This window comes from Peromyscus eremicus, chromosome 17, assembly GCF_949786415.1.
Source record: "Peromyscus eremicus chromosome 17, PerEre_H2_v1, whole genome shotgun sequence".
In the NCBI taxonomy this organism is placed as follows: Eukaryota; Metazoa; Chordata; class Mammalia; order Rodentia; family Cricetidae; genus Peromyscus; species Peromyscus eremicus.
In genome coordinates, this window is record NC_081433.1 from 13809255 (window position 1) to 13881047 (window position 71793).

Consider the following 71793-nt stretch of genomic DNA (forward strand, 5'->3'; position numbering starts at 1 on the left):
TCTTTCAATTTTCCAAAGACAACTCTACCTACAATGGGAAGTGTCAGGATGTGAGCGAGTTCATTAATATGAGGTGGATGTGGACTATGGTTGGCTTGAGACCAGCCACAGCAAAAGTGTTACACAAAGGTTCACTGAGGAGGTGGATGGCCCAGGGCCATTGGGTCCGAGGAGGAAGCCTCCTTAGATAGGTTTCTATTGCTATGATAAACACCATGACAAGAAAACAGCTTGTGGAGGAAAGAGTTTATTTCAATTTATAGCTTCTAAGTCTATCTTCCAGGATAGTCACAGGATGAACTCAAGGAAGGAACCTGGAAACAAGAACTGATGCAGAGGCCATGAGGAATCCTACTTACTGGCTTGTTCCTCATGGCTTCCTTAGGCTTCTTTCTTATAGAACCCAGGACCATGTAGCCAGGGGTAGCAATGTCCACAGTGAGCTGGGCCCACCCACATCAATCATTAATCAATAAAATACCACACAGGCTTGTCCATACACCAGTCTGATGGGGTTTATTTTCTTACTTGAGGGTCACTCTTCCCAAATGACTCTAGCTTGTGTCATAGTGACATAAAATTATCCACCATACCCCCAGTGTCCCTACACAGCCTATAAGAGCCTGCTCTGTGTGGAAATGTGGTTAGAAGCCAGAGGAAAGATAGGAATTCAAATTATAATCAGAAGGCTTTCCCCGAAGGGCTGGAGTCTTGGAGTAGAGGTAACTATTTTCTATCTTCCTTGGTAACTCTTCTTGTTCCCATCTGGACATTAGCTGGGGTATCCTGATCCTTTGTGTTAGGCCTCAGTGAGGGACTTGGCCTAGATGTATCTGTTCCTAGCTGGGATTTACAATGCAAAGTTGGAATGGAGAGGAGATGGAGGCAGAAAATATTACAGAGTAATCAGGGAATTGTAAGGCAGGGGAAAAAATGCCAGCTAGATCAACGTTTTTTTTACCAGACACAGTACCATGGAAAGCAAGAGGTCGCAAGTGGTCTCACAACTTGTGACAAACAGGATCAGCTGTGCAATGTGTCCTTATCAATGGATAACTAATGTAAATGCAGTGCATGTTTGCAGGTCAGCGCGGGTTACCACATGTGCAAGTCGGTGTTTGTAAAGTGTTTGCAAAAATGTTGAGTCATTGGCATCAGCTCCCTATACAGTCTGTTAGGAGGGATTAGCAGAGGATTTTGAGTACCTATCTTTCTGATGGTTATATTCTTGTGAATATAAACATACACTAAATCCTAGAGGCTGTATATGAGGATGGGAACTAAAACTCTAATCCAGACATTAGTCCCTTCTGGCGAACAGCTTTGAAATCTCTAGATTTTCATGGTAAATATAAATTATACCTATTCTCCAATTTCAGCCCATCTCCTAAATGATTTTAAGGTTACCTCTGCAGAGGTGAGAGTGCTGCAGTGGCAATAAAGGCTGATTATGAGAAAGTTCTTCATGGTCAAGGGAATCGAATCCCTGACTTGATGGAGACCTAACAATCCAGTTGAGTATGTCAATCGCCCGGCCAAAGGAAGATGGTTCTACCTTAAGCCATGCTAAAGAGATAGCAGGGATAATCAATACTTTAATGAGCTAACACATTTTTCCTTCCCAGAATCCCTACCCCTTAACACAGTTGCTCTAGATCGCCTTTAAGGTTCTGATAGGTCTGTTTGCCTTTCTATGTCTTGATTTTTCCTGTTTTTCCCCTTGTCTAGTTTTTCTGTCAGGTTTTAGCCGGAGCCTAAGCCTGCTTTCCCTGGTCATTTGGACATTTTCATTCTTTCTCTCTTGTCTGCCGTATGGCTGACCTCCATGCTAACTGAGACGGTGGGGCTTCTGCTTTTCTCTCCCATTTCTCCCTCCTTTGCCGAGATCTAGATCTAGCATTCTCCACAGTTTTTATTTGAAATTCTATTAAAATTGTCTTTGAGCTTAAAAACAATAATAAATAAGCAACACTCATCATATTATATATTTACAAACGTCAGACTTCAAAAGATATCCAGGGAGAGAGATATGAAGCTGGCACTGTTATTCATACCTTTCACTTGATTCATTTATTTGCTGCAAATCGTATGTTCATTTTAGTTGGCAAGCAAAGCTACATATATTTATTATATAGTATGACATGTTGTCATCAGTACACATTGTGGAATTGCTAAATCAATCTGTTCACCAATGCATCTTTTCACTTATTCTTTTCACGGTTTTTAAATACATTTCTTTATTAACAGAAGTCGGTGAAACCTGCCTGCTGTGCAGTCAGTCTCCTGTGGTAATACTTGTATGTATTTTTAGTCTCTCTCTCTCTCTCTTTTTTTTTTTTTTTTTTTTGGTTTTTCGAGACAGGATTTCTTTCTGTGTTCTCAGAACCAATTGCTTAAAATAATTTCTTGATGTCCTACCTTGAGGGTGTCAGGTTAAAAAAAAAAATCCCCGATTGCTGTTTTCCTCCATCCTGGAACATGCTGGAACAAGCCACACAGAAAGCACTATAAGAAATTCTTTAATGCATCAAAGATGACACAAGGGCTCCCTCCACTGCCACCAAGCCTTTGGGGCAGACACCCATGTGGAACCCCTGACTTACTCTTTCTGCAGGCAGAGGCCCAGCAGCAGCCCATGCTGTGAGCTCTCGGGTTAAGATGAGCCTTTAAGAAGATAGAAACCACAGATCTGCCTGATAGTTCATGATGCCCTGTTGCTTTTGGTTAGTTACACCAAACAAACTTGTAGAATTAACAGACTCGATGAGCCAGGGTACATGCAGTGTTTCCTTCTTCACATGGAGCACAGCAGAAGCGGACTCAAAGCAATGAGGACCTGCCTCCCAGTACGAGGGTACTCCAGTTCTGTCCCACGAAAGATGTGCCCCACTTTGCATCATGGAGTCGGTCAGCAGGTATACAGATGATGGTAGTGGGACCAGGCAAAGCTGGCATTCGTAACAACTTCATTGTACCCACAAGGGACCACGAGTGTTGACCAGAAGCCATGTGCACTGTACATTGTAGTCTGAGAGACGCCACCACCTTCACTTCTGTCTGGCCTCCCTAGCATCTTGCTGTCGCTTGGCTTCCTGACTCTTCTCTGAGGGGAATGGTTGGATCCCAGGAAACAGCTTGGAGAAATGGGGGCAGAAAGGGAACTTGTCTGAGTTTCTAGATACCGGTGAGCTTTACAGACAGCCCATTAAGTGCTTCCCACTTTGAGTTGCCCTCTTGGTTCATGACAGGGAACACATTAGAGCTGCCTCACATTCACCAGGAAGATAACAGAGCCCTTCTACCAGAACTTAATTTAAATAGTACCAAAGAAAAAGTACATTTTCAGTAGTAACTATTCAAATTAAAACATGTTATATCCCCACGCCCAAGTTGGGAGAGGGACGTAGGCTAGGGATGAAAGAGGAGGGGAAGATGGTCACCAAAGGTGAGAGACACTAGGCTCTAATATTCTAGAGCCAAGGAAGGCTGGTGTTTGCGGCAAAGCATAGCAAGAATCTAAGCCTGTAAGTGATGACCTCATTGCCACCACTCCTTCAGCTGTGACTTTAATCAGAAGAAATAATCAAAATCAAAGAATTTGGAGATTTCCATAAGAATCTCAGTTAAATCCCTTACAATGTGCAAAGAGCTTTGCTGCCTTCTCCAGCCCCTGACATCCTATGCACACAGTATAGGAAAGAAAGAGATACAGGCTGTTGTCACCTGCTGGGCAATTTCGTCCTTTTAATCAGGTCTCAGGTTTATGCAACAGTAGATTACACCAACAAAGGAGATCTCAGTGATTATACATGATCTTTGGTTATGATAACTGAATCATTCTTGCAGTGATAAATACAGGGTTTACTTGAAAAGCAAATTTAAGTAGCCACATTTAAGTCCACACATGATAGATGAAGATAAGGTCCTAAGAGGTGAAGTTATTTGCCAAGGCAAAGACGAAATAGAAGGTGTTTTATCTATTCTGAGATTGCAATGAAAAGAAGCAAACAATCCCAAACTACACAGCTTTTTTAAAAACATACCCAAATCTTATGTTAATAAATAACGGGGGAAACAGAACTGTGAAACTGAGGCATTAGAAGCCTCACAACGGGAGGAGGCAATTAGATGTGTTATGTTTGTTCAGGACAACAGGGACCTTGGGCTACAGGATGTAATGAACGATGGATGGATGGCAGTATGGAGGAGAGGAATTTGACCACAGAGCTTCACTGGAACAAACAGGATCCAAGACTTTCTTGAGTTCCAACTGGCTGGTGCAACTCTCGTATTCTCACTATGCATCAGGGTACAATCTAAACAGAAGACGCATTGTAAGCTCAAGGCTGTGCAATGAGGCATGCAGAGATGAGAAGCCAAAGGTCTTGCTTACTGAAGGAAGCAGCCTCCACAGTGCATGTGTTCCCCAAAGTAGAAAGAAGGATATATTAGAATTCTATTGATTTCTAAAAATCAATTTTCATTGTAATATTAAAATTTTCATTTTAAGTACATTCACATTGCTGACCAATTGTTGCCTCAATTCATTGCCAGCACTGTTTCATTTTGCAAAAATTGTTAAGTCTTCTCATTAAAAAATAACAACTCATTAGCCCCTTTCTTCTTGCATGTTCGCTATACAGTCTGCCTCCAGAAGTTTTAAGATGGTCTTCCCACCTCAAAAGATCTGGGTTTGGGGTGGGTCTTCCCACCTCAAATATCTGGGTTTGGGGTGGTTCTTCCCACTCCAAATGAAGTACCCAGCTTCTTGGGTTTTAGTTAATTCCAGGTGTAGTCAAGTTGACAACCAAGAATAGCATTCACAGATAAGCAGACAGACAAATAACATATCCCAGTTATTGTGAATAAAATTGCTATGTACATTTGTGTACAACTATTCTAGTCTTTACTTTCATTTCTTTTGGTTATAAACTAAATAGAATTGCTAGGTCATGTGGTAGTGACACACACACACACACACACACACACACACACCTTTTGGTGACTCTTCATACTCTTCCCATAGTCTTGTGATATCCCACATTCTCATGAGCTCAATTTTTCCACATTCTCACCAACCCTGGTAATTTCTTTTCTTTTAAACAATAGTTTCTAGTGTGGGTTTCATGCTGTATCTTGTGGTAGCAAATCATTCTAAGACATCTATATTTATATTTTCTGGTAGACACATTCCAATGCATTGCATTTGATGTTTTAAGCAAACAAATAAACATATATGAGGTACTCCCTGGCTTCTCATAAGGGGAACTGCCAGAGAGCATGGACGATGAATGTGAAGGGACTTGCCTTATTGAGCCATCTTGTGGTTCTGCATCCACAGACTTCCTCTTTCAGTCTGTCTGGAGGTGGAAAACACCAGTTAGATTGATTGTTAAAAAATTCTGAAAAGTCTTGGTAAATTTTTCAAACTCTGTGCCAGAAAGAGCTTGGCAAATCCAAAAGCTTCATGTAGATATTAACAATTAGTATGTCTTTTTCTGGTGTTAGTATGAAAAATCGTCTTGTTTACATTTTACATTTTGCTTTTAAAATTTATTTTGAGACGGGTCTCATTCTATAGCCCAGGCTGGCCTGGAACTCTGTCTCCTAACAGGTTAATCATATCTGGCAATCCTGCCACCTCCTTATCCATAGTGTGTCTGAGGAACCCTGTCCTACACAGCAAGAAGGCTCCTGCAGTATTTGCTGCCTAGTGTATTTTCTCATTGAATGTGGAGTCCCATTGGGGCATTTCCCTATAACACTGTCTCTCAACAACTAAAACCTTCTCTACAGTTAAAGGATTAGTTCAATCCTAATTGGCACAATTGTCCCTGTGTATTTACATAACAAAAGAATCTGGGATCCTATGAAAACATAAAACGTGTCCTTTGCTGATGTTTGTGTGTGTGTATGTGTGTGTGTGTGTGTGTGTGTGTGTGTGTGTGCATTCTAGAGTAAGACCATTGACTTCTAAACAAACAAACAAAAACCCAAGCCCTCTGTCAAGCATTAATAGCCTCATGGTGAACATACTGACAAGAAGAACATCTACAACAAAGTGATGCCATCCCTTTCCCAGTGTCCCACAGTGAAGACCACCTTTTGGATAATTTAATGTCCATTTCGAGTTTCTTACAAAAAAGGAACTAGAGTCTGCTGGTAAGAATATCCTGTATCATATATAAAATATGTTATGAGGAAACATGCTTTTTAAAGATTATGAGATCTTTTCAAAAATGAAAGATTGCAAAATCATCTACTTCCTAGTTTTCACTATAAATTAAGGTACCTAAGGTTACAAACTCTATTAGGTATGTCAGAACCCATTGGAAATAAAAAGATGAAAGGAAACAATTACATATGAAAATAAATAAAATAATATGTACCTTTTAAAGGAAAAACATGTCAGGCATATGTTTGCATTAAGGAGAAAAAATAGTTTTTTTCTTGAAAGAAATAAAATTGTAAAATTTCAGAACAAAAAAGAAAAGGAGTAAGATGTAAACTAAACAGAGATAGAAAGTTGCAGTGTGAAAAAATTTCATGTGTGGTTAACCTGTGATGATTAGATGGATTTGTTTACAGAGTTTTCAGTAGACGAGGCTCATGCTCATGCTCATGAACAGATCAGTGCTAGAATTTCATTTTCTTTCTATGTTCTCTGTTGTTGGTTGTTTTTCACTCTTTGGCTCTTTTGAGGGGCAGTCACCCAGCTCCCAAATAAACCAAACAGGGGTTTATTTTTATTTATAAATAAATGCCTGACCTTAGCTTGGCTTGTTTCTTTCCAGCTTTTCTTAAATTATCCCATCTACTTTTTTGCCTCTGGCCTTTTACCTTTATCCTATATACCTTTCTTTACTTCTTACTCTGTGGCTTGCTGTGTAGCTGGGTGGTTGGCCCCTGGAGTCCTCCTCCTTCTCATGCTCCTTGACCTTCTCTTTCCAGATTTCTCCTATTTATTCTCTCTGCCTGCCAACCCCACCTAGCCTTTCTCCTGCCTTGCTATTGACCATTCAGCTCTTTTAGGTATTTTAGACAAGCAAAGTAACACAGCTTCACAGAGTAAAACAAATGCAACATAAAAGAATTCAACACATCTTTGCATCATTAAATAAATGTTCCACAGCATAAACAAATGTAACACATCTTAAAATACTATTCTGCCTCAGTTCTCCTGAATTGTTGGTCAAAGACATCACTCAGAAGGAGCTTTGCCTTATCTGTTAAATAGTTTGCCTAGAATCTTTGGATTTGTTTGATCTTCTTTAAGGAGAAATCTTAAATTGGGTATGCTTATCTAATATGCTGAATTGCTGGGTGAGCCTTTTCAAACACAGAAAAGTTTCTCCTTAACTCTTACCGGGTCCTTCTCCACGCTGTGCTGTCCTGCTGCTTTCCTGAGAGCATCAAATGCAGCTAGGATGCAAATATCAAGAGAATCATAAAAAACACTGGCACATGAGCAGTTCTAATGACCGCATTACCAGACTAGATAATTTTCAGACCTCTAATGGAAAACTCATGGGCTCATAAAACTGCTCATCCAGTGTCAAGCATAACAGCACTGTGTGACTAAATGAATGAATCAGAATGGTACTTATTTTTTATGACTTTTATCATTGTTCTAGAATTTGGAAACTCCTGTTGACTATTCTTGCCACAGCCATAGGATATCTGCAAAAATCCAATAAGAAGGTAGTCTCTAAATGGCAAGATGGAATCAAGGAAGTCCTGGGCTTGGTTTCTTAGCACAAGAAGCTTGCTAATGAGCCGGGCAGTGGTGGCGCACGCCTTTAATCCCAGCACTCGGGAGGCAGAGCCAGGCAGATCTCTGTGAGTTCGAGGCCAGCCTGGGCTACCAAGTGAGTTCCAGGAAAGGCGCAAAGCTACACAGCTACACAGAGAAACCCTGTCTCAAAAAAATCAAAAAAAAAAAAAAAAAAAAAAAAGAAGCTTGCTAATGTTCCAGTGGGAGATTCCTTAGTACCAAGTATACATACATACATATATGTATATATATATATGTATATATATATGTGTGTGTGTAATATATATATTCATATATGTAATATACATACATATGTGTGCATATATATAAACCATATATATAATGGATATTATCAAAACTTTGAGTAAAAATAATATTTAAAAATGTGCCTAGGTGCTATTATTGTTACTAGATTATCAGTTCAAATTTAAAGATTTTATAAAAATAATCAACCCTCCTGTGATCATGTTGAATAAAACCAGTGCTAACCATAAAGCTTATTTTTCCATAGAAAATTTTTAGTTTGCCCTTATACAATTTTACTCCCATATGTTTCCTAAGGCTTTGTCATCCATCTGTAAACTGGATTAAATCCTCTATTTTCTACCTTGTGGCTGATGTATACATGCCTTGCTTATATATGAAGGCTTTTAGCACTGATGGCTTTTAAATTAGGTCACCCAGAGAGGACCTCTGGCTGTAAAAATCACAGTGTCATCACCAAAGCATGCTGCCAAAGGACCTATGAGAAAGTCCCAAGGCAGGGGAAGGGGGTCAGTGGTGCACATCACAGATACAGGATATGACGGGGAGTCGGTCTCCATGATTAGCATTACAGAAAATTGAAATGACTGTCCTTATTGTCCAAAGCCTGTGGGGATGTGGGAAAGGCTCCAACCAAGATTTGTAAGGGTAAATAGTGTGACTCTGGAAAAACCCAAAGTGGTCACCAACTGTTAATAACCCTAAAAAATACATTCTCAATTTCAGGACACAGATTTTAGCAGATTAAAACCAATTAAATTAAATATGATTTACCATGCAAAAATTGTCAAGCAGAGAAAGAAATCCCAAAAAGGGGAGCCCATAGGAACACTGAATCTTAGTTTGAACCCTCATGAGACAACAATACCATAAAGTTGCACCACAGAAGATAACGGTTGATTATGTAACAATAACTGCTTAAATTTGTAAAATACAAGTCTTCAAAATGAAAACTCTGCAAGTGATGATGAAACTGACCAAAAGTATTGGACAGCTGTTACTCACAATCACAATTATGGATCAGGAATTCGGCTTACCACCTAAAGGTAGACTCAGCACAGCTGAGGAATCTTTGATGGAGCTGGAGAAGCCACTCAGGTTGCAGCACAGAGAAACAAGATTGAAATTAAGAATAAAAATAAGATGGGTGATATTATGCAATAGAAACAAGGACTACGAAGATGGTATGAGACAGTCTCAAGCAAATATGTAGCAGTCGAGGACGGAAAAGAAGCAACATTTGAAAATATAGTGATTGGCATTTGGAGGTGCCGTTTAAAGACAGTGGTGTACAGATGTGAAAACACCACGCACCTAAAGAGAACAATAGAAAGAAATTTTAACCTTGACATACTTATTTTAAACCACAAGATTTAAGAAAAAAGAAGAGAGACCAAAGTAGCCACTCCTCACCAGCAGAGCCCAGCAAAGAGGAGCTCCCACAACTTAGTGGACATAGTGTGGTGTGAGTCTGTGCTCTGCTTTGGAGGGGAAAGTGGCAGCTAGTAGCAGAGCATGCACAAGCCTGAACTTGCAAAGAATGCATGAGTGCAGAGATTGTCTGCTAAATGTTAAGGGATTTGGCCTAACTACACACACACACACACACACACACACACACACACACACACACACACTTCAGTAAGAAATCATGAACAAACAGGTAACAAATGAAGAACAGTAAACTTTAAGAAAGAACAAGAGAGCTGGGGGCTGGAGAGAGGACTCAGCTGTGAGGACCCAAGTTGAGTTCATAAGCACCCATGTTAGGTGGCTTAGAACTGCCTGTAACTCCAGCCATATGGCTTTAATTATTTCTTGTTATTGCATATTTTTGAAACATTTTATTTGTAGTTATAAGCCTTACACAAAATACCATATAGTCGATTTTTATGCCAATACCAAGCTGTTTTTATTACTGTAGCTCTATAGTAGAGCTTGATGTCAGGGATGGTGATGCCTCCAGAGGTGGCTTTTTTATAGTCTTATAATAGCTATAGTATTATAGCTATCCTGGGTTTTCTGTTTTTCCAAATGAAGTTGAGTATTATCCTTTCAAGGTCTGTGAGGAATTGTTTTGGGATTTTGATGGAGACTGCACTGAATCTGTAGATTGCTTTTGGTGAGATTGCCATTTTTACTATGTTAATCCTACCTATCCCAGAGCCTGGAAAATCTTTCCATTTTCTGATAACTTCTTCAATTTCTTTCTTCAGGGACTTAAAGGTCTTGTCATACAGATCTTTCACTTGCTCAGTTAAAGTTACCCCAAGGTATTTTATACTATTCGTGGCTATTGTAAAGGATGATGTTTCTCACATGTGGACCAATGGAATCAAATTGAAGACCCTGACATTAACCCACACACCTATGAACACCTGATTTTTGACAAAGAAGCCAAAACTGTACAATGGAAAAAAAGAAAGCATCTTCAACAAATGATGCTGGCATAACTGGATATCAATATGTAGAAGATTGCAAATAGATCCATATCTATCACCGTGCACAAAACTCAAGTCCAAGTGGATTCAAGACCTTAATATAAAACAAGTTACACTGAATCTGATAGAAGAGAAAGTAGGAAGTAGTCTCGAATGCATTGGCACAAGAGACCACTTCCTAAATATAACACCAGTAGCACAGACACTGAGAACAACAATTAATAAATGGAACCTCCTGAAACTGAGAAGCCTCTATAAGGCAAAGGACACAGTAAATAAGACGAAATGACAGCCTACAGAATGGGAAAAGATTTTCACCAAACCCACATCTGACAGAGGGCTGATCTCCAAAATATATAAAGAACTCCAGAAACTAGACATCAAAAAAAAAAATAAACAATTCAATTAAAAAATGGGCTATAGAGCTAAACAGAGAATTCTCAAAGAAAGAATTTCAAATGGCTGAAAGACATTTAAGGAACTGCTCAGCATCCTTAGTCATCAGGGAGATGCAAATCAAAATGACACTGAGATACTATCTTACGCCTGTAAAAATGGCTAAGATCAAAAGCACTGCAGACAGCTTATGTTGGAGAGGATGTGGAGCAAGGGGAACAATCCTCCACTGTTGGTGGAGTGTGAACTTGTACAGCCACTTTGGAAATCAGTGTGGTGGTTTCTCAGAAAATTGGGAATCAATCTTCCTCAAGACCCAGCTATACCACTCTTGGGCATATATCCAAGGAATGCTCAATCATACCACAGAGACACATGCTCAACTATGTTCATAGCAGCATTATTTGTAATAGCCAGAACCTAGAAACAACCTAGATGCCCCTCAACTGAAGAATAGATTAAGAAAAGGTGGTACATATACACAATGGAGTACTACTCAGCAGAGAAAAACAATGACATCATGAAATTTGCAATTGGATGGAACTAGAAAATACCATCCTGAGTGAGGTAACCCAGACTCAGAAGGACAAACATGGTATGTACCCACTCATAAGTGGATACTAGAAGTAAAGCAAAGGATAACCAGACAACAATCCACAACTCCAGAGAAACTAGCTGACAAGGAAGATCTAAAGAGGGATGCATGGCTCACCTCACAAAGGGGAAATAGATGAGGTCTCCATGAGTGAACTGGGAGTGAGGGGTGGGCAATGGAGAGTAGGGGATGTGGGATGAGAATATAAGGGAATATAAGGGATAGTTGAGTTGGAACAAGGATGGAGTGGGAAAGCAATGAGAAAGATGCCCTGATGGAGGGAGATATCATGGGGATAGAGAGAAAACCAGTGCTAGGGCAGTTGCCAGGAATCCCCAAGGATGATCTCAGCTGGGACTACTAGAAATAGTGGAGGGCGTGCCTGAACTGAACTGGCTTGCCCCAGTGATCAGATTGGTGAATACCCTAACTGTTATCACAGAACTTTTCTCCAATGACTGATGGAGGCAGATGCAGAGATCCACAGCCAAACACTAACCAGGAAGAGCTCCAGGAGTCCAGTAGGAGAGAGAGAGAGAGGAAGGATTCTATGAGCAAGTGCATCAGGATCATGATGGGGAAACCTGCAGAGACAACCAAATCAAACTAGTAGGAACTCATGAAAGTTGGATCAATGGCTGTAGAGCCTGTATGGGACTGGGCTAGGCCCTCTACATGGAGAAATAATTGTGTAGCTTGATTTGCTTGGGGGGCCCCAGTGGTAGAATCAGAACTCATCCCTGGTGCATGAGTGGGCTTTGTGGAACCCACTACCTATGATGGGACACCTCATATAGCCTTGAGGCAGGGGGAAGGGCATGGACTTGCCTCTACTGGATGTGCCTCCCCAATAGGAGGCCTTGCCTTCTTGTGGGGGGAGTGGGGGGTAGGTTGAAGGGAGGCTGGGGAGGGCAGAAGGAGGGAACAGGGGGATCGGTGATTGGTGTGTAAAATGAATGAAAAAATTTTCTTAATAAAAAAAATAAGAATAAATAAAATGTGCTGAGAAATCTGAAAAAAAAATACCATACAGTCATTAACTGTCTAGTTTAAGCTGATAACAGTTAAACTTCAAATGTGTTCTAAGATTCTACACTTTTGGACTTCTCTGTATGACACTGGGTGCTACTGATGTTACAATTTACATATTTTTATATTGTGCTTTCATGAACATTTCTATAGTTATAGTTTCAATATTTTAGTCTTTTAAGTTTTACACTAAAATTAAAGCTGACTTGCCTGTCACTATTCTGTTATGATAGTCATCTGTATTTTTCTGTGAATTGACCTTACCAGCAACTTTTATTCTCTCATACTCTTTCATGTTTAATTATTTTCATTTCACTTTGAAGAACTCTCTTTAGTACATCTTGTGTGACAAGTCCTCCCAGCTATTTTTTTTTTTTGGTTAGGGAAATCTTTATTTGTGCTTCCTTTTTAACTTTTAAGAAATTTAAAAGAATATATAAAACAATATTTAAAAGAATAAATAGTTTTTTGAAAATTCAATACATTTATACACTGCATTTTGTCCTTTGACAATGTCATAAATGTATATAATATTTTGATTATGTTATCCAACTTTTTAACCTCAAGACTTCTTATTCTTTTAAAAACTTTTGAAGACTCTAAATTGCTTTAATTTCTTAGATTGTCTGTATTGATGTTTATCATAACTAAAATAAAGTCAGAAATAGTTAAGTGGTTACAAATAACAAAGAAACTTTATGTTTTTGCTATACACACTTTATGAAGTTACTGTTTCAAACAGCAACATTTATGGGAAGGAGTAGAGTTGGTTTTTAGCTTTCCCCCTTTTTTTCTGGATTAAAGATGGCTGTCTTCCAAACAGTCACTAGTCTACAGAAAGTTATTGCTGGTAAGGGCTTGATGCTGAGAGCCAATTATTGTGAAATAATTAAGCTATGTAGTATAGTGAAGAACCCAGAGCCCAGAGGCACATTGCTGAATGTAGTTTTGGTTTCACCATACACAAGCCTTATCACCATAATCAATAGTTCTAAATTCATTTTTTCTCTTAATTCCTTGCAGTTAGTATCAACACCTAGGTGCTGTAAGAATAATTTCCTTTTATCTATATGAAAAATCACAATATGTTCCTAATATATAAATGAAGAAAATGGATAATTAATCAAGATAGAAGAGGAAAAGTCACAAAAATTTTGAGTAAGCCACTTCCCAAGGCACTTCTTACAATGATTCATTGAGGAAAGCCCCGCAATTTTCATGTTCCCAAGGACTGTATTAGGTTTAGCAGTGCAAGGGCCAAGAACATAAGATTCTGTCCATCATGGGACTCCACCATCATCTGAAGAGAGACCTGAATCAGCAGGGTCATCCCAGGAGTATTTGACAGTGCTCATTGGTCCAGGTGGGTAGGGCCAGCCCTCGCTGAGAACAAATGGAAAGGGAGCCAGCAGTGCCTGGGTGGCTGGGTGTGATGGGGATGTCATATATTTCTGGAGACATGAATATCTGTATCCCAAGAGAAAAGAAACCCCAGAAAGAAGATATTAAGAGGTAAGCAAAGATTTTTATTCTCTTTAGGCATTTGGTCAATACTCTGATAACTGTAGAAATAGATTTTTGAGTTGAGGGAGGGGATTATAATAGCTACATGAGAGTAACTAAAAACAGTGCCCCGAACTAACCGAGGTTTTTCATCAATTTTGTCATTTTCACTTTTACTACCTTTGTGTCTGTTCTTTCCTAATCCTTGATCCATTAGGTGCTAAGAAAAGAAATACCCTCAGCTGTACATCAAATGTGAAGCGTTGTTTAAAATCATGGTTATTCATTGTTTGTTGTATATTTTAACTGGCATTACTGACACAATCAGGCATTCCTTCCACGTCCAGTTTGTGGTGATTAAACCTGTAAAAGAGGACATTTATATTTGTTCAATTGTCATTGTTTATCTTGTCCAGGGACTTGAAGGCCTTTTCCACTGGAGTTGGTGTCATGAAACTACTTTACCTTCTCATCTCTGCTGTCCTCTTTATCTCTCAAGTCATGGCAGGTAAGCCCTACTTAGCATCTTCTTCTCTGAGTTCCCATGAGTTCAACTTCCCTAAGGATGCTTCTAGGGAGCAATAACCAGTGTAAGGCAGAAAGGTGTTAAAGGGAAAGTCTTACCAAATCATGTTTTCACACTAACCTCGAACTGTGAAGAAATGCTGAAACCTAGGAAGAAGAGAGGAGGGGACTTTTCTCAACCATTCTACTGACTCTCTTATTGTCCCTCTACTGATGTGGCCTTGAACAAGCAATCTTCACCATTAGCCATGATCTGGAGACATCATGTTTAAGGTCTGGCTGTAAAGCCAGGAAGACAAATCTTAGAGCTTTTTAGAAAAAGACACCCACACCATTGGAGCCTCGGCATTTTGGAGGAAACTTAGACAATTGTGTTCCCTACCTTGAGAAAAGAGTACCAGGTGTGGGATGAAGGGGAGAGAGATTTAACTTTCAACCTAGTGTCTGTATCTTACATCGTGGTGTGGGGCTGTGGGTCACAGAGGAGCTTAAAGGGCTTCAGAGAACTCTGATTCCTTGATTTTGGAGGTCACTGAGAATTTGGACCTTGTCTCCTATAGCAAGTTAGGTGTCATCCACACCCCTTAGTCTTCCTGCTCCCATATCTTTTCATCTTATTATTAGCCCTTTATATAAGCATATAAAAACAAATATTTACTTCCTGTGTCTTCCTCTTAAAGAGTCATTGTGATTTACAGGGTACTAATTCGGAAGACCAACAGACAGTGAGCTCAGAGGTTGGGAACAGATTGGAGCAGTCCTCTCCTTCATCCATGGTCCTTCTGTCCCTTTATATGGCAGTAGTTTATTAACAATGACCCACTGGGAATAAGTAATAATGTTGTGTCACTCAAAACAGTGATCCTGACTCAAATTCCTTGCTGAGCTAATTTTCAATAAAGTAGATGGTAAACTATGAGGGGCTCTCCTGTGGAGGAACAAGGAGAGTGCTCAGCAGTTTCCATGAAGAGACACCTGCCTGCAGCATTTGGGTAGATGTGAGTTGTGCCCAGGAAGAGAAGGGGAACATTACAAAGTTTCTGAGTTACACTGGACTGATGATGACACAGGATCCCATGATAGACACATGTGAAGTGTCTCTGCTACATAGTTCTAGTCACTTCCCTTTCAGTGTATGGATAGAATGGTACCAAACTGGTCCATGGAAATAGGGCTGAGGCCAGGTTAGGATGACATGAGATGGGTAGATCTTGCATTCAGCCCTGGTGTTGGCTTTCACATAGGATGGTCGTAGCCCAGAAAGCTACTCTGAGGAAGCTGGTGAGAGTCACCTCTGGGACATCGGCTGTGTGAGTTCTGGAGTTGGTAGCCTCTGCTGATGGTTCCTAATAGACAAGCCAGACCACAGGGAACACTGTAGCTGCTGCACTCAGTATGAGCTTTCCTTTCCCTCCAGGTGAGAGGCAGGCAAGAAGCCAGATCCAACTTTGAGTAAGGTGCAAGTTATTTTTCTGGTTAGGAAATATCCACCTCAGATTTTGTCTATCCTTCTGAGTTCTTTGCTCTAAAAATTAATTTAGATATGCAGTCTCATTTTCCTACGACACATACTACCAAGCATGGTTTTATAAACCTGGAAATTGAGTATAGGTTTTGGAGTGTTGTTGATACCTCAAAAAGTTTGGGGCATATCATATATCTTCATACATTTTAATATCTGTGTCAATACAATCCTTTTTGGAAACAAGCTATTGTATTATATTCTTAATGTTATCCTGTCCTGAGAAGAGGAAAGCATAAAGTCTTAATACATTGCTTCAAAATAGCATTTTGAGCAGTTCCTTGGAAGAGCTCCAGTGGTAAATATACAAATCCCATGATATTCTGGCCTTATAGGGATATTTGAAGACTCTTACCCTTCAAATTATAACACAAATACTTTCATTTATAACCAGCTCCTAAAGGCTGTAAACTGGAAAGAGAGACTGAGTGGAAAAATTCAGTACAGAAGGAAGACACCTTCATCAACAGTGAGTCCATGGATTTCTGATCCTACTGGATGGTATCAATTCCGGCACAAGGAGCTTGAGAATTTCTACCTAAAACAACTTATTTTCCTTCTACAGATTATGATTACCATTACTGTGACTCTCACATAAGTGTGTGCCTGAGGAGGAAAACAAATTGTACTCGAATGCCAGGGTTGTGCCCTGGCAGGAGCTTCTGTTGTGTGAGAACCATGACCTGAGGAATGTACATTTCCTGTCCTTCCTGAAATATATCAGAACACCAAGACCTTGTGTGTCATTCTCTTCATTTATTTACTAATTTTTAAAGAACCATTGATCACTTTCTCTGTATCAGAATGGTGTTAGTGGTTTGGAGTTATAATCCAAGATCAACTTTAATAAGAAACTTATAGGCATAGAAACTGTATACATCGGTAGATCAAAGTTATCTACTTGGTAAGTCATGCCAGACCAGAGTCTTGAGTGTTAAGGACTATCCAGGCAAAGTTGAAGTGATCTAAATAATTTCTGTTGTGAAGGAAAAATATGTATGGTTTTCATGCCATAATTATGATCCCCACCATAATTTGAGGAACTTTGGGTACTAAAACATGAGAGACAAAACTTGCAAAGGAATAGTTGACATTTGGAGAACTTCGGATGCTAAGCTAAATGCATTTATCTTTTATACTATAAAGTAACACTGAAGAATTTTTAGTGATGTGGAGAAGGATTAGAAGACAGAGGGTAGAAGCATACAAGTTAGTTGGTATATTACACAACTTCAATGGAACTATTTGGGGGTTCAGGGTGTAGATTAAGACAATGCCAATGGCTTGTATCTGGGCTTAGTAAAGAGCCAAACATGGTGGAACATGACAGTAATCCCAGTACTTGGGAGGTGGACACAGAGGATGAGGGGGTTTAAGATCATCCTCAACTGAGTAGTTTGAAGTTAACCCAGGCCACATGAGAGACCCTGTTTTAGAAAAATAAAAGGAAAATAAAAGATACACAGGAAATGACAGCATGGGGAGTTGGTCCTTAGAGATGTGGAATCTTGGAGGAAGACTTTAACTTTTGACTTGTTGAATAATGGACACTTCCAGGAAATTGCAGTTTCTGGAGTTTTAGAGTGTGATTTAGGCAGGAGGTGGTTATTTAAGAGACACTGGGACTCATCTTGGATAGCAGATGAATAGTACTAATCTGTGAGAACACAATGGTAGCGGAGAGTATTGGGTAGGAAGAAAGATTGTTGTCCTCTTGAACACCAACACTCAAGGTGGACCCAGGTTAGACATGGAAAAGGCACTGAAGTGTATTGGAGATGAGAGCACACATTCCAGGTGTGGAACAAACTAAAAGCACGATGAAAGTCATCTAGGGGATAGAGGTGCAGCCTGTGGGGGCTTTGCTTGTAGCCATCCTGATAAACTGCCCTCCTATATCGATTTTGACAGCATCACACGATTGCCGTAGATTCATGAGATTAAAAACATCTTGGTTATATATTCAAGTCTCATGTCTCCTACTCTAGCCATGCCAAACTTGAATCTAGATCACTGAGTACTGCATTTGGCCTCTGCGACTCCATCTTCTTTGTGGTATCAGTGGGCTTTTAGAGGGTGGAATGTTTTCTTACTGTCCCCAGATTATGAAGAGTGGGCACTCCAGAGCTGTTCACAAGCCCTGCTCATAATCGTTGATGAGTTCTTAATGCTCTGGTAAAGGGCAAGTTTCTGAATCTCCTTAGGTCATCAGGCAGAGCATAGCTCTGAGTTATAGAAAATAATTTTTACTAAGGGGGAGATGGCTCAGTGGAATAGATATTCCTGTTGTACAATTGTGAAGCCCTGAGTTTCAATCACTAGATCCATGTACAAGCTAGATCTAGTGACCAGTTCTTGTAACCTCACCACTAGGCAAAGTCAGAAGGGCAGGTTCTCCAGGGCTCATCAGCCAGCCAGTTTAGCTGAAATGGAGAGTGCTAGAGGAAGATGCCTCAAGCAGCCTCTCCTCTCTCTCTCTCTCTCTCTCTCTCTCTCTCTCTCTCTCTCACACACACACACACACACACACACACACTCACACACACACAGTGACAAAATAAAATAAATCAGGTCACTGATTACTGACTGTGTCTTTAGATTTATTCTCTAATGTTTGGGGGCACTTGACATATTCTGAAACCTCTGCCTACTTTAATGTATCAGTGACTTCCGGTTTAACTAGACATCTCTTCAGGGGAAGGGACGAGGTTGGCTTCTCAGAGGTAGCTCTGCAGTTTCCTAAAGGTTCGTGGAGACGGTCACTGCTGACTCCACCTCAACTTTACAGCGTTCATCTAATCATTGTCTTAGTCACTGCTCCATTGCTGTGAAAACACCATGACCGAGGCCACTTATAGAAGAAAGCACTGGGCTGGGGGCTTTTTTATGGTTTTGGAGGGTTTGTCCATGATCATCATGATGAGAGCTCAGCAGCAGGAAAGCAGGCATTGCTCTGGAGCACAAGATTCACAAATTATGGGCTGGGTGGAGGGCAGGATGAGACTGGGCCTTGGAGTCTTTTGTTACCTCTAAGCCTTTCCCCGAGACACTCCTAACAAGGCCACACCCCTAATCCTTTCCAAACAGTTCCACTAACTGGGGACCAAACATTCAAACTATGAGCCAACAGGGGCTGTCCCCTTTGAAATCACCACATTCAACTGTTACAACTTTGAGTCTCATTGACAAGTTTCCTCAGCCTCATGTTTCAATTCCACAGGTTTTCTGGTTTAGGCTTTCCTCAAATTAAGTACTTACCTTCACTGAGATGAGAAAGGCAGGCAGGAAGTGGGAATTTCAATATCAACCTCCCTTGTTTTTAGCCCCAAACTTTCAGCAAAATTTCCTTTCTACGTTTGCAAATCTGGATGAGTCTTTAATTTCTTGAATAAGAGGCTAAGAACCTGGAAACACTGGACCACAAACCCACTACCACCACATTCTCCCTTTTCAAGCACACTGGCATTACATCTAAAATTTACATCTTGGGAAGAGTACATGTGCATTATGATGTCTTTATTACTCAGAAATCAGAGCAGGTGCCTACTCTCATGCTGAATCTCACATGTCAGTGAGCTGCCCTTAAACCCTACAGCAGTGTTTGTATCGACTTTTGCATTCTGCAGGCAGGATGGAGCATCCATGGGTTTTTTGATACTTGCACATGCCACCCATTTTCTCACACTGACGAAATTTCAAATTTCCTCTGCGCCCTGTAAGGAAAAGGGAGAGAAGTGGTGAAGAAACAATGCTTCGTCAAAACAAAGATGCTATCATTTATTGTGCCTACCAAGGCACACAAACCAGTCCACGAGACCCACACTAACTATCTGATGGCTCGGGTGTCACCTGAGCTGATAACCATTTTCTCACTGGCAGACTATTACAAAGAAAATTAGATGAGGGAGCTCATTTGATAATATATGAAGTCCATATTTCAGTGTTGTTGAACAAGACAGCTGGAAGACAGCCATGCTTCCTCACTCACTCTCTGTGGTCACTTTATGATAAAGACAGAGGTGACTTATGGTTGCTGAGGCCATGTAGCCACCGGACCCTGTTTTTTTGATTTGCTATTTTTTTCCTGCTCCATCAGAAAGCCTTTGGTGCCTGTAACTTAAGTTTCGTTTTCATGTGAAGATGCTTGGTTCAGAGAAAACACCTCCCATGACTATGTCTCCAGAATCTGTGTGTAACTCACTTCCTTGCACATGTCCTGTATAAAGCCTTCCTAAAGTGCCTTCCTCCTAGACAGTGCAAAACTTGACGAGTGTGCAACCAATATCAGGCTATATACAGCCAGTGAATGACAGAAGAGGTGTGCTGCTGAGATTGAGTGCTGTACCTCCTGTGTTTGGTGTGATGTGTGTGATTTCATACATGACACACCATGGCACATAACCAGTGTCAACTGTCCTGTGTCACAGTGAGTTAGGCTAGGAAGATCTGAAGCCATAGAGAGAGTTAGAGAGTAGAGAGAACCTGAATTGTGTCCAAAAATCAAGAAAGCCAAAGAATGAAAGACAGCCATGAGTAAATGCTGAGTATTGTTTTTATCAAAGCTTGTGTTTTTGAGGTGCTATGCTCTGATGGGAAGCACAGCAACTGGGAATAAGAGACTTTGGTTCTAAATCTAGCTATATTGCTGTTATAAAAAGAAAACAAAAATAAACATGCAGATGCAGATATATGCTACTATCATAGTCACCTCCACAAGCACATCTATCATCAGTGAATGTACCCATCATCCAGTTATCATCTACAGGCTATCAATTATCTGTCCATATCCCCTTCCCCCTCTCTCTTTTATTAGAGTGTTCAAAAATTGGTCTGGCTCTCTGTTGTCTCGACACAAAAAAATATGATGCTTTTATCTTTTGCCTAAGTACATGTAGCTATGAGCCCAGCCAGTGTATTTTGAACAGAAAGGATGCCTTCTTGGGGCTTCAGTTCCTAACTACTAGTGTGAAACTCCTTGGATGCTCTTCCCTTCTGCAGTGGGCAGCAACACCCATGGTGGTGGCTGTTTTGTCAGCTTGGATTGCAGTGAGTAGAGCACCCTTGTGGCCTGAGTGGATTTGAACCTCAGCGAGGGGATGAATCCCTTTGTTCTTTTAAGATGTCAAGACTGGGGACATATGTTTCTGCATACAAGATCACCAGGTAAAAATGAGACCACTTCATTAAATCTAAATTTTCAGGTAGGTAAGAATTATGCTTTTAGAATAAACACACCTCAAACATTGCATAGGCCATATTCACACCAAAATCAATCTTTGTTATTTATAGCATAATAAATAAACGTATTATCTAAGGTTGTTTGGTATTTAATAGTATTACCTGCAGAATTGAACTATTTTTACTTGTGAATTTCACCATGTATAGTCTCTGACTTGAAGCAAGTTATGTCATTTCTACATCACAGCTATAAAATACCCACTCTATAACTATCACTGCAAAGAATAAAGTAGCTGCCTTATGTTGGAAGCCTGTGTTGTGGCATGGTGGTGTACATCTTCAATCCTAGCACTCAGGAGGCAGAGAGATTTGAGTTTGAGGCCAGTGTGGTCCACATAGTGAGTTCCTGGCCATCCAGAGCTCATAGTATCTTAAAAATCTGTCTAAAAAGAGGAGGTATTTAAAGGTTAGAAAGGTGGATTGGCAGTTAAAAACACTAACCATTCTTTAGAACATACAAGTTTGATTTCCAGCATTCAGATCAGGCTGCTTACAATCACTTGTAATTCTAGGTTAGGCAAATCTAATTCCTCCTCCATTGACATAATATTTAAAGGTAATAAAATGAAATCTAAAAATTTTCAGGAAAGTGGATCAACTTAGAATATATAATGTTAATCGAGACACAATCTTAAAAAGAAAAAAATACATATGATCTCTCTCTTATGCACAAACTGTGTGTGTGTGTGTGTGTGTGTGTGTTTGTGTGTGTGTGTGAAGAAGTGTACGTGTGGGTGTGGTAGAACATGAATATACAAAAAGATGGAGTATAATGGGATGAGAAAGGACTGGATGCAAGTGTAGACAGAGACATGGAAGAGGATATAATTGTTTTTCTGGTTCTAATCCTGTCATGTGTTCTTTGGTTTCAGTAATGACTAAGTTCATGAAATATATTCAATACTGAAAGTATAAGATTGAATCTGAAGCCCCACAGCTTCTGTTCTGAATGCCTAGTCTAACTGTAGCAAGCCCACTGAGTTTTCTAGATCTTGGGTCTCATTAATATTGATGTGTGATGTTTTCATTTATTTGCAAGGCTTTTTAAAATAATAAAGTTAAAAAATTCAAAATAAAATAATAATCAATATTTGAATTTTTAAAAAATGATATTTGGGAAGAGAAAGTTGTCATGATCATTTGCCATTGTTACTATTTGTGCTGTTTTCATTCACATGGAAGTGATTTGTAACCTGAAAGGCACACTAAAACTGTTGTCTGTCACAATTATTAGTTATTACTAGTTGAAGACCTCAGGGAAGTCTTTTTTAAAAAAATATTTAAGCTTCTCATTGTTTGTAAAGTAAAACATTTCTACACACTATCTTGTTTCTTCCCTATCACTATAACAAAAGCAACTTAAGGGAGACAGCCTTCATTTTAGCTCACAGTGAAGTCATGTTGACAGGAACTTCAGGGAGTTGTCCATGTTGTATCAAAGTCACAAAGCAGAGGGGGTAAATGCCTGCATGTTAGTGTTCATCTGACATTCTCCACTCAGACACAGTCCAGGATCCATTGCTCAGGAAGCACATGGGTCTTCCCATATCAATTAATCAAGACAAACCCTCCACAGACATACGGAGAGGCCCTTCATCTACATGATGCTGATTCTGTCTAGTTGACAGCACCAATGACCAGATATATTATGCTTCTTATAGCCATGTCATATACAACTAGTATATAATTCATTTCATGATTGAACTATGAATTTGTTTAGTTTATTCCAGGCTCCAAAGTTATCTACCATCTCACCCATCCATGTGAGTTCACAGCTTACCTGATCCTATCTGCGTAAAACATATAAGAAGGAGAAAGAGAAGAAACAGCAGCTTCATGGTGAGAAGCGAGTTCTTGGCATGGAAGGAGGCAGTGTCTGAGGGCAGTGACTCCTTCTTCAGTGCACATCAATGATCTGGGGGAGTTGGAACGATTCAGCTAGAAGAAACACTTATATTCTTAGTGCAGATGTTCAAATACGACCAGAGTGTGATTGGGGATGTTTTACCCATGAACTCATGATTACAAACCCAAGCTGCCTTCTGCCAAAAAGAGGAGCATTTAGTTGAGCAGGCCAGTTCACATTCATAATTCCAATACTTAGGAAGTAAAGGGCGGGAGGCTTGTGAGTGTAAGCCAGTCTGGGTTACACAGTAAGTTATAGGACAGCATGGGCTACATGGTGAAAACCCATCTCAAGAAAACCAAAAGAAGCAAGCCAAAAAACAAAAAACAAAAAACAAAAAACAAAAAACCTTGCATGAGATCTACAGTAAGTCAGGATTTTCCAATGGGTTTCGTTTCTACTTGTGATTTGAAGGACTTATGTTTAGTTTTGTTTTAGGGTTTTTTGTTTGTTTGTTTGTTTTGTTTTGTTTTGTTTTGTTTTTGAGACAGAATCTTTCTATGTAGCACAGTGGCTGACCTCAAACTTGCTGTGTAGACCAGACTGGCCTTGAACTTGCAGTGATTTGCTTGCCTCTATCTCTCAGGTGCTGGGAAAATAGGGATACACTCCCACCCCCGACCCAAGAAGCTAAAAACTAGAAGAGATTTTGTAAACGGAAACTCCCTTCTTTGATTATTCAGTTTCAATATTTTGTGCTAACCAATTGAGAAGGGCTGCTCCTCTGCAGGTTCAGCTCTTTCTATGGCCAGCTCTTGTATAGCCCACAGCTGGTAAGGCATGCAGTGCCAGAAGATGCCTTAATACTGATGCTGCATCAAAGCCATCAGTACATGGCTAAAAACAATGTATGAGCAGATGGGAAGGAAGCAGAAGGGAAGTAAAAAAAGTGTTAAAGTCTTCACGTTTGTGTCCCCTGACAAGCTCTGTGTTGAAATGCCAATTCTAAGGAGTAAGATTTGTGAGAGTCAAAAGGTTGGCATCAGGGCCCTCAGAGAGATCCATGTCCTTACACAGATCTCCAGACACCTTCAGCAGGGGTTCTCAACCTCCATGGCTATGAGAATGAAGTGTGAGTGTGTGTGTGTGTGTGTGTGTGTGTGTGTGTGTGTGTGTGTGTCTGTGTCTGTGTCTGTGTCTGTGTCTACTGTAGTTTGTTGTAGCATCTTGAAGGAACAAAGACATTAAGAAGTAAATGAAACGACGAGGTGAAGAAGAGAGGATAAGAACAAGGGAAGGACTTCAGAGACCCAAATCTCCCTACTTACTTGCTAGTGGTTGCTAAGTGATATTCCTGTTTAAGAATCAAGGGTAGATGCTGCTTGAGATATAGTCGTCAAATCAATTGCTCCACCTCTGAAGGAGGCTGGATCTTTAGGGGATAGGGAAAAAGGAATCTTACCTACTAGTTAAATGAGCTATGTGGTTAGATAAGCCTGGGTTCAAAGACTGCTTTGCTACTCACTGAGTGATCTTTTGCAAATAATTCCACCTTTTAACGCTTTGGTTCTTCCTCTGTTTTTGCCACACAGTTGAGTGTCTGTGTGGGAAAATGGACCCTAGGAGCACTCAGCAACTCTTCTCGTTGGTGATGATTATATAGCCAACTTCCTTCCTTCTCTACATCCCAGGAATGGAGACTCAGGGCAAGTTGATGGTGGACTTACACATCTTCATAAAGAGTGTTTAGCTTTGCCTGAGATCATGGCTAGGAATTTCAGACTGCAAAGGGATTAAGCAACCTCTGAGCGTATGTTTCCTCAGAGGAAAGCTAAGTGGTCTCAGAAAACAGGGGAGAAAGAAATTTAAAACTAAATAAAGACAGTCTGTCTCTTCTAGTCCATAATGAAATGTCAGGTGGGAAACTGGATATGTGGCATAAAGATTTTAGAAATGAATTCAAATTGTAAACACAATTCCCCACTGGATTTCACTTCTAAGTATTGTCATAACTTAACAGCTTTATCATTTAATAAAATGATATTGAATATCACCCATTACTCCAATAGGAGAATTTTCTTAAATAACTTTATATTCCAGAATCTTAAATGTAACACTTAGCTCATACAGCATTCACCTAACATAGGTACTTTCTTCAAGCAAGACAATGCATACTAAGCCTAGATCAATTTCAAAAATTACATTTTGAACAGTTTTTTTCTTGCTAAAATAATATTTGAAGAATGAAAGATATGGTTACAGGAAGACTGTGTGTGTGTTTGTGTTTGCGTACATGTACAAATGTACATGCCTAAGAACTAGAGAGTATAAGATCAGAGAATGAGGAGGGTCATGAAAGTTCTAATCATCCTTTCTATCAGAGGGAAAGGCCGTGGCAGGGTAGAGTGTGGTAGGTTGAGATGCTAAAGCAAGGTTACCAAATGAGTAATTGTCTAAAGAGAAGGACATTCTAGATTTCAATGTTTTATTACTGATAGTTGCTGTGGGACCAGAGAAAGGCTGGGAAATAGAAGATATTGCTGCCTCGTCCCTAGGGAAACCTGTCATTTTGTAAGCATATTCCTGCACTGCAGGGTCCTTCTCTCTCCTGCCCATCCCCAACTCCTGGGAATAACCCCAAAAAGTGATGGACCACAATGGTTTTCTAGGGCATGGTGATTATTGATGGTGCTGGCTTATCTTTCCAACTTATTTGCCCACTTCCCTTCTCAGCCTAAGAATAAAGGAAAGATGAGATGAGAGAATGTCAGTCGTAAGCCCCTGGGTTCCCCTTGGAAGTCATCTCTAGAGTTTAGAATTTATCTCCAAATTTACAGTAAAGTCAAATAACTGCACTTTTAATTGTACACATTATTCATAGTGCATCCCACCAAAACAGTGCTGATGCAAGGATTCCTTAATCTCAAAGGAGACCTTTAAAAAGGTTTTTCTGCTGTCTATTACTGACTGTAAAAATACATTTTTTCCCTCTTAGATCTCCTTCAGCACAGTGTTTTTAGAGGAAGACTGGGGTGTTGATAAATGACTCCCTCCACATACTGACGCTAGTGTCCCCTACTGGGTTTTGAGAGATCTGGAGAGAATTCATTATCCTGCTCTTCAGTGTCTCTGTGGGAGAACATTTACTTCCTCCCTGACCACCTCCTCCTCAGCCTTCCACATTCATAAGGGAACTAATTCTACTCATGAGGGATACCCTCATGGTCTAATCAAGTCCCCAAAGTCTCACTTCCTAATACTGCTGCACTGGAGGTTATATTTCAATATACACATTTTGAGCAGACACACAAGCATTCAGATGATAGCAAATGAGGAAACAAAAGAAAGCATGTGGTGAAACTTTTCCACACTTCCCTCTCTCTTTTCACTTGTAGAAGTGAAAAGCAGTTATCTGCTCCTCACCTCCTCTTTACCACAAGGCATCTCCTCAGAACTTACCTAGGCAGTTGGCTCCCTCTGCCCTCCACAGGCAATGCACTGCCTGTACTCTGAGGCAAGGCCACTTGGGAGTAGGTGCCCATTATGATATAATTAAGAGTCAGGGAAATCATATGCAGAGCGAGGGGCTTCATAAAACACACACTATGACCCTGTTGACTAGTCAGACCTGAGTGGGGAGAGAAGAGGGAAGGAAGTGGGGCTTGTGTGAACTGTTTCAAAGAGTTTCACAGAAAAAAAACTTAGCAATGCATAATAGCTGAGGGGTAATGTAGTGTCACAGATGTTTTTCGATGGATACACTCAGTAGTGCGATATGCAAGGTAAAGCCTTGTGTCCAAGGAGCCAAGCTCTTCTCCTTGGTTTTCTTGAACTACAAGTCTCTAGGGTGTCTTCCAGCCCTGTCTTCTATTAGATTGGTGCTTCTTAAGAAGACTAAATGTCTGGACAGTTGTGGCACATGCCTTTAATTTCAGCCCTTGGGAGATAGAGGCAGAGAAATGGAGGCCAGCCTGGTCTACAGTGTGAGTTCCAGGATGGCCAGGGCTACGCAGAGAAACCTTGTCTCAGAAAGTAAAATAAAATGAAAAAAAAAAGACTAAACAATCAATAAACTATGGGAAAATAGAAAATACAAGGATAATCAATAGAAAATGGCTTCCATGAATTCATGAATTCCACAAACACCACAAGCCTGATAGGCATCAGGAATGAAAAAGTGATCTAATAAGATACCAGGAAATGCCATCCTTAATTTTTTTTTTTAAAAAAAGGTTTTTTTAAAGAAACATTACTTTTACATCTAAGTTGGCCCTGTCCACTGCAATAAACATTGGTCACACAGGCTAATGTTTATTTACAGTTACAATTAGCCCAAAGGGCAAACCCCTGTTCAATGAACTGCAATGTACAACCTTGGAATTGGAGACTTTCACAAAAGACCAAATTACCCCCAAAACTAATTCTTTTAAAAATCTGTCATGGCCCTTGGGTTAGTCTGAGCTTAACTAGGTGTCTGGTGGAAAGGGTGTTCATGATTGACAGACAGAAGCTGGACCTAGAGTCTTCTCAAGACTCACATTTGTGTTAATGACAGCTGAGAGGGCTTGAGAAAGTCAGGGGGTGAGGAGTCATTGGGCAACAATCTTTTATTCCTCCTGGTTTCTCCAGATGGGCTCTCAAACATAGTGATTTCAAGGTGATCAGGACTTGCACACTATGTTTAAAGGTTCACATCGCAGGACATGTTATATTATGGCAACTAGAGAGCCACGTGGAAGATTCTCATCCTTTATGACGTCAGAGGCTCTTCAGCTACACAGAGACCACCTTCTCAGTACAGACAACTACAGTGACCTATTAGGGAAGCGTCCTCAAGCCACCTCTTGATGGAATAGTGGGCTGTTTGGGGAACATTTGGAAATACTATATCTTTTATGCAGAAGAGAGTGGAAACACATGTGCCATGCAGAGACTCATTAAAAATGAAATGCAGCCAGGCATCGGTGGCACACGCCTTTAATCCCAGCACTCAGGAGACAGAGCCAGGCAGATCTCTGTGAGTTTGAGGCCAGCCTGATCTACAGAGCAAGATCCAGGACAGGCACCATAACTACATAGAGAAACCTTGTCTCGAAAAAACAAAAAAAAAAAAAGGAAGAAAGAGAGAGAGAGAGAAAGAAGAAAGAAAGAAAGAAAGAAAGAAAGAAAGAAAGAAAGAAAGAAAGAAAGAAAGAAAGAAAAGGAACCCCAAGCACTTAACTGGCCTCCCTCACCACAGGGATCAGGATCTAAAGCTGGGACTGATCCTACTGCATCCAATAGAGCAGAGTCACTCACAAATGATAGCAGTGCTGTGGGACAGTTGGCAGACATTCTCTCTTGTCCATCTGAGGACTCTGGCCTTAGACACAGAGAGATGTTGGCTTCTCCTTCTGTACAACAGACAAATGCCAAAGTGACAGTTTCCTGTCAATCCTGATGAGGAGCTTCCTTATTCAGGGCCAATTCTGTAAGATTTAACTTAGAATACTCATGCCTAAAAGGAGGTTAAATTGGACCAAGTCTTAACGTAATTCTTTGCCTATATCCATCTGGATCTAACACAGGCTAACCCATCTATTTGCCACATGAGTACACAAACTTTTAAGGATTTTGAAATAACCAATGGCTGTTGGTACTCCTAACAATGATAATAGTGAAGATACATCTGTGGGTTTGGATCATTTACTCTGTCTGGAACTAAGCAGTTTCCAGGTATTGTTTCAGTAAGTTCTGTTCCTAATGTGAATCCGTGTTCTCCAGACTCCTGGGATCAGTCTTCACTCCCCGCCACACAGCTAAAAATCCTAATGATGTGTGTGAGCAAATTTTTAGTGTTTCTGAAAAGTCTCCATGTGCATTTGCCTCCCTCCTCCAGTGTCTCCTCAGCACCTCAGACATCTACCCTTTTCCTTGAATAGCTTTCCCTTCTTCCCCAAATCCCGCTGTGGAAAAGTCTCTATTGCTCTGCCATATCCTACAGCAGCAGACCACTGTATGTGGCAGGATCCTGTGAACATCTGGAGAGAGTGCAGGAGGCCCTCTGTTGGTCAAAGTATGGAAGAGAAAAAACTAGCTGAGGACAGGAGTGGTGTCCCTCACTGGGGACCCTGGGAGTCTCTCATTTCTTCATCTACAAAATACCCCTAAAGAGAATGTCTCTTTCTTGTGTCCTGTAGGAATAAGACTTTGCACACATATGGCAGGCACATAAGCTTTTCTGTGAGGATTATTTTGAATTGGAAACAACTGTGTTTGCCTAAAAGTGATCTTGGACTCTGAGCCACCAGGGCTAACTCTAGACGCATCCATCCCTGAAGAAGCACTGAGCAGAATCTGCTCAACAGATTTACTAAACGGATTCGCATGCTCCCTAAGTTTTGCCCCCATCTTGCTGACCCTAAAAGATGGAGCAGTGATTCCCTTTTCTGTTCTGCTACTGTGCCCTTCACTGAGAGGCAGCTTAAGTCCGTGTTCTACTGGCTTCCTCTCAGGGGATGACTCCTGCACTCTTAAAACATTTTCCTGCTGGGCGGTGGTGGCACACACCTTTAATCCCAGCACTCGGGAGGCAGAGGCAGGAGCTACACAGAGAAACCCTGTCTCAAAAAACAAAACAACAACAAAAAAAAAAAAACCACCACGTTTTCCTGCTATTTTGTCCCTTGTCACTCTAATTCCCATGACCATGACCAAGGGAATCCAGGAAGACAGAAGAAAATGTCTTCCTCCCCCACATCCCTCATGGTTCCCAGTCCCTGGTGGTAGTTAACAAGTAAACTTTTGTGCAGGACAGACTTGTTTGGTGTCCTCTCTCCTTTACCTCCACAGTATATAGAATTCCAAGAAAAGACAAAAGGGACCAGCCATGTGAAAGTGAAAACTCATCTACTATCCAGGGACAGCAAGCTGCGTTGTTTCTTCTTGTGACCAATTATGGAGCCACTATTTTCTCATATTACATTTAAGGAAATGAATTTGATGATCTTAAGCTAAATTCGCTGAACAGGTCAACCTCCTCCAAGGCAGCTTCTCACAGGGCAGACACTCTCTTTCTTTTAGGAACACACAGATCCCCTTTGTCACTGAAACTCGGTGGTGCGCTTCTGTGTGTGCACCCCCCAGCTCTGCTTCTATCAGAAAACCAAACGGCCCTTTCATTTTTAGAAATGCAAAGCTATTTAACATTTTCTTGCTTTTTACCAGTTTTCCCTATGCACTCAAGCATCTTGCCTTCAAAAACAAAATAGTCACTAAAGTCTTTTCTCAGGTAAAATTTGCTGCAAAAACCTCACAAGTCCTGCCATTCTCTAGAAGACAAGAATGACAGCTTCACTTCCTGCAGTAAACATCATCTCATTTCTGCAACCTAAAACAGTGACTTTGGATATCAGTAAAATGGCAAGTTTATTATAGATAAAAATATGAATTATCAAAAATAATTATTTGAAGACAGGCTTTGAATAGTCTAGTATCAAAGTGAGGTGTGTGGGTTTAGAAGTGCAACTACAAGGTCAGATATTATCCTTATATAAAAATCAAATACTTCCTTACTTTTATTTGTGTGTTTACAGGTGTGGTGTGTATGCTTGTGTTTGTATGGATATGTGCATGTGTACATGCGTGTGAAGGCCAAAGGTCAAGTGTTTTCCTCAATCACTCTCTACCTTATTTTAAAAGTTATTATTATTAATTTTATGTGTATGGTGTTTTCCCTGTATGTATGTCTGTAAATAATTTGTGGGTATGGTGCCCACAAAGGCCAAAAGAAGGTGTTGGGTCCCCTGGAACTGGGGTTATAGAGGGTAACCATGTAGGTGCTGGGAATTCAGCCAGGTCCTCTAGAGCAAGAGGTGCTCTTAACTGAGGAGCCATCTCTGCAGTGGATCCATCTTTTACTTTCTTTTTTCTTGAGACAGATCTTCCATTGAGCCTGGGGCTCAACCATTTGGTATGGCAGGCTGGCCAGTGAGTTCTGGGGATCCACATGTCTCCATCCCATCCCTCAGCACCAGAATTACAGATATGCTGGGGTCCCTGGCTTATTACATGGACGTTGGAGATCAAACTCAGGTCTGCAAGCTTGCACAACAGGCATTTTATTGAGTGTGCCTTGTTTTCAGACCCCTCCTTTTATTTTAAGGATACACTGCATTATGATATTTATCTTCAGTAAATAATCGCTTGTTACACTTCAAACATTTGGCCAATGCTTCCTGTATCAGTTGCATCGGTTCAGATGAAATAGTTGTACTCCGAGGTCTCATTTCTTCTTTCAGTCTGGAAGTATAGAGACTCTAAGGTATCGTTCTGGAGCTGAATTATATGCAGAGAGGGACCAAATGCACATTAACTGAAGAGTGAAAGTAAAGAAATAGAGGGCTTTGCCCAAGCAGGACACAGAGCCCATTGTACTGTGAGAGCCCCAGTGGGAAGTGATAGGAATTCCAACCATGCCCCATGGTCATGCATGCCCGGCGGGACACTTAGTCATCTCTGTTTAGTCATTTCCGGGTCATACGTCCTGCCTGACCCATGCCCCATGGTTACGCAGTCACATAGTAGTGTGGCCAGACATGACCATGTGATCTCTGCACATGGACCTGTGTGCGCAGGTGCGTCCTGGCCTTTATAAGGCGGCACCATGTTCCCTGGGTCTCCTTGCACGTGTCCTTCCACAGGCCTGATCACATCTATCCCTTTGCCTTGATAAAACTCCTGTTAGTGGATTCTGTCTGTCATATGTCATGACTTTTCCTTTGGGGCAAGAGTGCCAAAAAAAAAAAAAAAATGATCAGGAAGGTCTGGCCTAGGACAGAATCTGACCTCTTTCCTTACTAACTATAATCTCATTCTCATCTTCACCCCGCTCTTCCTTTATGTTGCTTTCAGTGGGGTCTTGTTTTCCTCTGAAGTTCCTTGTATCTTATGTCTACATGTAAGAAAGCCCCTTCCTGCCTCAACTTGCCCATTTGATTTAAAATAACATATGATGCAATCTTTCCCTTCAGTAGTCAGTACATAAATGAATAAGGCCAAACCCACATCCAAGAGATCACGCCGCCAGAGAGTGTATTAAAGTCTTAACTACAACCATGCAAGGCACAATTAACTCAGAGGCACAAGCCAGAGGGAAGCTGGGGCTGCCTTCTTTGACTTGTGCTGGGTTGGGATGGATGAAGCAAGAGGTTGGAGGACACACAGGGATGCAGAGGGCAGGGCAGGAAGAATGCTGGTTACAGGAAATCACCCAGCCTGTCAGGGATAGGGACAGATGTCCATCAACCCAGGAAGCATAAGAGAGCCCTGCTTTCTCACTGATTGATTTCCTCAAGTGTAGATGTAAGTCTTATTAAATAAGAAACACAGAGCCAAATGCAGAGTTAAAAGTCCAAGAGGTCAGAGTATTAGCTAGGAGCTAATACTAAAAACCCTTTCTTACCCTTCGCTGCCGCTGTCATCCTTCCCCTCAGAAAGAGGCCTACTTCCTGTGTATCTGTCTTTTTATTGACTTTCTGTTCTGCCTTCTCATTGGTTGTAAACCCAACCACATGACCTCCTCGTCACTGCCTGTCTATACACACCTCCAGGTCTTCTATGGTTGGTATTGAGATTAAAGGCATGTGTCTCCATGATGGCTGTATCCTTGAACACACAGAGAACTGCTTGTCATGTGATCGGGATTAAAGGTGTGTGCCACCACCCCCTGGCTTCTACTATGGCTTGCTATTAGCTCTGACCCCCAGGCAACTTTATTTATTAACATACAAATAAAATCACATTTTAGTACAAATAAAATATCACCATATTTCCCCTTTTCTTTGTAGCTAGAGTTTTCCTGCCTGGCCCACAGTCAGGACAAATATCTCTCACCTGCCAGTCCCATAGCTGCTCAGACCCAACCAAGTAAACACACAGAGACTTATATTACTTATAAACTGTATGGCCATGGCAGGCTTCTAGATAACTGTTTTTATATCTTAAATTAACCCATTTCTATTAATCTATAAGCTGCCACGTGGCTCGTGGCTTACTGGTATCTTATCTTCTCATGGTGGCGGCTGGCAGTGTCTCTCTGCCTCAGCCTTCCACTTCCTAGAATTCTCTTCTCTCCTTGTCCCGCCTATACTTCCTGCCTGGCTACTGGCCAATCAGTGTTTTATTTATTAACCAATCAGAGCAACACATTTAACATACAGAACATCCCACAGCACTAACGGGTTTTATAATTCAACCCGTGAGAAAACAAACAGCAACCTCACACAGCCATGAGGAAGCAAGATTTTATACTTAAGGAAAGGACTTGAATTTGAGTTTAAGTTTTGCACATCTTCATAGCGGAGCAGATTCTGGTATTTCATTTGTCTCACTGGTTCTTGGTCTTCTCATTCATTTTTTCTTGCAGCACCTGACTTTAGGAAGGCCACAAGTGCCGATCTGTCGATAACCTGCAGTGCATGGACCCCAGCATATGCCCCCATTGGTCATGCAAGTTATAGGATTCTTGATTCTTTGAGTAAAAGCTGAAAGATGAGTAAGAAAAACCACACATTAGAGTTGAAAGCATCACATCAGAAATACACACCCACGTGCTATTCTCTTGAATAACTTGCGGCAGGCTTTTCCCCCAAGGCTGGGATATCTGTTTCTTCAGGACAGGATCCAGTTCTTGATAGAGACTGGCACCGCCGCCGTGAGGGGGTGCTAGCTTTCCTAGGACCCAGACGTTGAAGGGTCTGCTGTATACCCGAATGGCTAAGCTCCAGGACCACCAGGAAGGAGCTCAGCAAAGAATCTGTGTGAGTCGTGTCCCCCCCCCCCCCCCCCCCCCCCCCCCGGCTACTTCACAGCAGCCCTGCCTCCACTTCCGCACACAAGCCCCTTGGTTCTTGTATCAGAAACAGCCAGCCAGCGAGGTATGAGTGTATGTGTGTGTGGCCTGTGCGCACACACATGCAGAGGTCAGAGGTCAGTGGTCAGTATCAGGTGTGTTCAGCACTTACTCCCTGCCTCGTTTTCTGAGGCAGCGTCTCTCACTGAACCCAGAACTCACTGAGTAGGTTTGTCTGGCTGCCCAGTGTGCCCCTGGGGTCCTCCCCTGGGCTAAGGCTGTAGATGTACACCAGCTTGCTCTGCTTCTACTTGGAAACTGGGAATCCAAACTCTGATTTTCGTGCTTACACAGCAAGCACTGTTCTCACTGAGCAATCTTCCGATTTTTAACTAAGGTATTTTAACTCCCATTGCCCATTTTTAACAAACTATCTGACGGGAAGCTCAATGTATAGGACTTGTCTAATGATAACGTGATACCTACATAACTTACAATTGGAAACAAAAATCAACAGTAAAAATAAACTTTTTCAATATTTTCTAATGTCTAAAATTAGGTCTTAATCTCATCCTTCCTTTCTTTCTCCCTCCCTTCCTCCCTCTTTTCTTCACATGCATCTGAAATTCTGAAATAGTAAGTGTTTGGGTATCCCTTGGTACCCATATGCTCCCCTGTAACCAGAGCCCATCAATGAAATTAGGTTTTCTCTCTGTAATTTATGCAGAGAAACTAATGCAGTTTCGGGTCTTGGCTCAGCCATCCCATTTTCTCTCTTACTTGTTTTAACCCTTCTCTTGAGTTGTCTATCCCTTTTATTCTGTTTGCCTAATGTCAAGGATGAAATACAATATTGGAGCTGGAAATATGGCACAGGAGTTAAGAGTGCATACTGCTCCTGCAGAAGACCTGAGATCAGTTCCTAATGCCCTTATGAGGCAGTCCACAACTACCTATAACCCCATCTCTGAGAGATCCAACGCCCCTTTATGAATTCCGTGGCTAATGTACTCCTCGGCACATACCCATACACAGTACACATAATTTAAAAGAAAATTAACCTTTCTACAGAATACAATTAAGACAGAGTTTGGGAAGCTGTTTTCCACTGTTTCTCCTGAGCTGTGAGTCTCATTACCCCTGTAGAGAGTGTGTGCTTAAGGATCTTTCATGGGATTCTGGAGGACCCAAAGTTCTCAAAGAGAGGCTGGGCTGGTTATTCTGTGAGATTCTCTAGAGTAAGCAGAGACTCTACTCCTTCAATGTAAAGATTTTTCAATAAATACTTTTTTCTTCAAATAAGAATCAGACTTTTTTCATGTTATTATTTCTTAAGTTATTCATGAGAGACTCATCCTGTAATCTTAAATTCAGCATGAGGAACTGGAAACAGAAGTCGTGTGCTGCTGGTAAGCTTAAAGTCTACATTAGCCCCTTCCAGGTCAGAAGAAAGTGTCCTTGGTTCACGTTAGCAGTGCTTAGAAGAAAGAAAGAAGAAGGAAGGTAATAAAGGAAGAATGAGGAGAGAGAGAGGGAGAAAAAAGAGAGTTGAAAAGAATGGGAAAACAGAGGGAGGGTATGAGAAAGGGAAGTTGGGAAAAAAGTAGAGGGATAAAGAGCAGAGACAGATGAGGTAAAAATAAGAGAAGACAGGACAGGGGAGGAGAAGGGAAAAGAGAGGGGGAAGGAAAGGGAGGGAAGGACACATACACAGAGAGACAGACAGACAGAGACAAACACACACAGACAGACAGACAGAGACAAACACACAGACACAGAGAGATAGACATGTACACAGAGAGACAGATAGACAGACTCTGTCTCTCATTTCCCTTTGGAACTACTCCCCTGCCTCACCTGGAAGGGGTGACAGCAGCACCAGGAGAAACGTGAAGAGGAGGTAATGGATCCTCATGACTGAAGCCTGGTGAGTTGCAGGGACACAGAGGGAGTTACACTCAATGCCTTATATAGGTCCAAGTGCTGGCCCCTGGTTAGACTTCTATGCTGATGAGAACCCCAGTAATTACAGTTATGAAACAAAGAATACCTTACCTCTCTTGTTGAGGAGTGGCCCTTTGAGAGCACACTCATTGTCACTTATGCAAATGTGGGGAGCCCCAGACAATTCCTCCCTACCCTGGAAACCAAGAACAGCTTCCTGTCTTGTTTCTTTAGGTATGTGGGACCTAGGCTGCCATGGGTCACAGACTTACTGGTTACAACTTGACCTTACTTTCCTATTCCTCACAGCTTTTACTTGGTCACCTTAGAGTGTGGAATCAGGCTTAGACCCCAGTGGGAACTAATTTCTCATAGATCCATCAGGGCCTAGGCACACTCAGCTGCTGGATGCAAGGTCCCCAAGCTTTTCTGGGTCAGAATATGGGCCTAGTCTCAAAGATTTCCCCAAGACACTACAGAATAGTGAAAGTCGTCTACTATTAAAAAACTGCCAGCAATTCACCATCCACCCAATGTGATGGGCATGGAGTCCAAAAGGTGTGCTATTTCCTCTCACCGAGAAAGCAATGAGTTGGTAACATTTTACTGAAACATGTCTCCCTTTGCCCACCTAGAACAAAGCCAGTGAGTGGCTGGTTCTGGCCACCAAGTGATGCACAACCCCATGGGATTTGATAGGTGTTGAGTCTGTAGTTTTCAGCTTTCTGGGAAGATGTGACTATCAGTGGTGAGGAGTTGAGTTGAGTTTTGGATTCTATTATGAGAATCCATGACAGTGGGACTCCAGTCTTTCCTACCATCTCCCTGTTGATCTTGGTGGGACCTGTTCTGAGGGAGGCCCTGTGGCTCGGAGCTGAATGAGATATCATATCTCTTCCATAACCCAGTTGTTTATTTTTAACCTAGAAAACCATTGACAGTGATCAGGACGTAACCCATGCAAAGGACTGAGAGATGAGGATTTTCTAAGAGAAAAGAGGTTACAACAATCATGATTTCTTCCTCTCTACAAGGAGTTTAAAAAAAATAAGCACATAGATAGACATCTATAATTTAAGGTCAGTTTTAACAAAGGCTGTTATGGAGTTCCAAGCAAAGAGATTTGAGGCTGGAGAATGAAGAGTTTAGACACACACCAGACTGCTTCACTCCCACCATGATTTGAAAACCCATGGTATTGAGCTGGGTAGGGATAGTTTTAAATTGGCACACAGTAGAGATTGTTAAAAATCATACACAGTAAGTATGCATTGTATGTGCACTTTTTCAATATATGCATACAGTGTGCAATAATCAAATCAGGATAATTAGCATATCCATCACTTCACATTGCGTAGTCTTACTATACTGAGTGGCCTCAATCACCTTTCGTAGCTATTTTGAAACATACAATAGCTCATTAGCTCCAGTGACATGACTATACAATAGATACAGTGGAAACCAGGACTTTGTTTTCCTATCTTTTCTACTGCCCTTATCCCTGCCTTTCGCTGTCATTATTAGCCTACTCTGTCATTAGAGGTGCTCTTAAAGGAAGCTGATGATTGATCTGTAATGATGATTTGGTCCAAAGAGGAAGTTTCTGATGGATCAGGGAATGGCAGGGCTGGGTTAGGATAGTGTTGCAAGTTATAAACAAATTCTTATCTGGGGCTGGAGGATAGCCATATGAATCACACCCCTTGTTGGGACTTTGTTTCCCTGTGTGATGCAGGCAGACTTGTATTGAAAAGCTTGCTCATTCATCTCCAACACTGAGAATATTTCTTCCAGGCCAAGGAATCACATACAAAAACTGAATGGGAGAAGATAATTGTCTGTAAGTGCGCCGCCTGAATTAATACTAAGTCCCTCTCTATTTGCCTTAGTTCTCTCACTTTTGACAGTAAAAATTAAACTTACCAGTTTTCTGTCAATGTGGCAAAATACTTCTGGCAAATCAACTTCGATGGAAGAAATGTTACTTTGGCTCAAGGCTCAAAGATTCAGTCCATAGTCAGTTGGCTCCACTGTCTTGTGGTCTTTCCTGAGCCAGGGCGTCAAAGCAAGGAGCATGTGGTGAGGTAAAGTCACTCACCTCCTGCCAACCAGAAAGCAGAAGGGAGGGGTTTAGAATGCCGACACCCATTGCTGTGGTGTGTGTCCAAAGACCTAGCTCGCTTCTACTAGGCCCACTTGCTAAAGGACCCACCAACTCCCAGAGGAGCCTAAACTAACCAAAACATTAACACATGGCTTTTGGCAAACATTTAGGATCTCAGTTAAGCCAGGTATGGCTGTGAATAGCCATAATCCCACCCATATAATCCCATCCATTCAGGAGACTGAGGCAGGAGGGCCTGAAGTTTAAAGCCCATTAGAGCTACATAATGACTTGGAGGCTAGCCTGAGCAACTTATAGAAACCATGTCTCAAACTGGAGTGGACAAAGAGGAGCTCAGGTTTAAAGAGCACTTGACTAGCACATACTAGGCTCATGGGTCACTCCCTAGTATCGTGGGGAAAAAATTATTAAAAGTCCTGAGTCACAAAACTTCATTAAACTTTTTCTTAATTATCTCATCATATTTTTTTAGGAAAAAAAATCCCTCATACACTACAGTCCTATTTATATACATGAAGAAGTACTCCTTAATATAATTTAGAATCTGGTCAATATTCATAAACCTCCCATTTTTACAAGTAGTATCTCAATAACTATTGATTTTTTTTCTGGATCATTTTAAATCTAAAACATGCACTTTGAATAAAGTTAGTGTAACTATTTGTTTGTAGACTTCTGTTTTGTTTTGCTTTTGAGCAAGCCATCTTAAGGAAATCTTATAATATAGGGGAGAGGCTTTATTGGGCTTAGAGGTTGAATGAAGTTAGTGGTTATGCTTAGCCATAACTCTAACTCGTCCTTTCTTGATGACTCATCTGCTTCCAATTACTATTAAAGCAATGTGCTGTCATTTAAAGATCCACCCATACAATTGTGAATTTCCCATAAAGTCCTGTTGCAATCCCAGGGAGCAGCCAGCAGCGCTTTCCTGGATGAAGTCTGTCCTGTTTTGAACTCAGCGAATGAGTGAGGCCTTGATAAAAAGGAAGCAAAGATGATTTGAAACACACACACACACACACACACACACACACACACACACACACACACACACACACGAGAGAGAGAGAGAGAGAGAGAGAGAGAGAGAGAGAGAGAGAGAGAGAGAGAGAGAGAGAGAGATTAACTTTTCCCACCTCCTTTGAGGACAAACACCTGAAAGAGATGATGACATCAGCCTAGCTGTTGAGGACAGCGGCCTGAATGTCCCATCAAGAACTCTTGCGCCTGCAGTTTATACTTCTTGACATGGGCTAAGGTGACTTCTTGTGGCTGTGTCCATCCTACTAAGTCTGCTTGAAAGAGGCCCCCAGAAGGGAATTTCCCCCTCAAAGGATGACCAGTCTGCCTCAGCCTAGAAGACCACACACCATCATAAACAAGGGCCCCTCACCACAATCTGGAGATAAGGTTGGTAGCTTTTAGAGTGAGTTCAGGTGTAAATCTAAACAAGTTTTAGTTATGAGCTTCATGCTATGGGTACAGTAGTAATTGACAAAGCTGGAAGCTTGGGGAGAGTAGACTCATGGCCCTTCTCTTTTAAAGAAAGATAAAGACTGTACTCCCACATCTCTCACCTACACCTGGAGAAAGCAAATAGATTCTATGTCTCCATAGGGAGTAAGTTGCTCAGTCACCCAGGCAAAGGGAAAGCCTACTGACGGGTGCCGGAGATGGCATATGAAAAGTCTGACGTGTTGCCAATGGAATCTGTGCTGGAGGTACCCAAGAATGAGGACATCAATCCCTCTGGGCTTGCCCTGCCAGATACTCTACCAAGCCTGCCTTCTGTGAGCTAGGGAGAAAACAACCCTTGTGTCCCAAGGGCAGACTTTATGGCGTATGCATGTCCTGTTCCCACCCATCCAACTGTTAACTGGCTCTTGCAATCCTCCTACTCTGTTCTTTATGATTTTCTTTCTCTCTCCTGTGGTGGTTTCCATGAAAGTAGAAATAATATTGAGATTGTGACGGTGGCAGGAGTTAAAGCTGTTCTGCAGGTCATGGGGAAAACCCAGAAGGCTGGTGTCAAAAAAAAACTGTAGATGGAGTAACATATAGATAGGATAAAAGACAAGAGTTGTCCAGAACTAGTTAGAAAACAACTTGACAAATTACGGAGTGATGAAGAAGGACTTAAACTGAGAGGAAGCTGGAAGTCTGGCACCTTACACTGTTGCTTGTACGTCTGTGCTTTCTGAGAAACCGCCAGTAGATGACTTCTGAGGTGATAACCTCAGATGTTCTGATAATTATTAACCTGCAAAAGAATAAGCGGGTATGCTTTGGCTTTCTGCCTGGGAACCTCTACGTGCAATCAAGGGGCACAGGGTACACTTTGCTGATTTCCAAAAAGAACTTTTGAAACTATTGTGAAAAACCCAATCACCTGTTGAATTTTCTCATCCCCTATTTCCTTGTTTTATTACAATAAAAGACTGGGGTTGAGTCGATCGGGAGGAGGCAGAGAAGATGCAGAAGAGTCTTTTCTTGTGCCTGCCAGACATCCCTGCCCTTCGAGACCCTTGAAACTGCTGAGGCTGGTCCCCAGCAGATGGGCTTTCAAAAAGCAAAGCTTTTTTCATGGGTGTGATTTTTGGAAAATACAACTTTGCAGCATGGTGGTTTCAGTGTTTCTTTCTTTCTTTCTTTTTTTAATGTAGCTGTGGCTGTGGCTGTGGAGCCCCCGTGGGACTGGACTAGGCCCTCTGGATACGGAAGACGGTTGTTTGCTCGAACTGTTTGGGGGACACCCAGGCAGGGGGATCGGGATCCGTCCCTGGTGCATGGGCAGACTTTTGGGAATCCGGTGCCTGTGGTGTGACACCCTGCTTAGCCTTGGTGCAGTGGGAAGGGGCTTGGACCTGCCTGGACTCAGTGTGCAGGTCTCTGCTGACTCCCCATGGGAGACCTTGATTTGGGGGATGTAGGGATGTGGGGTGGCTTGCAAGAGAGATCTGAGGGATGGGAGGAGAAAGGAGGTGGGATCTGTGGGTGGTATGTAGAGTGAGTAGAAAATTTCTTAATAAAGAAAAATGAAAAAGAAAAGAAAAGAAAAGAAAAGTATGCCTTCACCCCTGTCTGTGTAAAAGGCGGGGACAGGTACTAAACATTTCAGAAATGTTTATTATTCATTAAAATTAAGTGTCACACGGCAGATTCTAAGTAAAGGTTTTTTGACTGGGTGAATAACTGGATGTAGGGAGGTTACTCCTTCCACACCTTCCCCCACATTACTGAATAAGTGAGGTGGTAGAACAGGACTCCTCTGCCGGGTTTTGTTTTGTTTATAGATACCTGATTCTGTCTTCTAAGAACAACTCAAATAGAAATGTGACATCATTTGGCAAGGCACTTGTCGCCAGTGCCTTCAAGTATTATCCAGCCATCTTTAGGAAACATCCTCAAAGCATTTGGAATGAAAGCCGATGATTGGTTCTCTTGCAGATGTGGATTTTCTGAGTCAAATCAGTAATGGATACAAGTGTAGTTTCCCTAGATAATTGGCCTATTTAATTAAAGAGTTAGCTGTTCTTTTAAAGGAAATGGATTTATCTTATGCATAATAGGTGTGTGTGTGTGTGTGTGTGTGTGTGTGTGTGTGTGTGTGTGTGTGTGTGTGGTCGTCTCTGCAGGTTTCCCCATCATGATCCTGATGCACTTGCTCATAGAATCCTTCTTCTCTCTCTTTGACTGGACTCCTGGAGCTCTGTCTAGTGATTGGCTGTGGGTCTCTGCATCTGTTTCCATCAGTCATTGGAGAAAAGTTCTGTGGTGACAGTTAGGGTATTCACTGGTCTGATCTCTGGAGCAAGCCAGTTCAGTTCAGGCACCCTCTCCACTATTGCTAGTAGTCCAGGCTGGAGTCATCCTTTTAAAATGCAGTTTTTCATCTTTTGCTCCTGGATAGGGTTGAGGTGGGGTGGAATTCAGGGCTTGAATGTTGTGGGGTGTCACACAGGGTGCTTGGTGTCATACTCTGTGACCATGATCTTAATCTTTTTCTTTTCTCTTAACTTGGCATTTTGTAAGTAAAGTGCAATGAGACAATGGAGTCAGCACTTCAAAGACTGGACATTTCTGGAAACAGAGTACACAGACTCAGGCCCAGAGGGCAAGGTTGACCTGGCCATCTTGAGCAACTCAGGAGCAGCCTGGGAATCTCAGGGTCCAGATATAATGATGATGGCAGCTGTGACCCCAGGCCTGTAGACAAAGGATGGTCTCTATGTGAGCCAACCTTGGAAAGTGCATTTATCCATCAGTGGAAATATCCTGTGCACAATATGTGCACAGATGTTAATTCTGACCTGATCTCTGGGCTGGAATGCCAAGGGTCCTAGCAATAGTCAAGGAATAATCTCAAACTAGATGTGATCATGTAAAAAAATGGCAGAAAAATACCAGAACTCTTAAAACTCTTATAGGAGCTTAGAAACTTCAAGGGCTTAGGACTACCTCAGAAATGGGGATTACATGTATGAAGAGTCAAGTTCAATGGAGAAGAATGCCATTTTCACATGAAGTTTCAGATAAATCCATTGTTAAGGAGGGCCGCTCAGTCAGCGGCGGTGGCACATGCCTTTAATCCCAGCACTCCCAGAGGCAGAGGCAGGCTGATCTCTGAGTTCGAGGCCAGCCTGGTCTACAGAAAGAGTTCCAGGATAGCCAGGGATATGCATAGATACACTTGTCTTGAAAAACAAAACAAAAAAGCTAAGAAAGATGATTTTAACTTTTCCTTTTCCTTCATAGTGAAGATTCAGCAATTGAGTGCAGCAACAGAGTGCAGAATAAACTATAAGGTATAGAACTGGGTTCACCACCTTAACCTACACAAAACATAAGCAGAAATGTTAAAAGCCCCGTTATATGCATTTCCACTTAAATTCAGGAGCTGAAGAGATGGCTCAGTGATTAAGAGCACATATTGCTCTTGTAGAAGACCCAGGTTTGGTTCCCAGAACCAATATGGTGGCTTGCAACCATCCATAACTCTAGTTCTAGGAAATTCTACCCACTCCTCTCACCTCCATGGGCACATGGCGCATGGACAGAAATGTAGGCAAAACACTTGTATATAAAATAAAAGTAAATAAATCTTAAAATGAAGTAAGTAAAATTAAATTAAAATCTACATGAAACAGACATTTAAATAATTAAACATTAGGATCTTTATAAGAATCACTATCTTCAAAATACCTGTGCCACTTTTGAACACCAAACTGATATATCTGCAACACAATCCTTACACCTAAGGCTCAGGAAACATCACTGAAGAAAGAGTAGGAAAGATTGAAAGAGCCAGAGGACCAGGATATCAACTACAATATTTTATCTTCTGTATGTGAGAGGAAAGCTGCACCCAGGAAATCTTTTTTTTTTAATTAAGAAATTTTTTATTCATTTTACATACCAGTCACAGATCCCCCTCTTCCCTCCTCCCGTCCCTCCAGCCTTCCCCCCCCCAACCACCCCTTATTTTTTCCTACAACAAGGTAAGGCTCCCCGTGGGGAGTCAGCAGAGCCTGGTACATTCAGTAGAGGCAGGTCCAAGCCCCTCCCCACTGCCTCAGGCTGTGCCAGATGTCCCACCATAGGTAGTGGGCTCCAAAAAGCCAGCTTGTGCACAGGGATAGATTCTGATCCTACTGCCAGGGTTGCCCTTAAGCAGATCAAGCTACACAACTGTCTCGCTTATGCAAGGGGCCTAGTCCAGTCATGTGAAGGTTCCACAGGTGTTGATCTAAATTTCATGAGTTCCCATTAGTTTGGTTTGATTATCTCTGTAGGTTTCCCCATCATGATCTTGATGCCCCTTGCTCATAGAATCCTTCTTCTCTCTCTTCAACTGGACTCCCAGAGCTCAGTCTGGTGTTTGGCTGTGGATCTCTGCACCTTCTTCCATCAGTTACTAGAGAAAGGCTCCGTGATGACAGGGCATTCACCAATCTGATGATTACTGGGGCAATTCAGGCACCCTCTCTCCACTATGCTAGTAGTCTAAGCTGGCACCCAGGAAATCTTAACAATATGATTCCCTAAACAAGATCTGCATAGTGACATTACCAATCAACGTTTCAACATGGTTGGGGGAATTCTCACAAGGGCCCACCCTCGGGTGAAGAGGTACAGGCCATCAAGGGCTGCTGGGAGAGGGAGAACCAGTCTTCTCCAGGGATCAGCCCCCTTAGGTTATTCAGTTCCAAATGGTTTGCTCAGAACACATAGACACATGAGCAATATTAAATGAACTCAGCAGGCTATATTTATATATACATATGTGTATAGTTATAGAATACTAATAATTAAAGAAGGGGTCATGAATTTGAGGACAGGACACAGGAAGAGTTGGACAGGGAGAAGGAGAAATGGAAATGCTATAAATATAGTACTTACATATAAAATTCTCAAAAAGTTTAAATTAATCTTTTAAAAAAGAATCAACATCTCTAAATATAAAAATATCTTTATTTTTATAATAACTTATCCCAATATTTCCATAGCCTAAAAAATACCCTTCACTCCTACACAGTGTAAATGATCTAAGAAATGAATTTGTAAAACTGTTGGCTGGAAAAATTGAATACCCAATCAATATCTTTCACTAATAAATTATTGTTTTCCAAATTTATAACAACTAGAATAGTCCTTTAGTATTTACAAGTCTTACTATTAATCCCATATAGCTCTTATTCTTAATACATTTTACAAATTATAAAGTGTTATTTAAGAAGAAAGCGCTTTATCTCCTTGTTATCAACAGAGCTTCTTGGCCCTGGTCTTTGCACAGGTCCCCGCATTTTTGTTCAGCACTGAGCTTTGTAAATGTATAGCTGGCTCCGTTTTGATCACATGAGTATGAGTCATCTCATTTAATCCCCATTCACAAACCTGCCAGAGAAGAATGACTCAATTTCACACATGAAAACCCCAGAACCTGGAAAAGTTAACAGACACCCAAGATCACTTAGCTAAATGACAGGGCTGTCACTGGAGAACAAAACCAACCTGCTTTTCAAGTCTTTGCCGCAAATTCCCCACCCAATATCTTTACACCTACATTTTTCCACCACACAAAGCCAGAAGGGTACTCTACCAAACACCAGCCTTACCCGGCACTGCCCTCAACCCCTCCAGTCTCTTGAGAGGATGGAGAGCAGGCCTGAACTTGCTGGGAATCGGATTGCAGGCTACTGCCATCTTGTGGGGAACCCTCACAGACCACGTCCCCTGAAAATGCACAAGCTTTATCACTTCCCTGCTTGCCAGAAGCATGTACAGACCTGAGACATCTCATAAACCATGCTGACTTCAAGCTTGACATGGAGCCAAGGATGACTTTCATCTTCAGAACCTCATGCCCTCACCTCCCAAGTGCTAGGATTACAAGCATGAGCCAACATGCCTAGTTTTATGCAGTGCTGGGGACAGAACCCAGGGCTTCATGCATCCTAGATAAACACTCTACCAACTGAGTCACAGCTCCTGCCAAATTTCAGCGTATTTTTATTCAGATATTTACTATTCACCTCTGGCAGTTTCATTCAATCCTTTATATGCTTCATCTCTTTCCTCATGAACAGTTTTACCCTGGGCCTTGGGGATGCTTACAACTGACTCTTTTTTATACCTCTGCTGGTTAACTCTACTATCCTCAACTTCACTGGGTTCATCTGACTGCATGGCCTTTCTTCTGATAGTGCACTGTATTCTTACACTTCTCTGCCTGTCTGGTCATTTCTTTCTTTCTTTTTTTTTTTCTTTTTTTTTTTGTTTTGTTTTTTTGAGACAGGGTTTCTCTGTGTAGCTTTGCACCTTTCCTGGGACTCACTTGGTAGTCCAGGCTGGCCTCGAACTCACAGAGATCTGCCTGGCTCTGCCTCCCGAGTGCTGGGATTAAAGGCGTGCGCCACCACCGCCCGGCCTGGTCATTTCTATGACATTTAGGACACTGGAACACTTGAGTGGTTGAGGATGGATTCTACCATCTCCTTTAAACGAAAGCTGGGCTTTATTCTGGCTCAGATTTGGGTTTTTCTCTGTCGGTCTTTCAAAAATGTTTCTGAAACCTTGCCAGAGAGCTCACCAGTGTCACGGTGCTACTTTATGAAGGTGGACCGCTCTCTCCACTTTGCTGGTGGAAATCCATTTTCCAGGCCCATGTACTCCTGATACGTCTACACAGTTCTTTCTGATGTTTTCATATTCCTCTGGCCATGTGATGTTTTGTCCCAAGTGTCCTTTTGTCGCTAACCACCCCAGGACTAAAGTCCTCTCTACCCCTCTGGTGCAGTTCTTAAGCACTGTCTCCATCTGAGGCCCTACCCTCCTTTCCCCACATCCAAAGGGAATTGTGGGTGTATTGTACTATTTGAATTGTCGCAGTGGCTTAAAGCTGCTGAGTCTTGTGGTCTTGTGACTCCACCTCCCTGTGCCTTGGCTTAGAAGTTGCCCATGTTAGTAAGTGCTGTGTTCATGGACTTGCCTGCTTACCTACCTTCCTTTCTTCCTTCCTTTCTTCCTCCATCCCTACCTCCTCCTCCTCCTCCTGTTCCTGTTCCTGCTCTTCTCTCTCTCTCTCTCTCTCTCTCTCTCTCTCTCTCTCTCTCTCTCTCTCTCTCTCTCTCACTCTCCCCCCTACCCCTCACGGTCTGCACTGGTTGTTGTTTAGTGTCTGGAAACAACCTTTCCCATCATCCTTTGGATGGAAGAGGAGTTCCATAAATTGTGCAACAGGATGGCTCTTCTGCCCTAACTGAGAGCCTGGTTACCTTGTCGTGTATCCCTCTAACTGGGTGCTACTGTCAGAGGAGATCACTAACTGGGTGTACTGGAATCACTTTGTATCAACATCTAGAGAACACCAGATAAAATGAAGCACCTGTAAGCTATATGGATGTCCTTCAACTCAAACTACACTTGTAAACCAGTTCCATGGTCAGGGTACTAAGTGTCCAGGAATGGAGACAAAAGCCATGCTGTTAAAGAATCATGCAATCCAATGTGGATAGTGGCAATGCATGAATGTCTGCAGATCAGAAACCAAGCAGAGTCATAGGTAGAGGACTCGAGTCAGAACCTGTGGCACATCTAAGGAAAGCTGCTTCTATTTGGGAAGCTTTCTGTTTTGAGGAAGAAGAGACCAGGAGACAGCCCCTCGAGGGGCACTTTAGGGTTGAGAAGTGAGTGGGTGGAGTGTGTATCAGGCAGGAAGCAGCATAGTAAAGGCCCGAGTAGTGGGAAAGCAGAGAGAACCCCAGGTTCCCATTTCTCCGAGCAAAGTTTTCAGAAGGGCTTAAGGTTGACTTTTGGGGTGAACTAATGTTTTAGATTCAGGAAAATGCAATCCTGAGGAGAAGGCTGGAAAGATAAAAATATCTACAGTAAGACACAAAGGGGTATTTCAAGAGGCAACGGCTCCACTTCCAATGGAGTATAAAATGTACAAATATGAAATGTATGTGTGGATGTACATTCCATACATACACATATTTATATACATGTTATACACACAGAGACACACACAGACACAGACACACATACACGTAGACACACCCACAGACAGACAGACAGACACACACACACACACACACTCACACACGTCCTCAAGCCCTGGGCCCTTGGAAAATAAGGTTGGGGATCGTGTAGACCACTCCAGAGTTGCTGCTTCATTCAAATCAAACTGAGTCTGATGACTTCCTTAGCTGTGCATTTGTTTATGACGGCAATGACCAAAATGTTAAAAAGGATTAAACTACTAGGTTTTTTTTAAGAAAAAAATATATATATTAACTTGATTTACTTTTATACAACCCCAAGAGGATTCCCCCCAATGATGACATCCTCAGCCTGAATCTGGATCTTCTATTTCTTCTTTCTGCAGCATTTTCGACCTTTCTGAGAACATTTACCTATTTGTTCTTCTTTTGTAAGGCAGCTGATCATAGCACACCGGCCACCTCTTACTCTGCAGAATAACTTTCGGAGGGTTTTCTCGATGAATCCATCCCCTACAAGGGGAAAAAAATTAAGGAATATTTTAGAAAGAGTGTTAGAAAGACATTGGATCCAGCAAACTAGACATTGCTGAATTAGTTTCTTTTTACTTCTGTTTCTTTTCTCTTTTCTTATAAAATCAAAAGTAAAGTTAAAGGATGTCTAAGCAGAAAACAATGTCTCTATGGGCTGCATCTCAGCTGTGAGCACACAATAGCCTGGTCTCTAAGCTCTGCTCTAAGAACTAGGAATTGGGGGCCACCATTGTCCTTAGTACCTTTCAAGCAGCCTAGTGGTCTCTTTACCTCCAGCCACTAAGCCCATTTAGAATAGATATCTGTGGGTTTGGGTATCAGGCTAAACTGTTCATTTCCATCAGAATTAAAATTTCACATCAACTTTCTCATGTCTCATTAAGAGTGTTCCTGTGATGTGGTGGGTGGAGAGCTGGCGTCTGTGGCACTATTTAGTCTTTTAAGAGTGGAATAGGGCAGACTCGGAAGCCTGCCTTAATGCTTTTAATGATTGCTGTCGGGAGGAAACATTGGCAATGTTTGGTTTCCACTCAACTAATCCACCTGATCTCAGGCTCACCAGGAACAGAGAAGAACTGATTAAATTACACGGTCTCAACCCTTTCCACCCCTTATTTCCCAACCCATCTTACCTGGAGCAGGGACCAAGAACAAGATGAGGAATGCAAATAGCAGATAATGGAGCCTCATAGTTGACTGCTTCCCAACAAGCCGAGACTGAGCCAAAAGATGTGGTTGTCCGCCTATATAACGAGGTAAGCTATGATTGTAATTCTTGTAATGTCATAGTGATGACAATATGACATATTTCCTGACGTACCTTTCAAGTGTCTCTCACCGCAAAGAACACACCCACTCAGCCAAACCTGATGGGTGTAGTCAAGCTTGGTGGGACTCTTTTGAGGTCCTCCAGGCCCTGGGCACATTTCCAGATCAATTTCTGGCTGTGGGTACAGATAGAACTGGTATGGACAAGATATTTCTTTTTAGGGGTGGCCCCAGGACATGTAGCCTAGGGCTTGATTGACTTTGAATGTAATCTGCTTTCTGTAGCTACCTAAAAGCCTAAAAGAGGCCTGAGAGTCTTCTGAGAACCAAGTAGGTTAAGCTTTGGACATATTCAGAACTAGAGTTTAGAACTAGAGAGACAGAACTAGAATTTAGGTAGTGAATATAAAAGGAAAATTGGGCTATGCTGAAAAGCCTTTGCTATAGGTGTACTCTAGTTTAAATGGAACCTATCTCATCCTTCATCACTGTCTGAAATCTATCTAGAATCATGAGTAAGGGTGTTTCATTTTATCAGAGAAAGTGCCATAGTGATACATAATTCACCTTCTCTCTATACCAGAACAAAGACAACACTGAAGGCTTCTAGGAATTCTTGACCCATGAACTTTCAAAGAAGGCTAAGGTTCAGTTAATTCCACTAGGTATAAATTCAGTAGCTGAAGAATCAACAGATATCTTGACTAATGCACTCAAATGTTAGAAATCTAATTACTATGTTATGTTCATTAACAGTCTATTCAGTCAGGAGATCAAGTCATCCCATAGAGCTCAGCTGTTGCAAGGTGTCAGTGCAACTATAGAGGATCCAAGGTTCTGGGTGTGTTAGTTCTAGGATGGAAGGGATTCAAAATACTGGGATACCTAGAAGGAATAGTAAACAAACTCTTACAGGTTCAGACTAGTCTGTGTGCTCCATGGTGGGGGCCGCAGTGCAAAACCACAAAATAGGAAGAAGAAAAAGGCCTCATTTCTTCTCTCAAGGAGCTCAAGGTGGGCTGAGGCTTCTGAGCAGACTTTCAAGTCTAGCATGGGTGCTGACAAGTGAGAATGGCAGTTATTCAAGCAGAGGACTATACAAATGGAAAAAATAGTGGCTCATACTGAAGAGTGGGTTCAGGTCTGTAGATTCAGGAATACTTTGGAGCTATAGACACTGACTTTTTAAAATCTAGTTTCCTCTTATATCTGGGAGTAGAGACAATGGGAAATATTTTGAAATGGAGGAAGTTGATGAGTGTGGAGCAGGCTGGGTGTTGGCTTGGCAGTCTTAGTATATCTTAATATATTACAAAACATACAAGGACTGGTCTGGGTGTCAGAGGATGACCAGATCCCAAGCCTTGTGTCACTGGGCCATCCTATCACTGGAGATGACTCACTTTTCCATGTGGAGAACAGGCTCCACAGGTGAAGTTTTGGCTATGACATGTGTCTTTGAAGGCTGAGAGGCCTTTCTATCAGAAGAGGTTCATTAGGAACAATGGTCACTTTTCCTTATTAATCACCTTGCAAATTTTGTTTGCGCTGCTTTGTGTAGTCTTGTGGTCACGTATCTCTCAATGACATCTCAGCTGTGACTACAACTTTAGAAGATTCTGCCTCCCCCCTCCCTCTTTTAAGGCAAATTCAGAAAGCTACCTCACAATAGAAGAAAACTAGGGAAAGCATAGGCTTCACTTCACACTGTGTGACTGAGTTGTGTGACACCACCAAGTCACTGGATATGCAGTAATGTCCCATGCCATCTTCAGACCAAAGGCTTTTCAGAGTTTTTATATCTTGCATGTAGGAATGCACACTGAGGGCCCTATGGCTTAAAAACCACTGAATTTTAAACACTGATACTGTTCTCTATCCACCATACTCCATACACTATATCAAGAAGAGAGAGACAGACAGAAGTGAGGGTAGAGTGTCCAAAGCAAGGATGGAAAAATAGCACAAAGGATCCCTTGTTCATCCTGAGCCACGGGACTCAAGTTATGACAGATTCAATAGTGCAGGCAGTCACACAGACATGATTTGTCCCCAGAAGCAACATCACAGAGGTGGGAAGCATGGAAGCAGTTGGGAAGACAAATGAATGGTGACCATGATTTGGTTCAAGTTTGCATTTGATTTAGCTAAGGAAGCATGGTGTGGGGATACTGAAACTAAGATTCAAGTTATCTGAAATTATCATCCTCCTAATAATTCCTTACATGAAGACAGAGGAGAGGGCCTGGAAAATTCCATACAACTTAGCTAATGAATCTTTACAAAAATCCTTGTGTTTACATAATCTACCTGCAAATAATGCTATCTAATGACTGCTGAAGCTTGACCACTGTGGGGTGTTCTACTCAACCTAGAAGCATTCACTGGGTCTTCAATGTTCTGCTCTCTGGTTCTCATAGCAAAGACATGGTCTGATAGCCTAGGAACTTCTGTTTGGGAGAACAGCCCTACACAAGCAGTGTGCGCCCCCCTCGCTCTTGTTAAGGACGTGATCTAGGCCCATTCATGTGATGCAGTGATCCCACAGAGAGTCAATGAGGCTCCATCTTGGTAGAATACTACAGTTACCCTCCACTACCACTTCGGATCCTCTTTTTGTAAGAGCAAATGTGTTCATTTGAAGAGTTGGTGTTTTCAGGGCTTACCACTTGATATTGGCTAACCAATTGTGGGGCTTTTTTTTTTTTTTCAAGGAAAGCTATTTTCTTGTACTCCCAGCATTCCTTAGTTGCCTGTAGTTCTTGGTCTAGGGTTGGAGCCCCATGAGATTCCCCCTTCCGTTAGTATGTGTGTTGCTGTTGTCCTTCTTCAGATCTTGTTTGGCAGCCATGACTTTGAGACTTCATCAATGCAGCTTCCTTGATATTTCTAGGGCAGGGATTATGCTTCAAGTAAAGGCCTCCCTTTCACATTTCTGTGCATCCACCCCATCTTACTCTGACAGCAGTAGACACATGTGCTGCTTGGCTTTGGGAAGAGAGGATACCATTTCACAAAGTGAACCCACATCCATATTGGTCACCAACACCACAAAGCATTCCTATTGATCCCTTATCAGATCATAGGTCCAAGTCCCTCAAAATGCCCTCATGCTGTCTTTCAAGAAATCATTATGCTTAGCTGATGCTGCCTGAACAAGCACTACAAGAACAAAGAAAACCAAAATTGCATGGAGGAATAGGGCCTCCAAGGACTACAGGGGGTGAAGTCTGAAGACTGTTGTCCAGAGGTCAAACCTTAAGGCAGTGAACACTATGTACAGAGATGAAAGGAGAAACCAAATTACTGTAGAGAAGCCTGGGAGTGAACATTCCAGCAAGCTCTGGGTGGGCAAGGGCAAACTATGGCTTATATGCACACTCAAGTTTGTTTCTATCAGGAAAAAGAAAATAGTGGTCCCTGAATTAATGCAGGTTTTTGTTAAATTAGATAACTTGATATCCGTGTGCAATAAGGAAACAGTTCATTCACAGGGCATGATTTCAAAAAAAGATGAAAAGGACATACACAAGGTTCTAAAAGTCAGTTCTTCCTGTTTATTCACTGGGTGGCCAAGACTTGTGATCAAAAAAAAAAAAAGTAGAGGTCTGCCACATAGAAAAGAGATAGGGCACACATGACTCAAAATTCTGGGAGCCAATAAACTGGCACCAAACCCCAGATCCACTCTGCAGCCAGCTGTTTATGCACTGTGTTTCTTGCAAGGTGGACAGAACCAGGCCCTGCTGATGGATTCTGAAATACAGACACCTGGGTAGGTGTCAGAGGCCATTGATGCATGCACAAAGAACCTTTTCAGAGAACCCTTGCCTAGACACTCAGGATTCCTCATTCTTGGTATAAGCAGTTGGTCCTGAAGGCTCCACAGCCTGACAGCCTGTCCTGGCACAGTTTCTTACTGTAGAGTTTAGCTTAATGGGACCAGAACCCACCACTGTTGCCCAGGTTAATCTCCATATTTTAGACTCTTACTCAAAACCTTGTTTCCACCCATTCTTAATTCTTTTGTCTCAGAGAATAATCTCCTTTTGCAGTTGTGTTTCTGTACCCCTGGAGCCCAGTGCTGAACCATTGTTCCATTACCACCTTGTTCAGCTCTCTCTCCTCTCTCTCAGCATCTATAGTGGCCTACACTAGATATATCTATATCTATAATCTATCTATCTATCTATCTATCTATATATATATATCTATATATATATATATATCTGTATATACCTGTCTTACTCTCACCTAATTGCCCATAAACCTACTATTTCTTAGCATCTGTCTCAATAACCCATCAAAGTTTTCCTTTTTGATTTCAACAATGAATTTTGTATATTCAATCCATCGGCTTTTTTGCTGAATCATCTTATTTGATCTCTTTGCATCATGTGACCTATGGGGGCATAGTCATGCCTGAGGCCACCCTTCTACTTCAACACCCAGAAACCATTGAACAGACCCTCTCTCAGGACCTTAGGAACTGAGACTGTGTCAGAGTCAAACATAAATAGTATTCAGTCTTTGGGCTCTATGTCCATCACTATTTCCAAGTTAGATTGTGGGAAAACCACAGAGACTGATGTGGTAAGACAACCCACTTTCTATTTCCTTCAGTCCTGATTGCTGCTTTCAATTCCTCATGGGCTGTCAACTCTTTCTATGCCCAATCTTGCTAAAAGTAAACATCTTCAAGAATTTGACAACCCTTTTCTTCCTCCTCCTCCTGTTTTTATCATCATCGTTAATTTTTATCAAGCATGCACTATGTACCACACACAATGCTAAGCAATATAAATGCACTTATTTCATTTGAATCATTCAGTAGTTAATAAACTTATATGTATTTTCAGATAAGTAAATGGAGGCTTAGAGAAGGTGATAAAATACCTCATGCTCTTAATTAGAGATGTTTGGACTCTTCTTCCTCTTATCACCACACACAGTGTTGGGATGTGGTACAGACTGTTTTCCAACTTTTCTGACTGACTTCCACACTTACTGGATGAGCTTGACATCTGGGGCCTCTGTTGCCTCCACTTGTAATAGATCCTTCAGTCTTTTGGTGAATAACACCTGCACATTCCAGTTTTCTTTGTTATGGAATCTGGGACTTCGAACCATTTTGATTCTTCTTATTTCCTAATTGTTCAAATGCATCACTTACCATATCTATACAACTATTTCTACATGGTGGTTTGCACAATGTTCAGAGCCTGGCCCAAATACCAAGTCTTAATGACCCTGTCATCATGGTTAAAAGGGACCCCTCAATTCTCCGCACTGACTCAGAGCATGGTTTGCATGACAGTTGGATCTTTTGCCTATTCCATGGTAGATATAACACGTTATTTGTAATAACTTCTGGTGATCTGTATATTTACTGTCTTTTTTTTTGTCTCCTTGGATTCATGAGAAAATAAAGCCATGAGTCTTATATTTCCCTTACTTTTTGAAATATAGGAACTTTTTGAAACATAGACACGTCAACTTAATTATTACTAAGAACATCTAATTCCAGCAGAGGGTGGGGGGTGTAAATGAAAAGACCTTCATCAGATAATGAAAACCACACAAAGTTTTCGCAACCATACAACAACTAGAAACAAGTTTACAAGTAAATAGAGCATAGAATGGGAATACACAGCTGTGGAAATGAAGACCAGGGGACGAAGCTCACTGAGAAGTTGTCGTATTTCCATGCCAGTGGAACACACAGATGGACTTGAGGGTCACAGTCACTTAGAAGGAAGAGACAAAAGTTAATATCATGGTTAAGCTTGATTGAAGGAAGTTATGAAAGGAAGCAGGCTGTGAAGACTGCCTGGCTTCTCTTCAGGACACAGGGCGGAGGAATGTAGGAAGCGCAGCTTAGAGCAAGCATTGGAGAAAACAATCATGCAGGCCTGTTTTCTTCCAAGGAAGTGATTGATGCCTGGTCCCTCAGAAGGCTGGAGTGAATGTTGTCTGAAAACTTGGTGATCTTTTTGCTGTTCTATGGATCCAGCCTTCCAGAATCCGCCAAATTCCTGAGCATTGTTTAGGCCCTAATCCTGAGCTTTGTCTCTCAGTGAGTAGAACCTATCCTTACAAAAGATGTCCCATGTACTTTGCATCCTCTACCAACAGCGTCTATCTTTACACTTACTGCAAACTCTTGCTCTGAGGCCCTAGCCCTGAGCTCTGTTTTTTCAGCCAAAAGAACTCAGTCTTACTGTAAAGGTCACAGACGCTTTGGTACTTTGCTAAGGAGTTTCTATGTAGCTATGCCTAAAGCTTTGTCATGAGAACTGTCTCATGGAGATTTTCACCCAAAGTTTGGCTGTGTTCAATTGTGTAAGAGAATTAAACCCCAGAATCAGACTCTCTAGAAGTATTGATTCAGTCTGACTGGCCAAGTCTGGCTGTACCAAGTTTTCATTCTCACCTCTTCATGCTTTGCCTCCTTGCCAGCAGTGATACCTGCAGGGACCCCACAACAGATGAAGGTACCATTAGGGAGGAGAAATTAGTGGTAACACTTGGCAGGGAGACATGATCTGGAGAGAGAGCCAGGACAAAGACACCCTACATTTTTGTTGTTTGATAATTTCCTACATGCATAGAATGTGTTTTAATCAAATCCATCCCCACCCCTCCTCCAATTTCCACACTATCCCTCAGTACAATTCTCTCCTAATTCATATGGTCCTTTTTCAAAAATCACTGACTCCACTTAGTGTTGCCGGTATGTGTGTGTGTAAACGACCATCTACTGGAGCATGGGTAATGTCTCAGCGGCCCCAACCCTGAAGATGACTGACACTCCCTCCTCCAGTAGCCATCAACTGCCAATGGCATGTCAGCTCAAGGTGGAATTTAGTGACTGCCTCCCCCACGCATGCTGGGATTTTGTCTGGTTTGATCTTGCACAGTCCTTGCGTATGCAGTCATAGCCGCTCTAAACATGCTCAAACTAGTTTAAGAATTTGATGCTTAGCAGTGATGTAGTGCTTTTGTCACAGTCTCCAAAATGACATCTGACCCAGTGGGGGCTGACTCCCGACTCTTAAGGCTTGAAATAAAGGGAGAGACAGTATAGCAAATTCTACATATGGTTGCCCCAAGGACATTCTTCTGTACATCTAGCAGCGAAAGGCTCATGCCCAGTGGGATGAATGCACAGTGATGCCTCTTTGTTTACACGGTTACTTGGTTACTCTCTCATCAAATCCTCCAACTGCATTTCACAGCCCAGCCCCAGAGAGACCTCACCATGAAGCAATTCTTGCCAACAGCCTACACATCCTCCGAAAGAAGGTTTCTCAGGCAGAGGATTTAAAGGCACAAATGTTTCTTATAAAATGATCTTGAAGTCAACTTATTAATGGGATAGGAACTGGGATCAAGGAAATAATGTACCCAAAGGCAATAGGTGGGACTTCAGGGATTATTTTTATTTAACTTACTTATTTTTAATAGGTTTTAATTGCAATAAAATTACATAACTTTCCCCTTGACTTTCTCCCCTCCAGCCTGCCTCAGCTATCTTTCCTTGAACCCCATTTTCAGGTTGATAGCCTCTTTTACTTTGATTCTTGCTATTATTATATATTACACACACGTGTGTATTTGTATGCACATTTCTGAATCTGTTTTTGGTGGGGTGTGTATGTAGTTTCAAGGTTGAGCACTCTACTTTATAATAACTAATAAGAGGGTTCATCCCTTAGAGAGGTTAATTCTCATTCTCCCAGCAATCATTAGTTTTCTGTAGTTTTGTCTAGTGGAGGGACCTTAAGAAAATTTCGTCCTTCTATGTTAACATGTCCATTGATATTGCCATTACTCTGGTCTCGTTTATGCAACCATATCTAGGAGAGACTGTTACACAGCAGACTTCCTGATGTTCTGAGTCTTACAATCTTATGGACTTCTCTTCTGAGATGTTCCTTGATCATGGATTCAGGAGCTGTGTCATAGACATATCCATTAGGACTGGACTCCATACAATCTCTGCATTATGTTCAGTTGTGGTTTTGAGTGATAGTCTCCATTTGTTATAAAGAGAGGCTTCTTTGATGAGGGGTGGTAGCTGCACTTATCTGTGGGCATAAGATTTAGAATGTAGTAAGGAATTATGCTGGCTTAGTAAAGTGGCAGTGGTAGATTCTTGTCTAAGGTTCATGACCTCACTAGCTCCAGGAAGCTGGATAGATTTCCAGTATCAGGCATGATTCCTTCCTATTAAGTGAGCCTTAAAGTCCAATTAGATAGCTCTTGATTGCTGCCTACATGTAAGCACACTTGCTGCACATTTATGCATATCTTGCTATGCTGGTCATTGTTATGGTTCATAGGTGTTGCAGTTGGGTAATTGCTTCCCTCCCTTGGCAGCTTGCATAGTATTTTGTGGAACCGTGGGAGATAGAGCACGAAAGAAGCTTACAGGTCAGATCCAGTTCAAATCATCCAAGTCCTCCTGTGTTGTAAGTGTGTGGTGTCTTCAGCAATAGGGGGCCATCCTCAACCCCTGAGAGGCAACCAAGGCCTACAACTGTCATCTATATTTTTTGGGGACTCACTCAGACTACCCTCACTAAGTCTATGGATCTTATGGGAAGCATTGTCAACCCAAAATTAAACATAATATAATTTTAGGTAAATATAAAATAATATGATTCCTTAAGGATTTATCAAATAATCCTGGTTTTGTTAGTCCCCCATGTCTCCTCCTAATGTATGGATCTCCCTCCCTCCTCTCAAAATCGGAGTCCCAATCATGTCATTCCACTTTCCATATCATCTGTATCCTACTATTCTCCCAACTCTCCTCTACCTATGGTTCCTTTGTACTTTCCTAGTTTCTATGATTACTTCATGTTATATATCCACTGTTCCGGCTAGTATTCTGTGAACTTGACACAAGCTAGAGTCATCAGAGAGGAAGAATCTTCAATTGAGAAAATGCCTATAGAAGTTCCAGCTGTAGGCAAGCCTGTAGAGCATTTTCTTAGTTAGTGATTTGTAAAGAAGTGCCCAGCCCATTGTAGGTAGGGGCCATCCTTGAGCTGGTGGTTCTGGGTTCTATAAGAAATCAGGCTAAACACGCTATGAGGAGCAAACCAGTAAGCAGTGCTCTTCCATGACCTCTGCATCAGCTCCTGCCTCCAGGTTCCGGCCTTGTTTGAGTTCCTATCTTGACTTCCTTTGATGACGAACAGTGATATGGAAGTGTAAGCTGAATAAAACCTTTCCTCCACAACTTGCTTTGGTCATGGTATTTCATTGCAGCAATAGAAACCCCAACTAAGACATACCTGAGAATTTAGAACTATAAACTATTGATGAAAGGAAACACATGTAGTGCTTGTCTTTCTGGATCTAGGTTGCCTTACTTAATATAACTTTTTAGGTCCATCCATTTACCTGAAAATTCCCTAACTTCACTTTTCTTTTCAGATAAATAGTATTCCATTTTGCATATTTTAATTATCCATTCATCTGTTGAAAGATCTTTGGGTTATTTCCATTCCCTAGCTATTATGAATAGAGCAGAAACAAGTATGTCTGAACAAGTATTTGTGGAGTAAGAGGTCACATCATTTTAGCATATGTCAAGAAGTACTATACCTGGGTCATATGATAGATATCTCTTTTTTTGGGGGGGATTCTCCACACTGATTTCCAAAGTGGCAATACCAATTTACATTCCCACCAATAGTGAATGGGGGTTCACTTTTTCCCACATCCCCTCCAGCATTCGTTGTTGGTTGTTTTGTTGACCTTGGCCATTATGATTGGGCTGAGATGAAGTCTCAAAGTTGTTTTAATTTGAGTTCCCCTAGTTACTAAGTATCTTAGCTGCTCTTCTGTTGCTGTGAAGAGAAGCCATGACCAAGGTAACTTGTAGAAAAAAGTGTATTGAGCTTACCATTTCAGAGAGTGCATTCATCCATGACCATCATGGTGGGGAACATGGTAGGCAGGCACAGCACTGGAACAGTAGCTGTGAGCTCACATGTGATCCACAAGCACGAGGCAGAGAATGGGGGCGGGGAGAGCTGTCTGCCGTGGATGGGATTTTGAAATGCCAAAGCTTACCCCTGAGTAACACACCTCCTCCACCAAGGCCACATCTTCTAATCCTTCCCAAACAATTCCACCAACAGAGGACCAAACATTCAAGCATATGAGCCTTTGGGGGGCATTCTCATTCAAACTATCACGCTAAGGATGTTGGATACTTTTTGAAGTATTTCTTAGCAATTGAGAACCCTCTTTTTAGATCCCAAGCTCATTTTTTTAATTGGGTCATTTGTTTCCCTGACTCTTTGTTTCTTGGGTTCTTTGTGTACTCTGCGTATCAATCCTCTGTCAGTTGTATAGCCGTCAAAGATTCTTTCCCATCCTGTGAGTTCCTTCTTTACTGTCTCCCTAGCTATCAGAAGCCTTTTAGTTTTATGAGGTCTGGGTTGCCAGTTGTTGGCCTTAATCCTTAGTTAATGGAATCCTATTCAGAAAGTCTTTTCCTACACCTCTATCTTGTAGGAAACTGCCTATGTTTTCTTTTATCAATTTTAGTGTTTCAAGTTTCAAATTGAGGTCTTTGATGTAATTGGATCGAATGTATGATAGATATGGGTCTAATTTCATTCTTCTGAACATAGACATCCAGTTTCCCCAGCACCATTAGTTGAATATGCTATCTTCTTTTCTAGCATATTTTTTGCCTCTTTGTCAAATATCTCATGGTTGTAGTTATGAGTACTCATGTTTGGATCTTCTATTTAATTCCATTAGTATACATGTTTGGTTTATGCCAGTACCATACTATTTTTATTACTATAGCTCTATACTATATTTTGAAGTCTGGAATAGCAGTATTTCCAGTGTTCTTTTTTCTCAGGGTTGATTTGGTTATCCAGGGTCTTTTCTGGTTCCACATGAATTTTAGGGTGCCTTTTTTTTTCTATTTCTGTGTTGTGAAGAATGTTGTAGGTATTTTGATTGGGATTGCATGGAATCCGTAAATTTCTTTTGGTAGTATGGTTATTTTCACAAAATAAATTCTACCAATCTATATAGGATGTCTTTCCACTTTCTAGTGTCCATATCAATCTCTTTCTTCAGAGATTTGACATTTTCAATGTAGAAGTCTTTCGTCTCCTTGGTTAGATTTATCCCAAGATATTTTATTGCCTTTAGTGCTACTGCATAACTACCACAAACTAACCGTTCTGTCTGCATGTGTACCTGCAGGCCAGAAGAGGGTGCCAGATCTCATTACAGATGGTTGTGAGCCACCATATGGTTGCTGGGATTGAACTCAGGACCTCTGGAAGAGCAGTCAGTGCCCTTAACCACTGAGACATCTCTCCAGCCCCAACTGGAGCATCCTTGATGCTACTGTAAATGGGAATGTGCCATGATCTCTTCCTCAGTGTGTTTGCTGGTGGTGTATACAAAGGCTACTGATTTTTGTACCCTGCTATTTTGCTGAAATTGTTGACTGTTTCTAGTTTTCTGGTGTAATTTTTAGAATGTCTCACATTTAATATATACCATATCATCTGCAAGTAGAGATAACTTGGCTTCTTGTTTTCTTATTTGTGTCCCCAGGGGTTGTTTTTAAGAGGCTGTCTGACATAATCATGTAATCAGAACTGGTTATTGAAAGGAACTTATTGGCTAATGGTGCAATGGTCAAAAGTAAAGCATTAACTGTTTATGATGGCTGGTATCCATGGAGCTGTGATTATATACCTGGCCCTGTAGTTAGAACTATATGTTTAGTTTGAATTTTAATGCTCCCCTTTTTTTTACCCAAATGGTGTGAAGTTAATATTATAATACGTATTGTAAGAAGAAGGGAACCATAATATCTGAACTCACATTTGAAGCCTAAGCCATCTGACTCACATACTGGTATACTAAAATCTCTTTCTACTACTTGAGCTCAGTGCGATTATTTTTATGCTCACCTTTTTGCCAAAGGTTGGGCAGTTCATTTTCCCAATGTGAAGACCAGTCACTCTAAGTGGTGGAAAATGAGTGAAACAGATTTAGGGAACTGAAGACATGCCTCACATATTCAATAGAGACCACAGAACAATTCCGGTTTTGAGAATTTACAGCTAAGCACTTAATGAGAGTGCAGGCTATGGTGTCTATGGTGCTGGTGCTGAAGAGAAATCTAGTCACAGCAGCTCAGTCTCCTGTGTTCTTCAGAGTTTTGTGATGTCATCCATCAGGAACCAGTGAGTCTCCTCTATAAATTCTAGATAGTAAGGACTTTTAGGTTTTTCTGCCCACACAATTTCTATTGCACCCTTCTCAGCTTTGTAGCTATAGTGCAAAATGTATCAGGAAGAATAAGCAAATTCCTATGGCTTTGTCCAATAAAACACCATCTGTGTGAACAGGCGGCATCTGGTGTTAGCTGGTGGGCTTGCTGACCTCTGGCATACATTCAGGAGAAAAGGAGTCTGGTGTGCAGTCTCTGCTAAGGCATCAGTAGCCTTGCCACCTGATGTTCATGCTGTGTGCTCTGCTCCTTTGGACCAGGGTCTGGTCTTACTGCTGCTAGCTATCTTCTGACCAAGCTATCTTCTCAACCTTCTGCATACACATGAGGACCTGAGTTCAATCCCCAGCGCCCACATGAAAGCCAGGGACAGTGGTACACACCTGTTATGTAATCTCAATGCTAGTTGTCTTCTATATGTCAAATTACAAGTTGCTCATACCATCAGACATACCAACAACCTAAACCATGTTTTAGCTTTTCTCTAAAATATACTGGTGTCTGCCCTTTAAAAAGAAGCCTGTCAGAGTAGGAATGGATAGAATGGTGTCCCTCTCAAGCTCTGGCCCTTTCTCACACTAGCAGTGTCATGAGGGTACTATGGAGTTTTCCTTAACATGAAGAGACAGTCTTTATCCAAAAGGAAATGCCATTTTCTTTACACTTATTTTTATTTCTATGTATTATCTCTCTATATATTTTATTTCAATTTCATTAAATAAGTAAAGTGGCAGATAATTTTCATACCCTACATTTTATTTACTGTTTTTCTAAATGCCTGAACTTCCTCTGTTCACCTTCCTTAGGAAGATGCAACCGTTTCATTGGATCTTAACTGGAAGAGTCCTGTGTCACCACCACAAATACAAGGAAAGAATAACAGTATGTCTTAAGTGTCCCAGCAGATATAAGGTGGGATGGGGGAGATACCAAATGCATTTGTACAGCTTTGGGAAGCAAGGAACTTCTTAGCAATGAGGGAACTATTTCCTTCATCACTGTCATTACAACTGTGCCATCCTGAAAGGTGAACACCCATCCTGAAGAGTGGTACAAATACTCTGCCTAGCAAGTTTGTGATTTAAAGTTTGAGCTTCTCTGCACTCATGCTAATAAGCACCGAGAATGGAGCCTGGGGTGTTGGGCCAATGCCATTCTAGACAGAATGCCATTGAAATCTCAGCCACATCACTCACACTCCTCCTCAACCTGAGCATCACTCCACACCCACAACTCTCCTGCAGCTCCTCATGGTGAGTGATCCAGGCTGGTCATTCAAAAGGGTCCCCAGACAGGCATTCTTGAACTGAGTCAGGAATGGAGTTTCCAAGAGTAAGTGGGAGAACAGAGTAGGGCAGTAACTTTGGGGAAAGAGACCGAGCCTGGAACACATAAGATAATACCACTTGGAAAAACAGCTTTCTAGGGGGCTGAGGCAGGTGTATTTTCTTTTAGAATCCAAAAACATCATAAATTTGCTTGACTTTAGTATTTTACCTTCTCTAAGGAAACACTGAAGGCATTTGTGTTTGCCTCTGACTTGTCTAGGGCAGGCATGTTAGGAAGTTTGAGGTCATGAGGTGATGAGGCATGATTATCGTTGTTCTCTGTGAGCTGCTGGGGAGGGAACAGTGTCTACTGCATGTACATGACAGCAACAGAGTGGCTGTGCTGAGAGGTTCGTGGGCTGTTCGGGAGGAACCAGGATTCCATAGTGTAGGTGATGGCTGTCACCTGGAGGTAAAAAATAATTTCTTTTTTTAGAACTTTAATAACAATCGTCAAGGAGCTACACCAGCTGCATAGGTCAGATTCCTATGAAGGGACCTAGCCACAATGGTTTTCAAAGCTCTGAGGTTGGGACTGAGAGCATTCACAGCCTTGGAGGAAGTGGATTCCTCAAGGGTGAGGAGGACGTACGTCTGGCAGAGAGACAAGCTTTGCCTAGTAACTGGCAGGAAGAAGCTGTGTCCCTCCAGCCTCCTCCCCCATGACACACAATGAGGGCCACAGTGAAATGAAACACTTTCTGGTTCCTGTGTTTATGCTCACCTGTGGTGCACACCCCACCCAGTATCGCGCATCATAGTGCGGCCAACTAAGCGAGTCATCACGACGCTCTGCTGCCAACTGGTTTGGCGAATGTGGGTTCCAGGAAGCCCTGGGTTGCCTCGTCAGTGCCTTCCATCCACTGGGAAAGGCCCAGATCCCTGTTTTGTCTCACAGTGCATATCTGCACCTGGATTGCTGACATCCACAGTACTTTCCTGGAAGGGGGCGGGGCCACATGTGTTCTGTGAAAGGAGTGGGCTCGAGAGCCATGCCCTCTATAGAGGAAGAAATGATTCCTTTGAGGACTTGAGCTTCTGAAATTTTCCGAAATTTCCTGCTTCTGAATAGTTGTCAGGGACCAAACATAAACCATGGAAAAGTACTAGCTAGGCCAGAGAACAAGCCACAGGCCCTAAACCAGATAAAGATAAAGAACATTCCTTGGTCAGGTAGGTCAGGTAGCATAGCAACACAACAATGGGCCCTGACCAGTGACCTTATCACCTAGCACAACATCCTGCAGCCTCACGACCTGCATGGCTCCTCTCAGCTGCACGTCGTGCACTCCTTCCCTCCTTCCTGCCCCCTCCCCCTCCCATGCTATATAAGCCTTGCTGAGAATAAAATTTGCAGCTTGATCAGAACACTGTCTTGCTGTCTTCCTTTCGTGTCTCCCCGTCCCTTTTATTCTTTCCCACAGGTGGGTCGCCCCCTACACACACACACACACACACACACACACACACACACACACACCGTTGACACCCCGCTGGCTGGGGCACATAGTAACCTATACTCTGAACTACCTCCAAGAGCCTGAGAGCTTCCTCCTTGGCTGTCTCTCCCTTCCATTTGCTGCCCTGCCGCCTAGTCTGACAGCAATGCTTTCTTCCTTAGCTTTCCTCATCCTACTGCTGGGAATGAGCCAACAAGAGCACAGGAAGGACAGTGGGGCCCCCATGGACCCTCCCCATATTCTGGAGGGTCTTGTCTAAGTCACCATTCTGGATGCCAGTCTGGCTTGTGGTTCTTTTGTTTGTTTGGTTTGTTGTTGTTGTTTTAACTCTCACCCATTCTTCTTTCCTTCCTCCCCTTTCCTTTTCTCCTTTCCTCTCCCTTTCTTTTTCCTTCCTTCCTCCCTCCCTCCCTCCCTCCTTCCTTCCTCCCTTCCATCTCCTCCTTCTCTCTTTCCCTTTCTTTCTTCTGTCAGAAAATATAAAATAGATGCACAGCTTAGGATGTAAGACAGAACGGCACAACTCTGGGTGTCCTGGGTGAGTGGCAGCTGGGCCAGGTGACATATGACTGCCTGAGGTATGTGCCAGCTGCTGGGGAAGGAGGTTAAGGAGGGTGCCTGGCCAGTGTATTATAATGTTTAGAAATGCACTGGGCATGGGGAACAGAGGTAAAAAATAGGGAAATAAATGGTATGGAAGTTGAAAAATCCAACAAACTTTGAGCTGATTACAGCTTACCATGGGAATAGCTGCAATTGAGTTTAACAGAGTTTGACATGAGGAGTCCCAGAGGCCATGTTGGGGAATTTAGGTATAACTGTCAAGATGGTTACTTAGGGAATTCCAAGACATGAGAGAGACAAAGAGACTGTGTTCTTCTTGCCTGTGTTCCTATTGGCTCAGTACATGTAGCAGGTTTATGCCAGAGGGTCTGTACTAAAGCAAAGTTCCTTTGTGTTTTCAAATAGTCTTACAAACAACTGACTCAAGCCCTCTTTGAAAGCTCACATGTCAGGGTAAAGAGGTTGTGTGTGTGAGCATGGAGAGTTTGGGTTAGAAATCATTGGCCAACTGCTCCTACTGCCAGTCTGTAATAGGAGATAATTTCCCACCTTCCTGGGTCACCTTGACAGCTATTGGTCACTCTCTTTTCTTCCAAGATAGAGCAGGAGTTCCTTGGCTTTTACTCTTACGTAGCCAGAAGTAACTTCCCAGGCTCATTTCAAGCCTTGCAAATCTAGAAACACTCAGGGTATAGCAGAAATTCCAAAGTCTTTTCACATTCATGCACCAAAGCGGGATGGCAGGCTGCTTTCCTCCCTTCCGGCTACTTCATTGGTTGCACAGCCTTGAATGCTTTCCTAACTCACTCCCATTTCCCTGACTCTAGAGTATGTGTTATGACTCACCTGTCCCTCAGAAGCAGGCACACATATGAAACATAATTCGCAGTTCATGGTCTCCTCCTAATGTTGTGCCTATAATGATTCTCATGATCACCATCTATTAATCTAGAAAGCTCTGGAGAGCAGGAGTAACATTGTGCATGGACACCACAATCCCTATGTTTTATGAGATGAGAAGAACATGTCATAAAGAACAGTGGTTTGGACTAGGAAACATTGACTTCCTTGAAGTCATAGGTGTAAGTCTTTATTTGTTTTGTGTGGTGTTTGTGTGTGTATGTGTGTGTGATAATCTCTCAGTATCAGTGAGATTTAAACTGGGATTCTGCTCTTAAACATACAGAAACCATAGGTAATCTGCCAATTTATCTATATCTACTGAGCACCAGCAAGCCCAGCTATGAATCACAAATCTCAATTATGGCCTTTTTTTTCTTCAAAGAGCTAAATATTTTGAACTTTATTGTCACAGGTGACTTACAACTACCTGGCTCTGCCACTGAAGGTGAAGAAAATAGATAATACAGAGATAAACTGGTGTGTTGAATTCCAGTCATTAAAAACATGAGGTGTATTAAACTGATTTCAACATGTACTTTAATATAATCATACTAAAAGTCTCTGCCGACTCATTGACAGCTTAGAGTCGAGCTTCCTTGTAGAGAGTTTCTGTGACTCTGGGTGAGTGAACTCATAAGCCTGAAACTTAGGTGTCTCATCTGCATTGTGGACATGGTCATGCCCCTCTGTAGATGAGCTGAGATAGATTTGTGGGAAGCACTTAACACAGAAGGTGGAGAAGGAAGAGCATTAGATAAGTCACAGGTAACTAGCACTTCCTGTCCCCAGAGCTGAAAAGTGCTCAAGGCTCAGTGTCCAGTGTGATGCTGTTGGGAGACAGTGGACCCTTTGGTAGATTTTTCCCTAGTAAGAGGTTCTTAGTATGGGGGTCATGTCTCTGAGGAGACTGTGGTGGTTCTCATGGATTCTCTTCTTTCCTCCTTCTCCTCTTCCTCCTTTTCTTCTTCCTCCTCCTCCTCTTCCTCCTCCTCTTCTTTCTCTCCCTCCTCCTCCTCCTCTTCTTCTTCCTCTTCCTCTTCTTCTTTCTCCTCTTAATCCTCTTCTTCTTAATCTTCTTCTTCCTCCTCCTCTTAATCTTTTTCTTCCTGGTCCTTTTTCCTCCTCTTCCCTCTCCTGCTCTTCCTCCTCCTCTTCTTCCTTGTCCTCGCCCACTTCCTCTTTCCCCTCCCTTTTTCTCCATTCTTCCTTCCTCAAAATATCAAAGCCTCAGATCCTACCTAGGTGAGGACCTCCAAATGCGTGAGCCCAAATAACTCGTTTCTCTTTAAGAGCTGATTCTCTTGGATGTACTCCCTATGTACTTTCCTAGAGGTTAAAACTAGGGGGAAACACAAGAGAAAGTAAGAACTGGTGACAAGGAAGGATGGGGTTGTCAAAAGGACACATAGGACATGAAAGAGAAGACACTGGGAGGGAGGTCACAGGGGGTCATCAGGTTAACAGGGATTGGGAGAGGAGAGGGGAAGAGAATCACTAAAATACACATGGTCTGAAAATGTCATAGTAATACCTTGCATGCTAATTAAAAAACAAATGTGCAAAAAGTTAATTATCTCCAGTTTTGTCATAGTGACAGAAAACAAACATGGGATGTAGCTGGGTGTGTCTTGGAATGCTGCTTGGTCCTTGGAACATTCCTACCAGAATTCATCTGCATCTGGACACTGGGAAGACCTGAGCTTTGCATTGTCCTGAGCCAGGCTACACTGACGCTCTTTGTCCCCTAAGATGCCTCCCTGTGGCTCATACAGAAACTACCAACCCCTGGCTGCCCTGCCAATGGGAAGAGCACTCTCTGTGACTTCTCAGACCCAGCTGACGGTTCACGTTTCCTGGCAGGTGAGACACATGACAGCCTCCAGTGGAGTCACTTGTGGAGCAACCGATAGTCTAGTGTGAACTAACACACACTGGGCATCTCCCAGGAGGAAGCTTGGGGACCTGGCATGTTCACCTGGCATCCAGCAACCTGATGACTCAGGAATTTAGAGATCCATTCATTGTCTGGGACCGTGACAAAGATCTGCTTCTCCCTGGAGTGAGGGAAGTAGCAGAGGAATGTGGGTGGATTTCCTAACTTCCAGAGACTGAATCCCTTTGAGAGAGAAGTGTGTGGTCCTACTGAATCAGATCTAGGCAGAGGGTGGCTTTTGCAGGCATGTTATGTGGGGGGACTCTGAAGATAGTTACAAAAAAAAAAGTTCTTGATGTTTGGAGCTGCTGTGACATTGTTGGTAGTGTCTAGTTTCTGGTTTCTAGAGGGAGTGTTTTGAGTGTTCCTTGTCTTATAAATGTATATTTCATCTGTCTGTCAACTCTTAGCCCCAAAAGAGTTGTGTTGGATGACTGTGTCTCAGTATTAGGAGGTAGGGTTTGGCTCAAAGGTGTCTGGTGAGGCTAATATAATAATCTCTCCCAGTATAGCATTGGTAATGGGTGCCATCAAATGGTAGGAAGTCACCTCTGGGGACAGGTGATGGGACCACCCCTTCTGTCTTTATGCTCATCTAAGGCAGTGGTTGTTACCCTGTGGGTTGTGACCCCCCAAAACCCTCAGAAAACACAGACATTTATATTATATTATATTATATTATATTATATTATATTATATTTATTATATTAATTTATTATATTATATTGTATTGTACTGTATTGTATTATATTATATCAATAACAGTAGCAAAATTACAGTTATGAAGTAGCAACGAAAATAATTTTATGATCGGAGGTCACCACAACACAAGGAACTGTATTAAAGGTCACAGTGCTAGGACGGTTGAGAACTATTGATCTAAGGGTTCTAAGAGCTGAGAGGGAGAAGGAAGTCTAGAGCAGTCAGCTGACTCTGAGGTCACAGATATCGAGCTTGCATGAGGGACTAGTTCATCCAACATGGCTTAAAAATCCATCGAGGCTGCATTGGTGCAGGGAATGATCCTCTGTAAATGTGAATGTATATACACACGTGTATTTTGATCACTGAATTATTGTAAGCATATGATACTCAAATATTTCCACATTTAAAAAATCTCAAGCACTTACTATGTCTTATTTGAAATAAGATCAAACCATTAGATTGCAAAATGGATCACCCATATGTTCTATCCAATACTCTAGCCTTAGTCTGAATATGGTATCACGGGTTTGTAATTGCAGCCAGCCAGAGGCTGAAATAATTAATAAGTGAGTAAGTAAGATCATTAATGAGTTCAAGGTCATCCTGAGCTATCAGTAAGTACTGGACCAGCCTGAGCTATGTAACAAAATGGTGTCACATTCCCCTGAAACAAAATACAGCAAAACTGTCATTCACCAAGTTGCATACATACATTGTCATTCATAATCAATAACTGCAAAACTCACACCCAAATTATAGCCATTGAAGTGTGTGTCGGGGGGGGGGGGGGGGTTCTGAAACGCTCTGCAGCCAACCAGGGCCACAGGTTTAAGATGCAGACTCAGGAATTTGATTTAGCTCGGGGACCTGCTGCCCATCAGAGAGGTCAGGTTTACTCAGTGACCTCCTAGGTCTCTTTCTTGTCTGCAACTCTGGCAGAGGGACAGAGGACAGTATAGTGTGACACTGTCAGAAGCAGGCTTTCCACGAACAGGCTCAGAGTTCAAGTGTGCCCTGTAGGTCCTGCCTGCCTTTGTTTGTTTGTATTTTGTCTGTCACACTGCCCCCCACCAGCATAAGCAGTCAAAGCCATTCTCAGTGAATCCTAGGCGTCCCCCTGGAATTGAATTGGTTCCTGAATCCCTCCGAGAGGAGAGAAAAAAAGAACCCCAGAGTTGGAAGAGATGAGAAGAATACAGCAAACCCTGGAGGGGCTGAGACAGAAGACTCAGACGTTTGGGCTTCAGACTGTGACAAGGATGCCCCTGCTACACACAAACCAGCCCTTGGGTGAGAAAGACTAGGAGAAGAGCAATGCACGAAACCTGTGTTGAGGTTTGGATTAGCTAATTCATGAATTCACGTTTATTTTTCTTGTATGGGCAGTAAAAGTATAAATGTTAAGAGTTTATAACTTCCACACCCTTTATGACAGCGGTTCTCCACCTTCCTAATAATGTGGCAACCCTTTAATACAGTTCCAATCATGTTGTGGTGACCCCCAACCCTAAAATTATCTCATTGCTACTTTATAACTGTAATTTTACTGCTGTTATAAATTGTAGTGTGAATATCTGATGTATGAGTGCTGTGAGTTGTTCTCTGTGCTGTAAATGTGTTGCTCTGATTGGTTAATAAATAAAGTGCTCTTTGACACTGCTGGATGCACCGAGCAGACCCCCAACCAGGGACACCTCGGCTGCTTCTGGGGTCCATAGAGGGGCCCTGCCAGGCTCCTCAAGAGAGGAGCACTGAGAACATCCCTAACACTCATCAGCTGCCCTGACCACTGCCTCAAGGGTCACAGCACAAGCACATGGTAGGTCAATCTCCCAGCTGAAAATGTGTTTCAGCTTGAGGGCAGCTACAGTGAAAATCGTAACTGATCTCTACTTGTATGCACAACTACGAAGTTCCCAGGCTCTAGTATAATCCCTCCAAGGGGGCAATGGTGCCGCACAGCTCTGCTGCTGGACAGGACTGGTAAGAGCACACAATCCCTGCACAGAGCCAGCCCTGAGCCCTTGCGCTCTGGCTGCCGCGGACCTGCCTCCGGACTGCTGAGCACTAAGGGAAGGACTCGGCAGGGGTCGGTCACAGCCATTGAAGATCAGTCACGGGAAGTAGATGGGCTTTTAATTTGTTATCTGCAGCTTTGGCTGGACTCTACTCTCAAACAGGAGATTCACGGGGATGCTTTAATAAATATGCTGATGGATCAGTGTGAACTGAATTATTTTCCTCTTCCCAGGGCAGGGCAGAGATGAAGACACTATAGTTAGGATAGAAGTGCAATTAACTCCTGATCTTGCGGCAATCCTGGAGGCTTTTCCTTAACCATAGGACCAACTTCGGCGGGGAAAATAAATAAAGTAAAAATTAAAACAAAAACAAAAACCTTCAGGCATTGGCAATGGCGGTTCGCCCCCTGATGGTCAGTATTGGTATTGACGCCTGGCCCTCCCGGCCCAGACTTCCTGTCCCTCGAAAAACAATCGGCATTAATACTACACCGGGACTGTTTGGGACCAAAAATACTTTGATTTAATAATATGAGAAAACGTATTGTATGGATATGAGGAATGAATTCTGTTCTTGGCTCTCATTAGGAGCTCTAAACCGATCCCTTTAGACTCGGGGGCACCTTTCACAGGGTAAAGGAAGTATCAATTGGGCTCTAAGCTGCCGCTGAAAACTTCCTGGGGAAGCCTCCTGCAGTCCCATTCTTCCCTACCGACTGCCACTTCCGGAGTTGTCTGTCTGAGCCTCAGTTTCTAGCAGGTAGGAGAGGCCGCAGGTGCGCCTCTTTCCTTCCGTGTCTGAGGTGCACAAACATTCCTTCAGAGAAGTTTGCATCATAGCCAACAAGGATATTCCTACAATGTCAGTCCAGTTTCCAGCCCCAGAATTTTACACAGGGTCTTGGAGTGGGGCCTCGTTAGTAGAATGCTTGCCTAGCATGAGTAAGGACTGAGCACAATACCCACTACAGAATAACCTCAGTGTGGTGGTATACGCTCGTACGTAACTCCAGCACTCAGTTGGTAGACACAGGAGAGGTAAAAGTTCAAGGCCAGCCTGAACTACGCGAAAAGGTGTTCTCAAAAATAAAATAAACAACAGTCAAACACACCTAAAAGCATACGGTGAGCAATAAATACAGCCTACAATGTGAGCATACACTAGGGATTTATGAAATCTCTCTGGCCTGGTCCTCAGCTGTTCTTGCTCCAGGTTTGGGCTTGTCCGCTGAAAGTGTGGTTTAAAGGAAAAGGGGTGGGTTCTCTCATCCCTCGACTTGTGGAGAATCCCACCCAGGACCACTAAACAAGTGTCATTCTGCTCTCAAAAGCTAGTGATGTCCTGTGCTGAGGCCTCGGACGTCTAGTCCGGGTTCTTCACCTAAGCATGAGAAGCATAAGGCCAGGAACACGAGCTACCAGCCCTACTGTGTCACGCTCCGTGGGGAGGGTGGAACCAGGTTCCTGATACCCCACCCTAGTCTCAGCACTGGTTGCCACTTGAGGCCATTTATTGTTGAGACAGATCTGTTGTGCTTGGAGAGGCCTTAGAGCAGAGGCCAAACCTGCGGCCAGCACCCTCCCCAGACAGGCATTCATACAGCCATGGAGAATGCTTTGAGGAGATGCTGGTATCCGAGGGAAGTTCCCTTCCATGCAGTCCCAAGGATTATATTTAGAAAAAAAAATAATAAATGCGTACACTGAGAAAAGGCTGGAGAAAGGCCAGAGCCAGGATAGCAAATGTTCGTC

The 71793-nt window shown here is 42.1% G+C and overlaps 3 protein-coding genes across 8 annotated transcripts; all 3 read right to left on the minus strand.

The window, feature by feature from the left end:
* Positions 1 to 19548: 19548 nt before the first annotated feature.
* Positions 19549 to 26725, minus strand: LOC131894537 (beta-defensin 33-like). Of its 6 annotated transcripts, none has more exons than XM_059244822.1 (4): positions 26593 to 26712; positions 24462 to 24565; positions 23068 to 23202; positions 19549 to 19762 (listed from the first exon to the last, which is right to left on the minus strand). In XM_059244822.1, the coding sequence occupies exons 3-4, from the start codon at positions 23123 to 23125 to the stop codon at positions 19632 to 19634; spliced, it is 189 nt and encodes a 62-aa protein (XP_059100805.1). In that variant the 5' UTR covers positions 23126 to 23202; positions 24462 to 24565; positions 26593 to 26712; the 3' UTR covers positions 19549 to 19631. The 6 variants fall into 6 exon arrangements, with proteins under 6 accessions (XP_059100805.1, XP_059100803.1, XP_059100807.1 ...); XM_059244820.1 differs by having other exon boundaries at positions 23068 to 23225; XM_059244824.1 differs by lacking the exon at positions 24462 to 24565 and adding an exon at positions 24686 to 24915 and having other exon boundaries at positions 26593 to 26679.
* A 6754-nt stretch (positions 26726 to 33479) lies between these two features.
* LOC131894658 (beta-defensin 4) lies at positions 33480 to 35879 on the minus strand. The gene is made up of 2 exons (XM_059244962.1): positions 35822 to 35879; positions 33480 to 33656 (listed from the first exon to the last, which is right to left on the minus strand). The coding sequence occupies exons 1-2, from the start codon at positions 35877 to 35879 to the stop codon at positions 33523 to 33525; spliced, it is 192 nt and encodes a 63-aa protein (XP_059100945.1). The 3' UTR covers positions 33480 to 33522.
* Positions 35880 to 47855: 11976 nt separating this feature from the next.
* LOC131894652 (beta-defensin 14-like) lies at positions 47856 to 49160 on the minus strand. Its single transcript, XM_059244960.1, has 2 exons — positions 48700 to 49160; positions 47856 to 48046 (listed from the first exon to the last, which is right to left on the minus strand). The coding sequence occupies exons 1-2, from the start codon at positions 48755 to 48757 to the stop codon at positions 47901 to 47903; spliced, it is 204 nt and encodes a 67-aa protein (XP_059100943.1). The 5' UTR covers positions 48758 to 49160; the 3' UTR covers positions 47856 to 47900.
* Positions 49161 to 71793: the final 22633 nt, after the last annotated feature.

What these genes read in the sequence shown, in the direction of transcription:
- LOC131894537 (XM_059244819.1), bottom strand. Translation starts at nt 23,125, where the DNA reads ATGAAGCTGCTGTTTCTTCTCTTTCTCCTTCTTATATGTTTTACGCAG. An exon ending in TTTTACGCAGATAGGATCAG is followed by an intron (nt 19,763 to 23,067) that starts GTAAGCTGTGAA and finishes TTTTCCTTACAG; the next exon opens with GGCGCAGAGGAAATTTGAAA.
- LOC131894658 (XM_059244962.1), bottom strand. Translation starts at nt 35,879, where the DNA reads ATGAGGATCCATTACCTCCTCTTCACGTTTCTCCTGGTGCTGCTGTCA. An exon ending in GCTGCTGTCACCCCTTCCAG is followed by an intron (nt 33,657 to 35,821) that starts GTGAGGCAGGGG and finishes CTCATCTTTCAG; the next exon opens with CTTTTACTCAAAGAATCAAG.
- LOC131894652 (XM_059244960.1), bottom strand. Translation starts at nt 48,757, where the DNA reads ATGAGGCTCCATTATCTGCTATTTGCATTCCTCATCTTGTTCTTGGTC. An exon ending in GTTCTTGGTCCCTGCTCCAG is followed by an intron (nt 48,047 to 48,699) that starts GTAAGATGGGTT and finishes TTCCCCTTGTAG; the next exon opens with GGGATGGATTCATCGAGAAA.